Source organism: Chenopodium album, chromosome 18 (assembly GCF_948465745.1).
Source record: "Chenopodium album chromosome 18, dcCheAlbu1.1, whole genome shotgun sequence".
NCBI lineage: Eukaryota > Viridiplantae > Streptophyta > Magnoliopsida > Caryophyllales > Amaranthaceae > Chenopodium > Chenopodium album.
The window spans coordinates 29,634,921-29,707,009 of NC_137851.1; the positions used below are offsets into that span (position 1 = coordinate 29,634,921).

Below are 72,089 nucleotides of genomic sequence, written 5' to 3' on the forward strand. Positions count from 1 at the left end.
GGTAGTCTATATAGCGTGCATTTTTCACCTAATGAGTGGGTCGTCAGTCTTTTTTTAAAATGAAAAAAAAAATATTTCACATGCCTATAAATGGGAGCTTGGAGTACTTAAAGATAAATATACAATGAAGTTTAAAGCATGAATGAGGTGAAAGAAACAAATATATATATAAAAAAAAAAATGATTAACCACCATTGCCTTGGGCAATTGTGGCTTTGTTCTTTGGTTCAATTCAAGTATTCATCCACCCACTAAAAGGACACATACTATGTAGCTACAAATCCTACATGTACACATATAAACTTTTGTTCTACCTCCTCTCCATCCCCCGAATACCAATGTCCTTCCTTGAATCGCACCCCAATACATGTGCATGTTGAGGCTTATACGTATAGTTTGGAACCTAATGTTGAACAAAAATAAAACTTCATCCAGAAAACCACAAATTAGAGCAGAGATTAACACAAGAATCAATGATGATAAGCTTCCTAACAAAAAGTATCTATGCTATTAATCACGCTTATCATGATACAAATGCACCAAAAGATGAGGTATTTTGTGCTTGATACACTCAACTATACAATAGAACTTGTAGGCTTGTAGCATAGCAAGGTTTAATTAATACACAATATTTCTCAAAGTAATAAGACAATACAAACAGGTCACTTCTACTTCAATACATCCAATATTAATGGAGTTAAACCCACTATTACCTTTTTCACAACATCTAATTCTCCAACCCATTACTTTAATAATTTAATCACCTCGACCCCTTTATACAGGAATGATTGGGTATCATATACAAATTCTATATAGTGCTTGGCCGCTTGGGAGTACATAAAGATAAATACCATTTCTCACTTCATTATTTCCTCTACCTCCATCATCACCTTCATTTAATTCTATTCCCCAAATGGTCTATGTAGGATCTTGGATTTCATTTGAAATTCTAGAATTGGACCTAATGAAGTGTTTGGCAAACAAAAGAATTTGTAATTGGATATCATTCAAATCCATGACACTTTAAACCCCCTGGTAGGATGAAGAATTTCAAATTACTTATTTTTTTATACTTGTTACCTCAAATACTCAAACACACTTAACTCATCCATTCCCCTTTCTATGTCAACTTCTTGTGGCTAGAAGAACCACCATCATAGCTCCTGAAATGAATTTGATTCGTTGATCAATGGTGATGAAGGATTATTTTAAAATAGGCAAACATGTGGATCCGAAAGTTTATGAGAAGAAATTATAAGGATTAATTTTCCCTCTCTTCAATTCTTCTCTCTCCTCTCCAAACTTTGTTTTCACTCTCCTCTCCTTTCATTGGTTTTGAAATCCATCAACTAAAAATCCATAAGGTTGCGTTTGGATACAAGTAATTAATCTCAAATGATTCATTTCAAATCTAGAATTTCAAATCATAGAATTCAATTCCAAAATATATGTTTGGGAAACATTCGAATTTCTAGATTTGGGAAACATGATTCCCAAACATGATTCTAGAATTGAAATTCGAATGTTTCCCAAACATATATTTTGGAATTGAATTCTATGATTTGAAATTCTAGATTTGAAATGAATCATTTGAGATTAATTACTTGTATCCAAACGCAACCTTATGGATTTTTAGTTGATGGATTTCAAATTCTAAATGGTGTTTGGAGGTGAGTAGAATTTGTGAAGTAAATCTGGAAATTTATGAATGATTAATGTACATTAATCAATGGTTAACTAATTGAATGGCAACAACACATGCATCAACTTCTTTGACAAACAATCAATCATCAAATCATATAACAATGTCATCGGAAACTACAACTAGGTGTTTAAAAAAAATTTGGGAAAAGAAAGCGACGATAATCCAATTCTAAATTAAAACCATTTAAATTTTCCTAAAAATTTTGTAAATCAAACTCAAAGTTTGAAAGCTCTTTTGTTAACAAATTCATACAGGTCCTTTTTTTAAATTTATGTCTTAACCTAATTTTTGCCCCAATTTGATTATTTGAATTGAAAAAAAAAAGGGATGTAAAATTATCAAATCAATGCTTTTATACTTGTAGTTTGCTTCAAATCTACCAAAAACAGCTTGTGAATACAAGATTTGTTGTCAAATCTAGCAAAAACAGCTTGTGAGTGGTTGTAGTAATGGAGGATAAAGAGAGAAAGTTGTGGTTGTTGGAGCTATGGAGGAGAGAGAAGGGCAAATAGCACGAAAGGAAATTAAAATGACATGTTTTTGTTGGAATTTGAAATTCATCAAACTTTGACTGATTTTGTAATTGACTTGGATTTGGGCCAAATACAAATCCCACTGTTTTCATTATCCAAACAAGATAATTGGTCCAATTCCTGGATTTGAAATGAAAACCTTAAATCCAAACAAGCCATAATCTTTATCTTTCTTATCAATAACTGTACCTCTTATTATATCAAACATAGCACATCAAAATCAAATACCTGCTTTACTTTTTCCTCTATCCAACAATGAAGTTATAGCTTGTTTGGGAACCAAAATTTCAAATATGAAATTTAGGAATATTATCTTGTTTGGATACACTTGGAATTTGGTCCAGATCCAAGATTTTGAAGACATAAATACATTTTGATATATTCAAATCCAATCCTAATGTTGTCATTTCATGTTTTAATGTTCATTTAAAAAAAAAAAAAAAAAAAAAAAAAAAAAAAAAAAAAAAAAAACCTAAACCTCTAACTCTCTCTCCAATATCGATAATCAGAGTCAGATTAGAACTTGAATGTATAGAAATTTGAAGTTTCATTGTTTCTCAAACTAGTAGAATTTGAATACTAGATTTGAAATTGTTATGTTTCTTTAACAACTATTAAAATTTGAAATCATAAATTGAAATTATCATACTTCCCAAACAAATAATTTTGATTTGAATTTTAGAATTTCAATTACAAAAATGAATTGAAATGAATTCCACATATCCAAACACTAATTCGATATATCAATTTTTTTTTTTTTTAAGAAATAAAAATTAAGGTTTAGACAAACATTGTTACTAACATAGAGTAAACATGAATTGATCAAATTATTCAATATTTATAAGTCCCTAATTCCAAATAAACATGAATCTTAGGGTTTGTTTGGCATCACTGTGGTTTTCTGTTTTTCAAAATCATATGATGTATGTCATATAATGAATCAAAAATTAGTCAAACTTATAGAAATCGTGATAATTTTGAAAACTGGCAACAGAAAAGTGGAAACACCTTTTTCTTGTTTCCTGTTTTTGGTTTTTTGTTTTCAAAAAAACTGAAAACTGAAAATAAAAAACAATGACAAACAAACCCTTAGTTACATAATTTAAATTTTTTCTTTTATTTGGAAATTATTGGTTGATATATCAATTTAAACATGCTCAATGATCAAGTTACTAGAGTTAAAAAAGAAAAAAAAAAAAAACCTCTATCAAATTTAATCTTCGTTGTTAAGTTGTTTGCTTATTACCCATCTACTTCTTACTTTGAAATCTACAAAGTACTAAAGGTCCACCTCATATCAATTCACATACACAAGGATGCCCCAGTTGACCTTTTTTTATTAACATGGGTTGTTTACATTAATGGCAAACTTGTAAATAAATGGCCAAAACTTTAAGCTCTTTATGGTAGACCAGATAACACCATTAACGGTTTTACTAAAAATGTGCACTGTTTATGGTAAAACCGCTCATTTGCAGTTTACCATAAGAACAAGTTTATAAGACTTGGGGTGGTATCATCATCTTGAGTCTTAAGACTTGTGTTAAACACTTCCCCCAATTTTCTTCTTAAATCTCAAGCCAGTCTCAAGTTGAGTCTTGAAATTCCAAGACTCAACTAAGACTTGAAATTGAGACCCATCTCAAACTTTATTCATTAATGTTGTTATTATATAGAAAAAAAATAAATAAATAAAAAATAAATAAATAAATAAATAAATAAAAATTGTCGTATATTTGAGTCTTAAGGCTAAAGTGATAAATTTAAACAAGTCTTAGTAAATCTTAACAAGAATTTGATGACATCATTTTCAATGGGGATCACAAAAAATGATGTCACATCTAAGTCTTAAAACTTGGGGCTAAACTTGCTCTAAACAATGCACATTTTAGGCTGTTTATTTACAAGTTTGCTATGAAAATGATAAACTTTTACTCTCCATATTAACCATAGCAGCTTCATGAGGTCATCTTGCAACTAAATTTCGCATCCACTTTTGCCAACACTGCATGTCTGCATAAATGCAACTAGTGAAACTTACATCGAGCAATCCTAATTTATCATTCAATAACACTTAGCTAAGCAAAGCTTCAGTAGCACTTTACGGTAAAATAAACACATCAAAACAGATCAGCACTAGCCACTAGCCAGTACAGACTGCAAATATGTTTACAGCAATAAGTACTGAATAGTCGATATCAAAAAGAACAAGTTAACACAAATTACAAAGCGGCAGTCTGCTGATGAAAAGAGGTTCTAGTCAAAGCTTAGTATGTAAAGTTTTTGATGGACAACTTCCATATAACATCAGAAGCTTATGGTTTACGAGGGGATCCGCTGCTACTTCGGCTTTGACTGCTGCTCTTACTCCTTCCTCTCAAGGGCCTGCAACGTAAACCAAATCCATAAGTGAAATATACATTCAGTCTAGAGATGGAGTGTATCCCACAACTGGTTTCTTTTGTCAAAAAAATGTGATGATCCAAATATTTTGGCTATTACTCATCAGGCACATAATTGATGAACTTCTGACATGGAGAGGCACATAAGTTTAACACCATTTCTTCAATAAAGGAAAAAGATAGCTTCTCACAGTTTCACATCATCTGAAATAAAGATATATTACCTTCTAGGACTCTTTGATACCCTCCTTGGACCCTGTGAAAGAAAGATACAACCATGAGATATGTGACTAATAATTTTACATTTAAAATCACTAGAATATCACACCTAACATACCCTTCTTGGACTTGGAGATGGAGAGCCTGAAGATGACCTTCCTCTTCTCACTGGTGGTCTTCTGTAAAACAAAGTAACCATGACAGCAGGCACAGGATAACAACATCAATAAAAAGGCTTATATGGAAATGGCAGTCGTGTAAGTAGCCCACAAATAGTTATTTTTCCTTTACAACAATGTTTCACAAGAAACGAATTTAATTTTATAAGGCAGATATTGACCAATAATTTCCCTCAACAAATACTGAAAAAAAAAAATTTATTAAAAACATGTTATATTTGTACTTTAATGTCCTTTCAAAATATTGTTTCGGGGATAATGAAGTTATTTAGGAATGGAGTATGGTAAAAAATAATAAATTCCTTCTTGGATGGCCTATCCTGAAAGCAACAAATTAAAAAATCTTATAGCTGGCTAATTAATTTTAGGAAAAATTGTCAAAAATAACATGACCTTTCACTGATATTTCAAAAATAAAACAGCCTTTTGATTATTCTAAAATAAAACAACCTTTGACACACATCTTCCATAAATAGGATAAATAACCGGTTACCTATTTCACAAGTTAAACTGGACATGTGGCGCATTGTGATTGATTATAATTTTTTTATTTTTTCAAATTTTACTTTTAAAAAATGATTTAATTTTTTAAAAACTAAAAAAAAAATAAAAATCCTCCCCCTCCTGTACAGCCCCTTTCCCCTCCACCTCCCTCTTTAATCCCATTCAATTTCATGGTTTTCGTCGATGTTTTGCTGGGGGCTTAAGGATTAAGGTCGAGTTTCGGAGCTTAATTGCCTGCAGGTTGCTGCAATTTTGGGTTGCATTGAGGATTTGCCGTCGGAGAGTGACTGAGTGAGACAGGGCAGTGGTGGCCGAGGTTGGGGTTTGGGTTGCGGCTTCCGTGATAGCAGTGGTGGGTGGTGGATGATGAGCTTGCTGCGTGGCTGCTGGGTGAGCACAGGTTGTGGTGTGTGCGATATGCTGCTGCTTCATGTCAGAGTTATGAATTACGGTGAGACGAGGTGTTTGTTGTGGTGGTAAGTAGTTGTTGTGCGGTGTTGCTGCTAATGTTGGATGAGGAGTGAATTGAAGCAGTGTTGCTTGGTTGATTGGGTTATTATGCCAGTTGGCTGGTGGATATGGAGGGTGGGCGTGGGGGTTTCATGGCTGCCGAAGGGTGATGGTGGGGGGATGAGTGAGGTGGTAGTAGTGACTGGTGATAGGGTGGGGGTTGTCAGGGTTATTTGGTTTTTTTTTTAATTAAAATTTTTTTTTTTAAATAAAAATAATAATAATAATAAAAAAGTTACCAATTACAATGCGCCATGTGTCACAATAAACTTATAATGCAGGTTAACAACCGGTCATGTTCTATTTTGAGCAGATGTGTGTCAAAGGTCGTTTTATTTTAGAATAATAAAAAGGCCGTTTTATTTTTGGAAGAACGGTGAAAGGTCGTATTATTCCCGACAATTTGTCCTTAATTTTATTTTGTTTCACAGATTAGTGAGCACCTCAGGACTCAAATAACAGTTCAAAGAAAGCTTTTTCAGAGCTTAAATCCTTGTTCACCCAAATAACTATTCCAAAGCCACAGGTCTTTTATCAGAGGGATCATTTCAACAAATCTATCACTACATATGCAATTATGCAAGCACAGGAAACTAAAAAGGCCCATCAGCAGAGGTACCACAGTAGATAAGTTTGCCTTCCAAAAATAGAAAATTTAAGAGCATCAATCTTATGGCAAAGAAAACTGAACTTCAGTCTTCAGTTGCAAATGGGGGGACAAAACTTTTGCAATACATCAAAAAATCCCTAGCATCCCACGAAATTGTGACAGCGAGGTCATGGAGAACAGTGATTGATTCACCACATCTAAACAGCTCAAAATCTTCTCAAACTTTTTTTTAAAACAAGGCGCAAAAATACAATTTGCCAATTTATTTTGAAAACTGTAGTACACGTCCATGCGAATTAACAAAAAAAAAAAAACATGAACAATTACAAACTCTAATTACCTCCGCGGTGAGGGTGATCTTGAGCGTGAACGGCCAATCCTTCGAACAGGAGAGCGGCTACGCCTACGCCCAACAGGAGACCTTCTAGGAGGGCTTCGAGCTCGTCTAGGAGGTGGTGAGCTGCAAAAATTGAATCACATATAATAAATCAGTTCCACTGCTGATTTTTTTTTCACTAATGAATTATAAAAACAAAAACCCCAACATATACAAGAATTAACAGTTCACTAAGAGCAAATCATGGAAGGTCAGAAGCAGAATAGAACATCTTATTTTTAGCAGACAATGGACAAAGAAAAATTATCACCAAGCGCAACCATGATAAAACATAGGCACCTGAACTCTGCTGATCCAAAACTCAAAAATTTTAAAATATAACCAATTTAACATACAAGATTTTCATGGAAAGCAGATTAAATGTATTATTTTTCATTGAAAAGGTGACTCAGTCACTACAAAATAAAAGCAGATTAAATTAATTATAAAAACAAAACCCCAGCATATACAAGAATTAAGAGTTCACTTAGTAAAAGAGCAAATCATGGAAGGACAGAAACAGAATTGAACATCATATTATTAGCAGACAATGGACAAAGAAAAATATAACTAACAGCACCCATGATACAACATCGGCACATCTGAACTCTATGCAGATCTAAAACTTCAAATTTCAAAAATATGACCATTTTAACATCCAAGATTCTCATGGAAATCAGATATATTTTATGGTTAAAAAGGTGACTCAATCACTAACAAAAGCAACAAAGTATCACAATCTTGGTAGTTGCCCAAAAGACATTCTACATGCGGGCCTACAGGTTCAACTGAAAGCTTGGTAAGTCTAAATCTTCTGAGTTTCTTCTCATTAAGGCATTGATAAGGATAAATTTAGAAACATCAGATTATACTTTGAAAGTGTAAAATGTACTTTAAGCATAAAATTAAAATATATAGATTCCACTGGAAGAACTGAATCAACCTTGTCTTTATTTCTTTTTTTTTTTTTTTTTTTTTTTTTTTTTTTTTTTTTTTTTTTTGAAGAAAAGAAAGTCTTGAAAACCTAAATTCTCTGATCGAGCATAAAATAGGTACTTACAACCTAAAAGGAGCATCAATACCAGTCTACCAGATACTCCCTTCTGACTTTTTGAGCAACGCATTATGGGCAATGCCACTGGCAGAATTGCCAGTTAATTAAAACCATGTGTCCATAATTATAAGCTCCATAGTCCATACTCACCGCACATAAAAGAATCCTGATTACCCTAACCCTTAAACAATGTCTTAGCAAGGGTATTTTTATGAGCGCTCAATGCAACAAAAATGAATCAGTCAAAAAACATGGGTCCATGCTAACTTCTAGAATAGTATACAAATCAACAATAAAGACCTTCACCTTTTATGCAATCAACCAGTAAGATCACATTCACTCAGATGCATGGATTGTCTTTTAATGAACCATTCCCCAAATCAATAGCATTGCATACCACACAGCAGTACAGAGAAGGTGAATTTGTATATCGCATTGAGAGCACAAACAGGCTTGAAAACTCATTAATAGTGTCAATGAAGCATCAGATATGGAGTAAGCAGTAAAGTAACTTCATGCTCACCCACATGCACGCACAAGTGGAGGTGGAAAAAATAACACCTTTTCCTCTATAAAAAGACTTTTGATCTATTTCCGCCTTAAGAAAGGAATATCAACTTCGAATAACTTAAGACATTTAAAAATATCCATCTTTAAGTCATGACTAATCCTCGGGCCATCTCATGTTTTCATCACTCAAAAGAGTCAATACTTGACATTAGGCCCATCCTCAGATCAATACTCAGTACACGGGAAACCTACAATTCTCGGTACATAACTGGCATGCCGGACAACGGCAACCAGAACATTGCCTCTGGACCACTACAAAATGAAGGTAATGCATTCAGTTTAATTAATTACATTCTAAAGGGCATAATGTCATATTTAACACACCCACAATCAATTAAGTAGTGGCACTCATCATTTTGCACAATGTTTAGGCAACTTCAAGGCTTGGTATAGAATAGACTCCATCACAATATATTAGCAAAAGAAAGAGAAATTATTTGTAATAGTAATAAAGACCTATGCTGTATTTAGATTAGCCACATAGCACCCACAAAAGTAATTTTTCTGAAATAATTTAAAGCTAATTGTGATCAAATCTGAAAGAGTTGTGTAATTGACCATTCAAAAAATCCACAAAAGCCATTTACAAAATTCACAAAAGAAAGGCATGTTATATATGGTCATTCATAAACAACACAGTAACGGACAATATAAATTTTTGAACTACAGAACTGTACATTTAGGGTTTTACACAGTATTACTACCATTTGCTTTCCTATATTAGGGCACAATATGCTCAATAAAAAAAAATTGTAATCAACATTACATACCGTCGCCGTGGAGGCAAGGGAGATCGTCTACGAACAGGACTACCTCGCACCCTGCGCGGAGAACCCCTATTCAAAGTGATCCATTAGTACTTGGAAGCATTCAAGCAATTATAACAAAAGTAATAGCAAGTAGCTAACCTCACAGGAGATCTCGGTCGCTTTGATGGAGATGGAGATCTTCCTCTCGGAGATACAGGACGCCTTCTTTTAGGTGATTCACCTCGACGGAAAGGAGATTCTCGACGAATAGGAGAATCTCCACGACGACGAGGTGGAGGATTCATTCTTCTAGGTGAACCCCCTCTACGGCCAACAGGAGATCTCCTAGGACGTGGAGAAGCTGGGAACATTCAAAAGTTTTAAATGAGTATCTACTGAAATATAACTGCCAAGTTATTAAAATATTTTCTTAGAATGCACCTTCTCTTCCCCGCTTTGGTCCATCCTTCACAGCATCTACCCCTTCATTTTTGGTAGCGTCTTTTTTGGGAGGTGGAGCAACAGCTTTGGTGGGTGATACCTTTTCACTAGGTGGTAGGGTTAATTGCGCCACAACAACAGTCCCATCAATTTGAGCCTGCATTAAAATACGAGTTAATAAAGCAACCAACTATTTGATCTAAGACATCAGTCCGCTGAGTTGTAAACATACTCCATCCATGTGCAATTGTGCTTTTTCAGCATCAGCTCGTGTCTTGAATTCCACATATGCATATCCTTTGGGAAGATTGACCTGTATACATCAGCATATCCAAGTTAGATAGCAAAGGCAGGAGAGCTTGTCTAGTTGTCTTGCAAAAAACAAAAGGAAAACAATAACTTACAATTCGATCCATAGCCAGCTCTACATTTACAACTTCACCAAAGATACCTGCCAATAAACAGAAACATAGGAACGCATTATTAAGTCAAGACATGGAGGGAAAAAAAAACCCTACCAGATTATAAACAAAATAGCAAAGGACAGATGCATCCCATACAATATCCATGTTCTAAATATGCAACAAGAAACATTATAATCCAGTGCTTAGTAGAGAGCAGTTGTCAATAGCTAGCTATACGGGTCTCATATGTTTCTTATCAATAAGAAACACCAACAAGATTCAATTATCATAGTGATCACAGGACAGAAAAAAATATTATCAGCTATCCAGAGAAAAAATCACCTTTTCAAAAATACTCTTTCCCCTAGGTCAATCGTCTTACGTACTCCCTCCATACCAAAATAAGAGTCCCCATTTCTGCCAAACTGATTCTACAGCCCCACTTCTCAATTGGGTGGGGGTCAATCAATCATCTAATAACCTGCTTAATTATTCACTTTTAATTAACAAAACATTCAAACCCCTCTTGCCCCACTAATTTTTCTCACTTGCCCTAAAACTAATGAAATATTCTCACTACCTTCTTTAATTAATCACTTCATTCAACAATACCCCACTGCAATTCCTCTTCTTAAATCCCAGGTTTGGGAGAAATTGAGCTTCTATATAGGGATAGAGGAAGTATATAAATCCACATATACCATAGGATCAATTCAAGGATAGGATCATTGTCAAGTACTTGTTAAACTTCTTAAAATTTAATGTTTGCACCCAAATAAGGAATTTGAGGAGTGTTGATGTGGTGAGTGAGTCTAAGAAAAAGGTGAATAGAGTAGGAGAGATTGTAAGAAGGTGGTTGGGTGCAAGAAACAGATGGATAAAGTAAGAGAATGAGTGGAATGTATATATTAAGAGGTAAAACGGGTAGGGATTAGGGAAGAAACAAGAGTTTGTCAAATATGGGATGATGAGAAAGTTTCATAAAAAAAAAAAAATTTAAACAGATGATATTGGAAAGTGTTCAGAACTATGAGAAACAAAGGCAATCCAATAGCAATTAAATCACAGCTAAGAAACCAGAAGTTAAATTTGATTTTGTAGGAAAATTTACACTAAAATTATCCTTTTTAAAGGTGCAAGGTATATTAATAAACATAATCCTAAGATTCGGAGGCAATGAGCAGAGGCGCACCAATCACGGACTCTGGGCACAAAATCATCAAAGGATGCTAGCAAATAATTAACAAAGCTGCAGCTATATTGATAAATGATGAATAGGGTTTCTTATACTTAATCAATGACGTAAAAAGATATCAAGTAGGATCAACATGAGGAAAAAAAAAATTATATTGGCCACATTGACTATTATGGTGCATTGTGGAGCTTTTAGGCTAATGGCCCCATGCAAATCGCCCAACACTATTTTTAAAACTAAAAAAAAAAAAAAAAAAAAAAAAAAAAAAAAAAAAAAAAAAAAAAAAAAAAAACACGAGAGGCTATCATCTTCCCAATATTAAAATAAATCTGCAGCAACAAAGGACACCAACCAATCTTATAGGCAAACAGGAGAGAGGGGGATGAGGGTACAGCTTATTAGGTAATTGGCAAAAATAACACAAGAAAACTTGCAATATTACATGTGCAACCTGAATATAATAGCCAATGATTTCCCAAATTAATTTAGGAAAATTTGTCAAAAATAAGCAAACATTTGCTCGGTCTTCCCAAAATAAGCAAACCTTTTGATTAACCCAAAGTAAGTTGACCTTTATTGGGTATTTTCTTTAAATAAGTCAGATGACCTACAACCTACCAAATAGGTCACTTTTTTCCTAATTCTAACTAATTTTTTTCTTATTTTATATTTGATGATTAATTAAATTGTATTAAAAAAAAAAAAAAAAACCCACCGCATACCAACGCTCCACCCCATCCCCGCCAGCCACTGCACAAACCACATCCCCTGGGAGTATCTAAAAAATTAAGGTTTTTTTTTTTTCTTAAATCTTGAAAAAGTGTTTTTTTAAAAAAAAATTAATTAAAATAATACATTTTAATTAAATTTTTAAAAATTAGTCAACCACACAATGACATGTGGCATAAGCAACCCAAACAACTGGTTACACTTAAAAGAAACTGATCATGACTTATTTGAGAAAATACCCCATAAAGGTCAACTTACTCCGGGTTAATCAAAAGGTTTGCTTATTTGGGAAGATCGAGCAAAGGTTTGCTTATTATGACAAATTTTCCATTAATTTATTTAAACACTGAGTATGCGTTTCCGGTCAGATTGACAACAATGTATATCAAAAGAAAGTAGTTCAAAAGGTACATACCAAAAATTTCTTTAAGGTGGCCTTCATTAACATTCCTTGTGAGCTTGTTGATGTAGAGGACCTTAGACTCTGGAATTGTTGTAAGTTTTCTGAATTGAGCAGTCAAATGACATCATCAAAATAATGTATTTTGTGACTGAATCACATTTGAGTTCAAAATAATGATACAGATGTACACAGCTATTATTTTATTTTATTTTTCAGCAAAATAAAAAACAAAACATCTAGCTAAGCAGCGAAATGCAATAGCATCTTGCATAAGTTGTATTTACTCAGAATAAGAGCAATACCATCAGGTCCATCACTTAATATAAACTGTACATAATGACCCCAAAAACAAAGGTTAAGATACTCAAATAGCTAATGTTGTGACGCATTAAATCCTAAGAATCAGATCAAACATAGGTACACGGGGAGATGGAAACAATAAAGTTGGATGAATATGCAATCTAAGCACCCTCAATCACAAAATTCAAACGAAGGAGACAGACGTAAGAAAAGTATGAAGATAATAAGTTTTATTTACTCTATTTGATACTACAAAATACTATGGAAAAGAAGAATGCTGTAACTTAATAATACTCCATAACAAACAACAAAGGCCTATAAAACCCGCTAAATACTTTTATTCAAGTACAAAGTTAGAACACATACTGGGAAGAAGATTTGTTATGGATGCTAACAGAACACCAATCTGTATCATGGTTCGAAAATGCGGTTTCGGTCACGATCGCGGAAACGGTTGCGGTATTTCGGTAACGAAACTGATCTGTTGATCGCGGATTGTATCGCGGTTGTCACACATGAATTTAATATTTTAGTTTTATGTGTTTTATAATGATTTTTCTCATATTTTTTGAAAATTTTATATGCTTAATTTCTTATTTCTCCATAGTTTTATTACTATGGAGTACTTTCAGTAACTACACTAATTTAATACGAGTACTGTAACTCTTTTAGATTAATTTAAAGATTAAATTCCTATTCTATATTTCTATGTGCTAGAAATTAAAAGTGGGAAGGGTCACGTGGGAAAAAATTAAAAAAAGGGAAGAGTCTGCTCAAGTGCTGGTGGGGTCAGGTTTACCTTCTAAAGAAAAACAAAAGATAAGACCCTTCCAGCTGTCACACACTCTGACTCATTATTTTACAAAAACAAAAAGAAAAAGACTTTCACTTTTGAACTGAAAAGGGTCGACTTTAATGCAGTAGTCGATAGCCCTCGCCAGAAAAGAGGTAAGGGCTTAAATTTTGAGAGTGTTTTGTTCAGATCTTGGTTAAAATCGTTCAAACCAGCCGAATTTCTGCTCAAAACGGCCGATGCGGCCGAAATTCTGTTCAAAACGGCCGATGCAGCCGAAATTGCGGGTTGTCAAAAAACAGCGTGTCGTACCGGCAAATCTCGGTTCGGTAATCTTCAAATCCGCTACAAAACAGGCGATACACGACGTTTCAGACGCATTTTTGAACCATGATCTGTATTCAGGGTGCCAACATGTTGCATTGTCGCACCAAAGCTTCCCACCTTAGCAACCCAAGGTTCATGGGATAAAAGGCTACAGCATCAAAACCAACGAATGAGCATCTAGCAGCCATCCAGCAAGGAGCCAAGGAGAACTGCCTCTAAATCTTTTTTACAACAGGAGGAATCTGGTGACCAAGAACACAACTATTCTTGAAAGGTAGAATTCACCAAAGAAAATGACACAAAAGGGTAGTCATAAATATTTATTTAAGGCTAATTTAAGATATACTCCCTCTGTTTTATAATAGTTGTTTCCCTTTAATTGGACAAATTTGCCAACGCACAACTTTGACAATCAATACTTTTCATCACCTTAAAATATAAATTTTTAAAAGTTAATATTTTTAAAATATACAAACAAAATATTACCTCATAACTTTTATTTTCTTTAACAAAATAAATGGTAAAAGGAGGACATGTGAATAAAGTAAAAAGTCAAGTGGAACAACCACTAATAAAGGAGGGGATAATATAATGGAAGTGATTTCAAAAAATAGAATAAACTTTCTCAAGTTATCTTGATAGAAACCATCACACAACATTTTCAGCATGGAGAAAAAGGAAAATCTTTACCAAGGTCCTAGTGTTTCTGATTTTTATAGAAAGTATATATTTGCAAGTTGAAGTACAGTTCCATAGTATAGCTATAAGCATAGAACAATTCAGATCATCATTCTAAAGCAATAACTATTTTATTCAGGGATTTGTCTTCCCAGAAGCAGTTAGAATTGCAATATCTATGTTACATAACCAGTTTCGGTAATGCAGGGTTATTAAAAGCTGCCGCAACCCAATGTAAAAGTGGATGTAAGATAAAAAAAAAACTTTCATCTATATTTTCAAGAGAAGCTCACAAAGTCACACCCTCAGCTAACCAATTTTAAACAAAAACCAGGAACCAATGTTTGAAACACCATGCCAAGGTGCTGAGAAGCAGGGTCTTGAGGGTCATGCGCTGTGCTTTTTATGGTATAGGCGAAACAATTTTGATAAAGCGCATCAGAGGGGCACAGAGAAGGCACACCCTTACGGCACAAAGAGGCAAACCCCTCGAGGCGCACAATAGTTTCTTCAGAAAATTTTCCAATTGTTCATTATATGTGCTTCACTTCAACGAGGCACACTGAGGCGCACCTAAGGTGCGGGGAACTCCAAACCACCTTAGTGTGCCTTGAGCTTTTTTATACATTGGCAAGAATCAGTTTCATACAGGGTTTTGTCCTCTCAGAAGCAGCCCCAGACCCCCAGTCGAATATCTATGTCACAGAGCCACTTTGAGATATGTTTGGTGGATTGCAGTATCACAATCGCAAAAGATCAAAATTTATACGAACACATGGTAGTACAGCCACTAAAACTGGTCTCATTAAAGAAAAGTTCATTTAAAGAGAAAATGAATAAAGCATTGTAAAGCTTATGTCAAAAATGACAAGGTGGCCACTATGAGCCAAGTTACCAGTAAGAAATTACTTTGAAAACCAAAAAGAAACATGAATCCACAAAAAAAAATACTTCTTTTTATCTATATAATACAATATACAACAACAATTTACCTAGGGGGAGAAGCCTTTTTAGCCTGTGGAGGTGGAGAACGAGCTTTCTTTGTTGGATCTGGAGAACTGCAGAAGCATTAAAGAGTTTCATTAGAAAAAGTATATGGTACAGGGAACTACTCACAAGAGGGGGGTTTATAGCCAGATATTGTCATATTGGTACGTAGAAAGATTTTAATTAAATCTTTTACTCAAGCTCAAATATATATGATATGTAATCAGAATTTAGAGGACCCAAACACTTAACAAAGCCACTTATAAAGGACCCAAACACTTTACAGCCACCCTGCAAACAACCTCTACAAGGAGGACAGAACTTCTGATTCATCCATCAACATTCAGAATATTCATAACCAATGACAAGTAGCTCAGCCAAAATGAATTGATTTCACATGATGTGTATTTGTAAATTTGAGACTTTGAATAATGGCAAAACTAAAAGTTACTTGTCATTGCAGCATAAGGTTCTGTATACTAAGGTTATACATAGGGGACATGAGGATTTCATTAAGAATTCAAGACAACAAAAAATCAATTACAAAAGGTCTACAAAAATAAATGGATACCAATACCAATCCACTCAATTAATGAGTTGATGCATAGTGTGGTTAGTTGATATATATATCTACATTAAAGGAATCAGCTCCAACCCATTCAAATCAATGTCTCCAATTTTTGCTACTGATTCTTAGTACTCATGAGGCAAGATTGTGCAGCTTTAATTAGGAACCTAAGCAGCTAGGGCTGATTCTGGCAATTTTCAGTTGATTATATTAATTTAGATGGCACACTATTTGCAAATATCTCATTTTTAAAAGGGGCAATTGACTTTTTATGCGGTATACTACTTTACCAACTAAATAAAATTCTCCACACAAAAGGGGGTCAGAGAATTCTATTCCTACTTAGTGCACTAAAATTCTCCACACGAAAGGGGGTCAACTAAATAAAACAGGCAGAAAGAGGTCATGGTTTATATCCCTAATTAGTGCACTATATACCTAAAATCTTAATTATGGGATAAAACTGCAGTGTGGATATCCAATAAGAAATTTCTATCAAGGGAAAAAAAAAATACAATACGATATCCCAAAGTAAGTAACTGAAAATCAATCCCAATCCGGCCAACACTTCAAAAGTTGAAATTCTTATAACGGATGGAATAATACAAATTTACTAAAATGGATGAATGGACAGGAAGGAGTTTAGCTTTAGTGCTTTACAGCTTGTAGGTGCTTTTTGATCCAATCTACCCATTCTAATACAATAAAAAGATATATCCAGCATACACTACACCTTACAAATAAGTTATACTCATATCGTATGCTAAACCAATGTAGCCACCTCTTTATTGGTATATTAGTGCACTAGCAATAATATGCACCCATCAGACAACACCCAGTTACTCCTCCCCAACACGATGCATAGATACGACAAACACAAGAAACAAAAGGAACCTTGCATTGGGAGGAGAACAGCAAACGAAAGCCTCAACAGGTTCAAAACTATAAAAACAACTCACATTTCGTTGATAAATGGTTCATGTGCTTACCAGGTCATCTTAACTAGTTGAAATTTCTTAAGAGACCAATATTGTTAACACAATTAGGTGGTTTTTAAAAAATGAAAAGGCGAAGAAACTACTATTACACAAGTTACCCATATCTGATTAGCATTTCTGGCTACTAAAAAAATACTGAAATTGTAACAATTCATCCTAAATTATCCTTCAAAGAACCCTAACTAAGCTATAGATTTCCCTCACTTCAAAACCCCATCAAATATATGGACAAAATAAATTAGGCATTTTTCACACAAAAATTAAATTATCGCCAAATTCAAGAACCCTAACTTACACACTATAAACATTTAATAATTTCGGAAAACCATAATAAACAAACCGCTAAAAAATAAAGAATCATTTCAAAATTTGGTAATGCATCAATTTCAATGTAGCAACAGCAATGAAGACCTATAATTGAACAAAAATAAAGAGAGAGAAAGAGAAACGAGTACATCTTGCGCTGAAGAGGAGGGCTAGCGCTGGGACTAGCACTGCGAGAGCTAGCACTGCGACGAGAAGGCGAAGAAGACGAGGATAATGAGCGCGAAGGAGAACGAGAGGCGGAGCGCGAGCGAGAGCTGACGCTGCGAGAAGCGGAAACAGAGGAGCGCGAGCGAGAACGAGAGCGAGACCGAGAAGATGAAGAGCCAGAGCGCCCACGGCTTGGTTTCGCCATGGTTGTAAAGTCGAAGGATTTGCGGAAGGAGAAGAGTTTTCTATACTCTCACTCACTTTATTATTCTCTGTGCTAAAACCCTATCGAAGGGGTGAAGGTGAAGGTGAAATGGGAGACAAAAATTGATGGGTGGGGGGTGCTTATTAAGACCATTAATAATGCACTAGTTTTTAAAATGTACATAGTAGTTCTTATTTTCTCTCTTATTACACGTCATTAAAAATTTTATTAAAAGTTATCCTCAATGTAATTTAAGAAATGCACTACTTCTTAATATTATAGGTCTGTTTATATTTACTGAACTGATTGGACCTGAAAATGAGCTGAATAGAGATGAAATGAATATTTTATAGGAAAAAGAAATTAGGAACTGAACTAAACTGATTGAAGCTAAACTGAACTAAACTGAAATTAAGTTGAAGTGAACATGCCCTATATCTTTCTCTCTCTCTTCTTTCTCTCTCTTACTTTTAATAATTGCTCCATCAATACTTTATTTCTCCAACACTTTTTTTTTAAAAAAAAAAAGAATTATTATTATTATTATTATTAATGCAAATATAAAAAATGGCATTAATGCTAAAAATAGAGATAACAATTTTTGTACACAACAACACCTTAACAATTGGAAAACTTAGATACATACGCAATAAAACATAACAAAGAAATACATATAAAAAATTAAAAATAAAGGGAATAAAAATACATTTTACTCAACACCGCCATGACCAAACCGATCCCAAATGTGTTCCGTCAAGTCTCTTGCAGTTGATTATATGTTTCCCTGTTTCCTACTCTCATCCTATTCCTTATGTATGATTGCATATCGGCACGCCAACGTATATTATAATTAGTTGGTGAGTCACCATCATCTTGTGCTTGATCAAACTGACTAAAATCTCCATATTCTTCGTTGTGAAGGTAACCTTGTCATTCATCTTCAACAATCATGAATGATACAAGCTATCATTATTTTTTACACAACTTCTATTTTCCATATTAGTGTCGGGTTTTGAATTATAACAAATCTTGCCTGGAGAACTCCAAAAGCACGTTCAACATCTTTTCGCGCCGACTCTTGGCGTTGTGAAAATAATTTTGCCTTTGGACCCTGTGGAAGTCGATATGCTTGTACAAAAGTTGCCCATTCTGGATATACACCATCTATTAGGTAATATCCCATATTGTATTGGTGACCATTTACTTCAAAATTCATTGGTGGTGCTTATCCTTCAAATATATCGTTAAAAACTAGCGAACGATTTAGTACATTAATGTCGTTTGATGAACCCAAAACTCCGGAAAAAGCATGCCATATCCATAAATCTGTTGATGCAACTGCTTCTAATATGATTGTAGCTTTACCATCTTGACATTAAAATTGTCCTTGCCAAGTAGTAAGACAATTTTTCCTCTCCCAATGCATACAATCTATACTTCCCAACATGCCCGGGAATCCACACACCTCTCCAATGTGCAGTAGCCTTTGTAAGTCATCTTGATTTGGCTTTCTCAAATACACGTCTTGAAACTCGGCAATTATAACATCAACAAATCTACATAAGGCATTAAGTGAGCTTTTCTCACTAATTCTCACGTACTCATCAATTTGGTCAGCTGCTACTCCATATACCAACAATCTCATAGCTGCCGTGCATTTTTGTAATGGTGAAAAACCAAGCTTACCAACTGCATCATATTTTTGTTGAAACCACGGATCACGTTGTTGGACTCTGTCAACCATTGTTGTTAAAATCGCGATCCGGATCATAGGATCGTACGATCCTACCATCCCATTTTAGCCAAACGATTCGGATCGGATGCAGAATCGCAGAGCAAGCAGGATCGTTGTAGGATCAGTCAGGATCACACAAGATCGGTCAGGATCGCATAGGATCGATCAGGATCGGAAGATCCTGTTTTTCACTTAAATTATTATTGGGTTGTACAGGATCGGTTGGGATCGGAAAGAATCATGCAGGATCGGTCAAAATCGAGTAGGATCGGTCAGGATCGTACGATCCTACTTTTTACTTAATAAAATGAGCCTAAAGCAATTAAACTTTTCTCTAAGCTAAGAAAATTACTATCTAACTACTAAAACTATAAATTTTACCATTTTTATGGCTTAAAAAATGTTATCTAATTATGTAGCAACCTTTATATTACTCTTTTTATCAATTTTGTAGGATCTTACGATTCTACGATCCGATTTTACCGATTTAATCCTACTCCTCTCACCGATCCAAAGTAGGATCCCGATCCTGACAACCTTGCTGTCAACAATATGAAGAAATAACAACCTTCTCATTCTGAACCTTTGTCGAAATTGATCATCAGTATATACATGATTCTCTGCAAAATAATCTAAAAATAAGCGGTTGTGACCAGCAATGCGATCTCTTGGTCAATTGGGAGAACGATTCTTCCTTTGTCTTTGAGAAGTTGAATCCTTCTAGTGAGCTCAGTAACTATTTCGGCTACAATTTCATTGCGAAGTGGCATTGTCATGACCCAATTACGAACCATTTGTCGAACTTGTAAAAGGGGGTTTGGATTTGAGCTCCTAGAACTTGAACTTGAACCAGAAGGCATAATTATTTTGAGAATAGATTATATTATATGTTGTGACAACATTGATGTACAAGAAGATGGTGTTATATAAATTTGAAACGTATAAAATGCTTGTTAATAATTAATCTGTCATGAAAGATACTTGACACACCATGCAATGTCACACCACAGTCATATCAGGTCTGTACAATAATATTCATGTCTGCGGAAGAGTTCACAGACTGCATTAATAAATCACCTGCAAAAGGTGATATGTCAAAGACAATACAATGTCACAACAAGATAATAGTAGCTAATACATTATTTTTTGCACTACGTACAACGTCAACTTACAAGATTAAGAACGTCAACTTACAAGATTATTTTTTGCAATACAATGTCAACTTACAAGATAATAGTAACTAATTCATCCACTAGTGGTAACTAGTTAAACATAACAATCACTAATGATCTACAATTACATTGAATTAACGATGATATTTAATGCCATCATATGGTCATTAATTCGTTCCATAACTTATTTTTACGAGCTTCATCTTCCTCTGATAAATTATCTCGACTTAGTAATGCTTGTAGTAACTGATATTTTAGTTCTCTTTCTTTCAGAATTTGGGCTTGTTTTTTTTCTTTCCTCTCTAATTCGTCCAACTTCAACAAAGTCCTCCATTGCCTTTGCAGTTTCTTCATTTGAATGTTGCATACTTGGAAGTTTTTCTTGCAAAGGATCAATACCATCAGTTGCCTTCATTTTTAGTTTCCTTTTTACTTGCTTTGGACCTCCTGGTCATGTTAGGGGGTTAGCACTTTGTGGTGTTCTTTCTGCAGATGACGAAGAAAAAAATTCCACCTTCGTCTAGTCTTGATCTTTTCTCACTCCCCTCACTACCTTCGGATTGATTGATAGCACTTGTAGTTTGATAATTTGGAGGATCAAATAAGGGTGTTGAAAAATTGGTGGTGTAGACAAATGCATTCATAAATTTAGGTTTCTTTTTTAACCTTTCATATGCAAAGTCAAACTTAAAATCTTCCTTCATATCAGAAAAATAAATTGCATTAGCTTCATTAGTGAAATCTAAAGTACACTCACCGCTTTTCCGTTGTTTGCATTGATCAACACACGTTGCATATTTTGCGACCACGGGTCGTATTTTTTGCCAACGACTCTTAGTTGTTAAAGTTCTCTTGGCCTTCCCTCGTTGCGATGCTTGTTGTAGTAGTTTACTATCTTAGTCTAAAATGCTTCACTAGTTTGATTTGTACCATGTATCTTATCAGTCGCATAATCGAGCCACCCACTAATTAGAAGGTTATCTTGGGCTTTATTCCAAGATATCCTCCCCCCTTTATTATTTGAAGGTGTTGGTGTTGATTAATCATTATCAACTTCATTTCTTCTTGAGATTCCATGACATTAATGTTAATGTTACTAAGTGAAATACCGAACTCCGAACCTTCACCGCCATGATCAACCCTATCTTCACCTTGAGAATCCCCCGCATTTGGTAAATGTGGATTGTTTAACATATTTGTAAAATAATTTGAAGAATTTTGTGTGGAGTATGGAGCAAAAGATGAAGGTGACATACTATTTCCCATGTTTTGGTGATGGTTAAAAGATGGATGCAAATTTGGATTTACTTGAAAATTTGGGTTTAATTTGTTGGGTAATTTGGATGGGTGGGTGTAGGGAATATTTCAAGCATCCCACACTTGAGCCCCACTGTGATCATACACTTAAGCATGGTGGCGTCCAAAGGGAAGGAAGCTAGAGTAAAAGAGTCGCCAACAAGTTTTAGGAATTTGTAAACCGTTAACAGGGTGAAGGTTACACCCCTTAACGATCCAGGAGATCGTTAACTCCATAGGTCTGAAACCATGACTGGAAGTTCGGGGATGAAGGTACAAATCCAACCTAAAAGAGATTGAACCTGCCCTAAATAGGCCTCTACTTTATTCTTCTCGTATTCATGTGCGCTTTCTGACTAACATTCAATCAATAGATTAACCCTAAACCTGTTTAATCTATGTTGGTTGAATATTAATGCACAATCAAATCTATTATTGGTGATCACTTGAATTATAATCATATTAACCTAAACAAGATTATTAATTATCTTATTAAATGTGATTACAAGTACAAATTCCCTTTAAACTTGCAAGAGAGGGCGTGATCAAGCAATAACAATAAATAAAATATCAAGCAACATAATAACAATCATCATCATCATAATAATATTCTCAATCTCAAAGCATAATAATATTAGCAAGATCCTAGGCATGATACTAACAAGATTAATAACAAATCCTAGCATGTCACTAAGCATTAAAAATCAAAGCTTTAGCCCTAACGTGATACTAACATGATATTAGAAAGAAATAGGAAGCATCATAAACATACATAATATCATAAATATTAGTTAACTCTAAACATGATACTAGGAAGCAATATAACATCCTAACATGATACTAGGAATTAACAAAATAATCTAAGCATGATTTCTATATCAATAAAGTCAGTAATTAAATTACTTACTTCGATGCCTCGTACCTCTTTCTAATAACAAAATACACACGTTAGTAACTTCAAGGAAAATAATAAGACAAATAATTAAATTAAATAATTGAAATAGAGATTTGGGACCAAACCCTCAGAAATATTAAACCTTTCACGTCTAGGGCGAAGGCAATTTCGAACTTGGCTAGGTGTGTCTAAAACTTGTGAATGTGGAATTTTGTGAGAGGGGAAGGTTTAGAAAAAAGAAGAGAGAGAGAAGCTTCTAGCTTTTTAGAGAGAGAAAGAGATTGATGATTGATTGTGAATTGTAGATGATCAAAAACAGGGAAATTCATCCCCTATTTATAGGAAAAATAGCACGGGATCAAAGAAAATCATATTCGGAATAAAATACCTCCTTTCGCCAACGACAGGAGTCAGCGCCAGACGACAAGCTCGTCGCCAGGCGATGAAGGTCAGCGCCAGGCGACGAAAGTCAGCGCCAGGCGACGACTATGTCGTCTCGCGCTGGTTCAAAAGCACAACGCGCTTTTACACGCGGAATCACCTTTTAAACCAGTTACAGGTTATTCTGCGTCCAAGTAGATTTAAAATTAGATTTAATATATTTTATTCAAAATAAAACATCTTTTTAAAAATATAATTATCAATCCTAATCTTATTAGAATTAAAGAGAACCTTCTAGATATTCCTAGAAGATCAAAATCAATCCTAATTACTTTAGGATTAATAATTAATAGCCCCTCCTCTAGATCATTGAGCCACATTTAAAATCATTGGGCCTAATGTAATTTAATCCATAAATTCCTCATAATTCATCGGAATTGGGCTTATAATATATCATTAGAAAGCTCTTTTCAAGCCCAACCCAATTACACTGTTATTGGACCCTTATCATGGACCAAACCAAATTGGACTGGCTATTTTTATATAAATAGAGTAAGAGAAGAAATATTTTCAAAAACAGAAAGAGAGATATTTTAATAAAAACATCCTCATCACTAGACTTTCCACACTTTCACCTTGTTCGATAATCAAATGACATGAAAGGTATTCATCATTGGGTTTGGTTTTGGGGAGACACATTTTGGTGTCTACAGTGGGAAAATTTGGATTATTGGGATTATTGTGATAGTTAGGATAATTTTGATTATTAGAGTGATTTTGAGTGTTTGGATAATATTGAAAATTTTGATTGTCTATTGTGAAATTTAGATTTTTTGGATAATTTGGATTTGTTGAGTAATTTGGTAATCTATAATTTGGATTATTTTTATCCATAATGAGAAATAAGTGTTTGATAGAGTTTATCACAAGAAAAAAATAAATAAATAACAGATTGAGTATGGTGATTTTGGTGAAATTTCATGAAGTTGTCTACTTTTATATCTACACTCTTTAAAAAGAGAGAAGAGCACCGACACTGTTCCTTATGAACAGTAGGACAGTGCGCGGACGATTCTACCCTCCATCTGGGGTTTGTTTTACGGTTTTGCCATCTGATGTCTTTTGTTGTTCTTGCTTTCCCCTTTTTCCTCGCCATCACTCATTTGGCTCTCTCTCTTCCTATTCTCTTTCTCTCTCCTCCTCTATTTTGAACAGTGTCCTATTTCCTTTGTTTTGCTTTTCTTCTTCAATCTCTGAGTTCTCCTCCTATCATTTACTTTTAGGGTTTTATGAAAGAATTCAGAAATTGGGTTTTATTCTTTTTTGAGACTTAAACCAGGTTGAAGGTGAAGATATCGGTCCTCGATTGGATATGGTAGTTCACGCGTGTTAATTGATGAAGTTACGGGTTGATGTAAGGGAAAATGATGGTGGTCGAATATAATCTGTATAATATGCAGGTACTCAGCCCTAATTTTTCATTTGATTTTCCTTTTTTTTTTAAATAAATTATTTAAAGAAGAGTTAATTTTGATGCGATTATTTTAGGGTTTATTGTTTTTTTTTTTTTTTTTTTTTTTTGGGGAGAAGGGTTTGATCTTTTGCTTATGTTGTTGTGAATTTCCTCTTTTCTGGGATTTTCGATGTAATAAAGATGGAATTTTCTTTGTTTCGTTGTGAAATTAATCTTGGTGTTGATAGAATCCTAATTTTTTGTCTACGAGGTGAAGAAGGCAGAGAATTAATTCTCCATTAGCTTGAAGCTTTCTTTCGACCATTATATTAAAGCAGCTTCTAAGGTATGCTGATACTTTTTTTTTTAAAACCATCGAATATCAATTTCTCTATTGGGTTTATTGTTAAGTTAATTGTGAGGTAAGTTAACTTTTGGTTGTTCTATGCTAGATTATTGAACTATGGCTACAATTAGTAAAGCTATTAGAAATTTTAAAGGTCAATTTTGATGTTGTAATTTTGATATTTATAATTTACTTTGATATTTTAAGTGTGGTTTTTAGGTCTCCTTAGATTATTTTGTGGTTTTTGGGCCTCCTTTGATGATTTTACCACTAGCAAAGTAGGAACTACATTTATGATACTTGTATTCTCCTGACATTATTCTTGCCATTGGTAATATCTCTTTCTTGTTCTGTATTATCTGGAGTGTGAGGTAGACAAGAAGTTATCGGATCTTGTTGACCTTCTTGTCAAATACAAATCCAAAAAGATTATAATGAGGGTTACAAGTGATTCTTTATACGTAGTATATAATGGTTGATGTATTTTTGTCTATACTTGTGCAGTTTCTTTATGACTTGCGCTTGTGCTGATTACTGGGGAGTTGTGCTTACACAATTTGCTGTACTGAAGGGTCATTCATTAATCCCTATTCATGGGAAAATGAAACAGGTACGATTTAGATGATATACTTGTAGTTGGATCGTTATGTTTTTTTTTTTAGTTTCGTACTTATTGATATTCATATGGCCTTTAGAGTGCTAGAAAAAAAAGTTTCAGAATCATTTACAGGTCTTTCAAGTGGCGTTCTTCTTTGTTGCTGCTCGTGGATTGGACCTACCAAGCGCTGACTGTGTTTTGCAGGTAACATTATTATCACATTAATGGATGTTACTACTATTATAAGTTGAACTTTCTTTCACTTTGATGAAGTTTGATGTTATGATTATATACTGATTTTTTAATCATTATGATGAAATAAATAATGATCCTATGATGCTTGCTGATGGAAGCATTGATTGGAAATCAAAGGCTAAATTAATTTTTAGGACAAAGACTTCTATCTTTATGGAAGCATTGATTAGAAATCAATCAGGCTAAATTAATTTTTAGTACAAAGACTTCTGTCTTTAAATATATCTTAAAATTCCAATTATTTTGTTCTATATGTTTGCAGTTTGATCCCCCACAAGATCAAAATGTATTTAATCATAGATTGGACGAACTGCTTGCATGGGGAAGGAGGGAAGTGATGTTGTCTTTCTGTTGCCCAAGGTAATTTTGAGACTTAATGTTCCATTTGTGGCTTTGTACAGTTGAGTAAGTTAAATTTTAATTTAATTGGTTAATTATATATGTATTTCTAAGAAAACTAGGAAAGATAAAGAGGCCAAGGGGAAAAGGGGGGTCGGGAGAGTGATAAAGCTAGAGCAAACCAGAAGAGAGAGGGGAGAGGGCATGCCAGGATAGGAGAGGGTTCTAGAGATATAAAGAAAGAGAGGCCGAGAGAAAGAGAATGAGAGAAAAAGGGACTGGATGAGAGAAGCCGAGAGAATAGAGATAGAGAAAGTAAGAGTGGCTAGGATAAAAGGTGAATGAGATATAGAGAGAAACAAGCCTACGTGTGTGTGTGTGTGTGAGAGAGAGAGAGAGAGAGAGAGAGAGAGAGATAAGGGCCAAAAGAGAAAGATATAGAGTAATAAAGAAAAAGTGTATGCGACTGAAAGAGATAAAGAGGTAGAGTGATAAAGAGCTAGATGGGTCGATGGAGAAAGAAAGAAGGGGAGGTAAAGGGGCAAGGGGGGAGAAATAAAGAGAGGGGGAGAGGAGGACTAAGTGTAAAGGGATAAAAAATAACCTATAATTTTCAAAGATTTTTAAAGGACGGAACAAGGACAAGAGGGATTAGGAATTTTCAAAACCTTTTGTATTTTTAAAACCTTTTAGAAGATGGTACAAGGATAAGTCATTTGATTTGTAAAACCATAGTGAGAAAAGGAGAGAAAGAGAGAGATGAAGAAATAGGGGGATAAGGAGAGAGAAAAGGAAAGAAAGGGAGAGGGAGCTAAAGCAAAGTAACAGGGGTTAGAAGAGTGAGATGCATCAAGGAGAGAAAAAGCAAACTGGGAAAGAGAAGGGTTAGAAGAGTAAGAGAGGGGCCGAGAGAGAGCGGAGGGAGGCCGAAAGACAGAAAAAGTAGTAAAAGAGCCGAGAAAAGGGATATGCCAGGAAAAGAAAGAGAGAGGCCGGGAGAGAAAGAATGAGAATAAATGGGAGAGAGGAGTCGGGTGAAAAGAGAGAGATTGAAATAGGGGTTAGAAAAGGAAAAAGGATGAGATAGAGAGAAGGAGAAAGAGAAATAGGGCCAGGATAAATACAAGAGGGTTGGAAGAGAAATAAAATGAGCATTTAAGGGAGAGGGGGACTGAGAGAAAAGGATAAAGAGTGTACGATATAGTGATAAAGAAGGAGAAGGCTCAGGGGAGGGAGAGAGAAGAACCGGGAGAACAAGAGAGATGGGGAGACTTGAACAAAGAGGGAGGTAGAAAAGCTAGGAGAGATAGAGGGGTCGGCGAGAGAGAGAGGAAGGGGGGACAAGGGGAATAGGGAGCAAGTGCAACTTACAATATTTAAAGCCTTATAGAGGATGAAATGGGGACAAGAAGGATTAGGAAATAAAGAAAGAGAATGAGAGAAAGAGTTTTAGCCAATAAAGGAAGGATTAAGTGAGAGAGGAGCAAGTGCGACTTGTAATTTTCAAAGCTATTAAAAAACAAAGGGAGCAGGGAGACAAGGCAATGGAGGAGATAAAAGGAAAAGAGAGGATTTAGAGAAATAGAGGAAGAAAGAGGAGAAGCACTTCAAGAGACTATTCTTAGTATATAATTGTGAAAGAGAGTTAGAGGCTATGGAAGAAGAAGATGGAGAAAAATTATGAATGTGGAACGAAGAATAAAAAACATGGGGGGCTTTGAGGAAAGAGAAAGAGATTAAGAGCTCTTTAGAGGACCACCATTAGTATATAATAAATAATTAGGTAAATGAAGTGGTACTTTTTGAAACAATTCTAAATTTTTTAAACTATAGATGTTAAGTGTTAGAATATAAAGGAAGATTGAAAAGAGTGACACGGGTAATAAGAATAGGGGTGGCAAGTAAGGATTAACTTTGTAAATTTTTCTAAATCATTTTTATACAAGGAAAGAGGGAGAGAATGAAGGATGGAAAGAGATAGTGGTTGGTTTCATACAAAATTAAATTCTCAAGCTAACAAGCATCCAATTATTTGTTAACAATGCAAAGCGAGAAAGAATAGAAGTGAGGGGAAAGAAGGTATCAAGCTTTAAAAGGCTATTTAAAATTTGGAAAACTGTAGAAGACGACTGAGTAGCTGTAAGAGAAAGAAAACACATTATCATACATTACATGTTTACATGTACACATTAGTTTTCTTAGAAATACATATTTAATCAACCAATTAAATAAGTTGTTTTATATTTTTTATACAAGGCTTTTGAGCATCATAGCTTACAAAGTTGAGGCGTAAATTTCTATTGTTGATGTCAAATTTTATAAATACTATCATAAATATTTCATCAATTATAAATTCTTAAGTCATAGAGTATGTCCTTGACACAAATGTCTCAACCTTTATAGCTATGATAATAGAAAGCTTTGTAAAAATAATAATTGGAGTGCTAAGAAAATAATTATATATAAAAACAAAAGAGAGTTGAGAGAGGTAGTGATATAAGGTTCATCCAACTGTCCAAGTGTTTTTCCCCATTGTAAGTGCATGGAACTGGAATTTGTTGATTCTTTGCGTTAGGTTATGTTTGTAGCAAGAATTTGACTCTATTTAGACATTAGTATGTTATAGTATGTTATACGCATCATATCAGCAGCTACGAATTTCCCAGCTTAGAATGCTCACTTTGATCTTTTGTAGGAATGTCCCTTTATAATCATGCATGCACAAAGTACCTAAAGGTGAAACTGAGCATGTGTCTTAGTGACCAGAGCAGTGGTTGGCCAGGCTTAATGTTTTTGTGACTTCAGGACATAGCTATTGGGAATCCATGATATTTAAAGGATTTGATTCAAGTGGGTGCATGTCGTCTGCAAGATGTATCATATGTGGAAAGGAGTACATTTTTCATGTATTTTAGCATATGAGACTCCATCCCAGCCTCGCAGGTAGCTTCATCATTATTCATTATTCATTATTCACAAGCTGACATAATTATCATCTTAACTAATGCTACCACCTGTTAGAATCATGCTCATTTTCCCTATTGATTCAAGGAGAAGAAGATGACTCTTGGGTTGAGTAATAGTTTGACTCATCAGCCAACCAAGACTACCCTTAAGCCTTAGAGATTTAATCCAACTCTATTATAAGCGATACTAATACATAAGCGATACGCCACTATATCGACCCACACGCACTTTTCAAGTCCGAATTCATTGTGTTCTTATCTTTATACAAGTAATTTATTGTGAATATTTTTATTTTCTTAATTTAGGCAAATATTTTTCTTAGATATTAAATATAGGTTTAACTTTTATTGGTTTTGTTCTTACTTAAGGTTTATTTGAGGAAAGTTGAAATTTTTGCTAATTGATTTTTTTTTAGGGATTGTTGACAGATTAACTGATTTTTGAATAAGACATCTGTCAACAATCCCTTAAATTAACTGATTTTTTTAGCCTTATTTGATGTTTGAATCAAATTAGGCTGCTAATATGTTGCATTACCCTTTAATGGTAGGACTGAACTGTGAAATCAGACCTCTTAGTTATTAATTAATTGATTATGAAATATGTTTTGGGTGCAAATCATTGATACTCTTTCATCCTACACGTCTATTATAATGAATATATCAATATATAACCTTGCGTTTGTGGTTAAATTTAGAATTGGCATTTCAAATACAAAGGTCAGGTTGGCAGAGTGTTTGCATATTATATTTAAGAATGTATATTTTTTTATTGCTGAATGTAACATAATATGATACTACTATTTAAGTGTTGTATTTTCCTGTATATGATGATTTCACCTTGTGAATTTAATTTCTTGTGTCAGAGTAATTAAATGCCATTGAATATGATAATATATCAAATGATTCACATTGTTATGAGTATTTATATCCTACATAAATTATTCCCTTTCAGGTTGCTTTGGATTTCTAACCTAGACAAATTCTCGGCAAAGGAGGAGGTGCTGGGCGTGCTTTCTAATGACGTCGATGAGGCTGTTGCTGCCTGGACAAAGGCGAAGTTAAAGGTTAGGGAGAGTAAGGATGGCAAGGATGCTGATCGAGCAGGCTAAGATGTGGTACATGCTTAATTCGGCGATCATTAGAGAAAAGCCTAATGTAAAGTGGAGTAATGCTGCTAGGTTGGAGACTGCTAAGCAAGCCTTTTATATTTTTTTGTTGATTGGTGAAACGGTAAGTATTTGTGAGGTAATTTGGACAATTCCGATAAATTTATGAGGTTAGGGTTTTGATGTTTGGGAGTATATGAGTGATTAATTATCTGTGAGGTCTTTCATTTATTATTTTTTTGGTGAATTTTTTCAGAATTTTGAATAAAAATTTATTAATTGTTTGGGTTTTGTGAAATTCTTGTCATTTTTCGCTCTAATTTAGCTTTAGAGTTCTCCCATTGCGCATGAGAAATTTGGTTTTTTATTTATTAATTTTTTATTGGTAAAATTGCCTTTCAATTCTTTTCCATTTCTTTACATGCATTTGCTTGGTTAAACTAATACAGTTATGGAATTTAGGATTCTCCCAAGTTTGTAATACTTATATCATCTATATGGCATTAAATTTAGTTAGAGTATATGTTGAAATGCCCATACTTGCTCAAAGGCTCAATCTTTATGGAATTGAGTTCAATCTTGATGGTTTATATTCTAATGTGAACCCAAGCTTAGCTATTGAAAAACTTTGTAGGTCAATGTTTTATCTCTATAAAGATTCACAATGTGTAATGTGTGCTAGATTGTGGGGTCTGTTGTCTCTATTTAATATTTTTCCTAACTTGCTTTGTTGAGTATCCATTGTTTCAAATTTCAATGAAGGAGGGTTTAAGTACAGAGGAGACTATTTGTAATCAGCCTCAGGAGGTAGCAAAAATGCAGGTCAATTTTTATTGTGTTGGCAATGCATTACCTAATAATGGGAATTCTACGAGTGTATTCATGAACCAGCACAAAAAAGTCAAAAGTGACACTCAAGATGACTCGCGCTCAAATTATGATTCTATTTGAGAGGCAAATTCTGATTCGATAAGAAGCCTCTGAATGCTAATAAACTTGCTGCTAAAGCTATGCAGCTGAGGCTTAAAGGCAAACAATTGGAAGCTGAGAAACTTTTGGTGAGATTCTTTGACATTTTTATATCTTTGACCTCAGTGGTGTATCCCCCTTCCCAAAAAAAAAAAAAAAATTTATTCTAAAGAAAAGGTCAAATGGTGACGATTTGGGTTTATTGGCAAGCTGTTACAAGTTTCGTTACATAACTGATATGCGAGTAGCTGATGGAGTACATAATATGGCATTTGTACAGGTTGAATCTCAAAATTACGTTATAATGAGGTCAAGGAATATACGACAAATATCTAAATTTAGAATAGAGATAATTAAATATATACTCATTTCATACCAATTAGGGTTTGCTTTAGCTTTTTCTTATTCAAGTAATATACTGTATGCTGGCTATAATAACATCAATTGGGAAATTGGGTGTTATTTTTTGTTGTTGTTGTTGTTGTTTTTTTTTTTATGATAAGATTTTCGGTTTAAAATGTGATTTTTGGGTTGGTTTTTTGTGTTGAGTTTGGGAATTAGGATTTTGATTTTTTTTTCAAAATGAGAATTGGGGATTTTTGAGTAGTATGGTCTGATGAAGCTTGTGTTACATATCCTATGAAGAAAATGCATTCAACATGATGAGAAAATCCACGATCTTATTGAGAATTTTGCTAGAGTAAGTGCATAATGTTTGATTTCTCTTAACTTAATATCAACATACAAAGTACATGGTCTTATAGGCTTTTTTTTTATTTTTTTTTATCTTACTGTAGGTGTTTGATGTTATGGTTGGTGATATTGTAATTACGGGCCTATTCTGATACGATTATTTTCAGTTCAGACCAGTTCAGCTCTAATAAGTTCAGTTTAGTTCAGCTCAGCTCTAATAAGTTCAGTTTAGTTCAGTTCAGCTCTAATAAGTTCAGTTCAGTTCAGCTCAGCTCCTAATTTCCTTCTCATTCAGCTCTAATAAGTTCAGTTCAGTTCAGCTCAGCTCCTAATTTCCTTCTCTTATAAAATATTCAGTTCAGTTCAGTTCAGCTATAATAAGTTCAGTTCAGTTCTGCTCTAATCAGTTCAGTTCAGTTCAGCTCAGCTCTAATAAGTTCAGTTCAGTTCAATTCAGTCAATCAAAACAGGCCCTACCACCAAAAGAGCAAGAATAGTAGATTTTACACAGCCTTTTGTTGAGCCAGGTCTTGTTGTTGTGGCCCCTGTAAAGACCAAGGACTCTGATGCCTGGGCTTTCTTGTGGCCACTAACTCCAAGGTTGTGGTGTGTTACTGGTTATCTATCATTGTGTTAGGAGTTGTCATATGGATTCTGGAATCTGGAGCATAGGTTCAATGATGAGTTTCGTGGCTCACCTCAAAGTCAAACAAATACAGTGTTATGGTTAGTGCTTTACAAATGTTACAAGTGCTTTTTTTTTGTTTTTGTTTTTGGTGATTAAAGTCAATTTGAGCTGTCTCTCAATGATATTGTTAAACAAAATGCTTTAAGAGGGAAAAGGCATGTTTTGTTTCCATACAAGGGAAATGAAAAATGTAGGAGAGAAACGATAATAAAGGCCTTTTTATGTCTTGCATGTTTCTGTTATATGACGAGAACTTAGTAATCAAATTGGATTGTGCTTTTGAATGCAGGTTCATTTGTTCAATATGGTTCGGTTCTCAAAGTAAGTGAAACAATTTGATAGTTTAGTAATTATGCCTAAAATAAGATCCCAACTAACATATGCTTATATTCTAACTTGTACAGGGGAAACTGCTCTAAGTGTGTTGGTTCATATTGTAATATTCATATGGATTTTTGTAGTTCTAATTGTCAAGTCAAATTATATTGCAAGTCTGAGCTTCCGTATACATGAAGGTTTTGATCACTTTAATATAAATAATTTATTTAATTTTGATTTTTATATCTCAAATTTAATTTGATTTAGGGGTTCTAATGAGTTTGTTTTTGGTCTGCAGCTTATCAGGGACAATTTGGCTCTTCGTCTCCCTATGCAGCTACTTAAGTAGATAGACGGCGATGGTGGTGCTTCGGAAAGGGGAGAAAGAGAGTGGGAATTGGGGTGAAAGATCGTGTAGTACTAATTAGAACTGTACAAGTGTGACTGAGAAGAATCAAGAGGAGAAGCCTATGTTACTTTGCCTAGGAGTATCTCAGTTAAGTCTAATGGATTCTTGAAGATGAGTTAGATTGTGCCTACTTCAAATTCCGCTCCAACTCGGTCAATCACTCAGCTTTCGGCCGGTAGACTTCTAAACTTGATAATTACGGAGTTCTTTTTAATTTCTAGATTATCCATTTCTGTGATTATAATTTTATTTATCAATTATTGTTAAATGGTTAATACTCATGCTTGATTGTTTAAAGTTATTCAATATTTGATTGGTGCATGAATAAGGGATTTTATTTCGTGGGTCTGCTAATTTGATATGTTTAAAAGTATCGGGTAATTATTTATGCAGTACTCGGGTAGTATTTATTTACAGACAAAAATAAACTTCATTTTTTAAAAATGAAAGACTAACTTTTCACTTTGAATCTGTTTTCTATTTGATTTTTGGGTTACATTTTGAGTGGATGAGATTCTTTTATGTGTCCTAAGAGACTGATGCTTCAATTGTGCATGTTTCAGGAGAGATGATGGAGCAGAGAATATCCTATTTCTTTGAATTTGAATAATGTTAAGTGCGAGGCAAAGTTATCGCCAATACGTACGAATCCTCTTACGCCTCAGGTGTTTTCAGCCACTCGTGATTCTATCAAGGCCACACCTTCAAAGGGACCAAAGTCTAAGCTCATGGTACAATTCAATATTGTGTTACTAATGCCAATTCTTAGAATATGATCATTTGCTGCATAAAGCAAACTATACTATGATGTTTTGTATATTAGCTTATATTTTGAATGATTGATAAGATGTGGGGCTTAGATTCGACATTGATAGTAGCAAATTTAACCTTATGGTATTTGTTTGGTTTATAGCTCTAATAACTTTAGATTGATTTGTTTGGCCTGGAGTCAAGGCTGTTGATATCTTTTTCCTATTAGATTGGTTATCAAAGTTGTTGATAATATTGATATCACTTTTTAATTGGATTGATTATCAAAGTTGTTGATATCTCTTTCTGATTGGATTGGTCCATTCTAGGAAACAAAGATTTTAGATGCATATCTTTGTCAAAGTTGTCAATGTCTTACAGTAGGACAGTGTGCGGACGATAATGCCTTTTTTGGGTCATTCATTTTTCGTGGTTGCCATTGTGAGTCATTTCTGGTTGTCTTTTTTCCCCTTAACTTGCTCGCTATCACTCATTTTGTCTTTTTTCCATGGCTCTTTCTCTCTCTTGATTTCTCCTTTTCATGGGTAGATCTTCTCCGATCATTTACTTCTAGGGTTTATCACCTTTAGTATTTAGGAAGTAGATTTAATGTTTGCATTTTGTGGTGAGTTGTGTTGCGTTGTGTCCTCCTGGTGGTGATTGTGAGGTTATTTAGTTTGTACTTAATATTAACGAATTTAGTTGCTTTAAAAAACTTAGTAGATTTTTTATTGTATCTTATCTTGGGTTATAGCTTATTGCTGTTATGGTTGGCTTCGATTTTGATTATTGCAATTTTTTGTTAGATGCAGTTTTGCGTGGTGTTTCTAGCGACGGTGTTGGTGAATTCGGTGATCTTTATTCAAGGTATTTATAGCTGATTGATTACTAAATATTCAGAATATAGTTGTGGTCATTGGTCACTAATAAAGTAGTTCTAATTGATTTGTCTGTTAACAATTTAATCTATTTGTTAGTAATTCTGTCATTTAATTTGAATATGGGATTGGTTTCTAATTGATATAGAGTAGTTCTAACTTCTATTGATTTGTCAGCTTCACAATTTAATTTTGTCAGCTTAACAATTTAATCTACTTGTTAGTAATTCCATCACTCAGTTTGAATATACGAAATTGGTTTCTAATTGATTTTTTAGTTTAACAGCTTCAACTATTTGTTAGTATAATTGTTTCATTCAGTTTGAATATGGGATTGGTTTCTAACTTTGATTTGAAAAAAGATATTACTTAATAATGGTGTTTTAGATTTCATTCTATGTCTTATAGTTTAGATAGGAGTTCATGATAGTTTCTCAAGTTTAATTGTATTTTAGAGTATTGTTATGTGTGAGATCATTTCTGTTTTATGAGATTTGGTTTAATGGTTTTGGGTTTAATCTACAGTTGTACCAGTTTAACACTGGTTACGAACAAAACAAATGTTATTGTCATGTCATTACAGTTGGATTTTGGTTAGAAAAGTTACATTTAACTGCTTAACATAATTAAAGCAGTCAGGCCAGTCACCAAGAAAACGCCAGAAGTTAAGAAGGAAGAGCATCAGAACAATACTTCTATTTTGATTGGAATTTGGAAATTATAATAAACATAATAAATAATAAAATCTCAAATCTTAAACAGTAGCTAATTTTGTTAACCTATGCTTTTGTTTTGTGTTGTGACAGATTTGTGATAGAATATGGATCCACATGATGAAAATGGAAATGCTAATGGATTAGCAGAAGCTTTGCCTCCGCCTCCACCTCTTCCAACAGAAATTCCTCCAGATGTAGTACCGATTAATGCTGAACCAGATCCGCCCTAAGAAGAAACAATGTCATTTTTTTAGTCTCACAAAATTGATTGTGAAAATAAAACAGTACAAAATTGATTGTGAAAATAAAACAGTATAAAATATGGATCCACATGATGAAAATGGAAATGCTGAACCAGATCAAAGGTCAAAAGATTTTGTTGATTGTGAAAATAAAACAGTCTAAAATATGATTGTGAAAATAAAACAGTATAAAATGGTATAAAATATGATTGTGAAAATAAAACAGTATAAAATATGGATCTACATGATGAAAATAAAATAGTATAAAATTGATTGTGAAAATTTTCAAGGGTAGTAAAAGAAATGGCCCTCCACATTAGTAGTATTCACTTTGTGATTACGATGCAGCTGAATCTTTTGACCTTTGTGATTACGATATAGTCTCACAAAATTGATTGTGAAAATAAAACAGTATAAAAATGATTAATCGTAATCACAAAGTGTTTACTACTAATGTGGAGGGCCATTTCTTTTACTACCCTTGAAAATTTTCCACAGGTTACAATAGAGCTGTTAGTCATATAATAAGATTAATCATTTTTATACTATTTTATTTTCACAATGAATTTTGTGATTATATGTAATTGCATGGTTTGCATTTTCTATTTTAAATAGGACACTAGACCTAAGTTAGTTGAAGGAAGGGAACTCAAAACCAAATCCAAAAAGCACGGAAAGATCAACTCTAGTGAAGATTATGGTTCTCTTATCAAGGGTAAATCCCTTTCAGAATTCAGAATTAATCTATCAGTTTTTTAAAAAAAAAATTAATTTTTTGGGTAATCAAGAAAAACTTAGCTGTTTGCATCGGTTTCAGTCTGTATTACTATTATGAGTTTTAATAAATTTTTCGATACTTCCTTGTCATGTAAGCCTACTTGTTAGGGATTAGGTAAACCCGTAAAAGTAATCATATGAGATTATGAGGTATTTTGTTAATTATCTATAGACTAAAGTAGTATAAATTTGCTGCTTTTGCTGAAATAATGATGCTTTTGTAAGAAGAGAAGAAACCATTTTCCATCTTGAAAAAATGGAAAATATTTTGAAAAAGTTGATAATAATTTCCCTATAAGTTGTTCCTCAAGGAAACAAGTCCAAAACCTAGGGTCGGTTAATATTATATGTACAATTTTAATGTATATAATATGTTGCTTGCAAACACACATCTTTATTATATTAGTGAAATACAAAGTAATGTATCTTGTTCAAATATAGGTAGATTTTTATCTCCTGATATTTTCACTTCAAGATATTTGTGAACAAATTAGTCCAAAAACAATTACATTAGATGTAGAACAGTAAAAGAAATTAATTAATGCATGTCTCAATAGAGCACCTTGCACTGGCATTTGGGCCATTCTCAGGATTCTAAAAATACTGTGAATTATGGTAATTTTCTCCAATTAACCCCTGTAATTTGCATAGTCTTAAAATCTTGTTATATACAAATAATTTGTGCTATTAAGTAAAACTAGGGAAATTTTTGTTTGTCTGGTGAAAGGGCAAATGCTTCAGCCGAAAAACCTTCGGATTTAGAGAAGCAGAAAGATCCTGAAGCAACCAGTTTCTTGCTTTACAACCACGTCAAAGTTTACCCCTATATTCCAGAAATAGCTAATCTTCCCAACGGGGTTACTTTGCTACAAGTTGGTGAGAACAAATGGGTTGCTGTAAGCCTGGATTGCCCAAATGAGAAAGGAAACTAATGAAGTAATGATTAATTTATACTGTGTAACTTATATTTTTATCTGGAAATCAGTTAGATTATTGGATAACTTTTCTTTAACACATCTGATTGAAAAAAGATATTGAGACTTGTTTGTAACTTATAATGAAGGACTAGGTGTGAACCTTATATATGTTCTATGATGCAGTTTTCTACTGTTTCATATCATTATTTTCAATCATCTGTGATTAGTTGTCTCTAATTGTCACCTTACTTTGAGGTGATGAGAGTATTATTCTAACTAAGAAAATATGAATAGTATGTTAGTTAACAAGATGATCCTCCAAGCCCAGCTCGTGCAATATTCTAGGTAATCTTGTATGCACAAGCATTATACTGGTTTAAGGACAGTTAAATTTTATTCATCAATTTATAATTGTTACTAATATGAAAAATGCTCTATTGCTGTTTACTTTTTATTTGCCAATTTTCAAGTTATGGTGATGGATTGATGAAGTGAGAGTTCGATAGGTGTGCTTTCAACAAATTTTAGTTTGACGAATCAATGATTCATGAATTTGCATATTTACACATAAACTATGTTAAGGTATTATTTATATAGTTAAGCTTTTTATATCAAGTAACCTATTATGGTTCTAATATTATAATTTTTATATATTGCCTCTATTGAGGTGATGTTGTAAAGACAAGATTTGAAATGGATGGATTTGTTTGATGTGAAATTATTTATTTTAGGATTATAATTTAGATTTTGGCAATCAAAATCTATACTACTCTATTGCATACCTATTTGGAGGGTTTAGATTTTGAAGGTTGGTTTCTAATACGGGGTGTATAATAGTCTATATAAATCTTTATTTTCTTCATATTGTTTTGCTTAATTTTCGGAGCTGATTTCTTATTATTAAACAACTATAATTATTACACCATCCTATTAATGTCACCTCAACGAAATACGTTGAATATTTTTGTTGGTTAGTACTTATGTTGTAGTTATTGTGCTGATATATTGGATGATACACACGTCACACATTTGCAATATTTTAAGGAACTAAAGACGGGGAGAGAGAGAGAGGGATCATATTAGAAAACTAAGACAATTATCTTAGGGAAGAGAGAGACGACTCAAGAAAAATAACTTTAGAAAATTAGAACAATTAGTTTAGAAAAATAATAATTAAAATGCTTAGAGGGAGATAGAGAACACTTAAGAAAATCAGAGCGATTAGCTTAGGAAAATGTGTGTGAGGGAGACCATTTAAAAAAATTAAGGCAATCATATTAGGAAAATGCAATAAGCTTAGGAAAAAGCTTATTAAAATGCTACAAAGACACCCGTAAAAAAAATGCTATAAAGAGAGACTACTTAACAAAGATTACTTAAGAAATCAAGCTAATTAACTTAAGAAACTCAGGAGAGCCATAAAGAGAAGAAATACACTTAAGAAAATCATGATGGATAGCTTACGAGAGAGAGATAACATTAATGAAAGATAACTAAAGAAAATTAGGTCAATTAGCTTAGGGGGGAAAAGCACATAAGAAATATCATTTAAGAAAATTAGGGAAATTAGCTTAGGAGAAAGAAAAAGACTACTTAAGAAAGATCACTTAAGAAAGCCATGGTAATTAACTTAGGAAAACACAATAAAGATAGGAAAATACTTACTAAAATACAATGCAACTAAGAGGAAGAGAGAGAGAGAGAGAGATATATATATATATCACTTAAGAAAATTAAGGTAATTAGCTTAGGAAGAGACTTACTGAAATGTTGTATAGATAAAACACTTAAAAAATCAGAGCAATTAAGTTAGGAAATCGCAATTAGCTTAGGAAAAGGCTTATTAAACTGTTGAACCAATTAATATAGTTACGTTTTCTTAAGGTTATTTCTTATGAAAGATCACTTGAGATAGAGACCACTTACGAAAGATCAATTGAGAAAGAGAGAGAGAGAGAGTTAGAGAGAGATAGGGAGATCGCTTACGAAAGATCATTTGAGAGATGCCACTTAAGAAAAATCACTTAACAAAAAGAGAGTGATAACTTAAAAAGATCATCACTTAAGAAAACCAGAGAAATTAGCTTAGGAAAGAGATATTAAATGAGGGGGAGGGGGGGGGGGAGAGAGAGAGACCACTCAAAAAGAAAGAAAGATAACTTAAGAAGAAATATCTCTTTAAAAGGTCACTTAAGAAGAAATATCACTTAAGAAGAAAGGTCACTTAAGCAAAGAAAGATCACTTAAGAAAATCAATTGACCACTTAAGAAAATCAGGGAAAACAAAGGCAACTATTTTAGGATAGGGAGAGAGTAAGAGAGAGAATCTTGAGAAGATCACATAAGAAGAAAGATCACTTGAGAAAATCAAGAAACCACTTAAGAAAGATCATTTAAGAAAATCAGGGCAATTAGCTTAGAAGAGAAAATAAAGACCACTTAAGAAAGATCAAGACAATTAGCTTAGAAGAGAGAGAGAAATACCACTTACAAAAGATGACCAAAAATATCAGGCATATTAGCTTAAAAAATAGGCTTACTAGAATGCGCACGAGGAAGAGATAGAGACTACTTTTGAATGACACTTAAGAAAATCAAGACAATTAGCTTAGAAGAAAGAGACCACTTAAAAAAGATCCCTTAAGAAAATCAGGTCAATTAGTATAGGGGGAGAGAGAGAGAGAGAGAGAGAGAGAGAGAGAGAGAGAGAGAGAGAGAAATCACTTAAGAAAATGAGGACAATTAACTTTGGAGAGAAAAGACCATTTAAGAAGAAGAAGAAGAAAAAAAAAGGGCAATCAACTTAAAAAAGCACAATTAGGTTAGGAAAAGGTTTACTAAAATTCTTAAGAAAACACAATTAACTTAAGAAAACACAATTTTCTTATAATAAGGGGCAAGCTAACATCAATTGACTTTATAATATCAACAAAATGATAAAAACAATTTGGATATTATTATAATATTTGCTAAACAAAAATTAATACTTTTAATACTCCCTAAATGCTAGAGAGAGATCACTTAAGAATGATCACTAAAGAAGAAAGATCACTTAAGAAAAGAAATATCGTTTTATAAGAAGGATCACTTAAAAAAAGAAAGAACTCATAAGAAAATCAAGATACCACTAAAGTAATCACTTAGTAATCACTTAATCAAGATACATAAGAAAGGATCACTTAAGAAAATCAGGGCAATCAAGGAAATTAGCTTAAGAGAGAGAGAGACACTTAAGAGATATCACTAAAGTAAGTTAGGGAAATTAGCTTAAGAAAACTCTTTTTACCTAGGAAAAAGGCTTATTAAGAGAGAGAGAGAGAGAGAGAGAGAGAGAGAGAGAGACCACACGACAAATATCACTTAAGAAAAACATGACAAATAGCTTAAGAGACAAAAAAAAAAGAGCCCACTTTATAAAATCGAGTCAATTGGCTTTAGAGAGAGAGAGAGAAAGAGACCAATTAAGAAAGATAACATTAAAAAAAATCAAGGCAATTAGCTTAGCAAAGAAAGAGAGAGACCACTTAAGAAAGATTATTTAATAAATCAGGGCAATTAGCTTACAAAAACACAATTAGTTTAAGAAAATGCTTACTAGAGAGAGAGAGAGGTCACTTAAGAAATTCAAAATAATTATCTTAGGAAAAGACTTACTAAAATGCTGGAGCATTTAGGCTAATTACGTTTTCTAAAGCTAATCTTTGAAGAGAAATCACTTGAGAGAGAGAGAGAGAGAGAAAGAGATCACATACAAAAGATCTCTTAAGAGGGAGAATGATCACTATCATTTGAGAGAGACAACTTAAGAAAGATCACTTAACAAAAAGAGAGAGACCACTTAAAAAATATCACTTAGGATAAAAAAGAGAAATTAACTTTGGAAAAAAGAGTTACTAAAATGATATAAAAAAAGAGAGACCACTTTAAAAAGATTACATAAGAATAAAAATCACTCTAGAAAAAGAAAATCACTCAAGAAGAAAGATCACTAAAGAATAGAAAGATCACTTAAGAAAAGTCACTTAAGAAGAAATACCAATAAAGAAAATCAGGGCAATTAATTAGCTTAGGAGAGAAATTAGGGAAATTAGATTAGGAAAGGGAGGGAAATAAAGAGTGAGTGAGAGAGACCACTTAAGAAATATCACCTAATAAATTTAGGGAAATTAGCTTAGGAAAAAGGCTTACAAAAATGCGAGAGAGAAAATGAGAGAACACAAGAAAGATCACTTGAGAAAATCATGACAATTATCTTAAGAGAGAAAAAGAGTGGGTGGTCACTCATGAAAAATCAATTATGAAAATAGGATCAATTAGTTGTGTAGGGAGGAGAGAACATTTAAGAAATATCACATAAAAAAAAAAAATTCAAGCCAATTAACTTAAAATAGAAAGAGAAGGATCACTTAAGAAAATTAGTGCAATTAGCTTAGGAAAAAGCTTACTAAAATGAGAGAGAGAGAGAGAGAGAGAGAGAGAGAGAGAGAGATACCACTTAAGAAAGATGACGGGTAATTAGAAATAGGGAGAAAAAGACCACTTAAGAAAAATAGCGCAATTGACTTAGAAAATTAAACTAAAGGGTACATAACAACAATGAGGGAAGAAGAGATAGGAATTTTTTTAAGACAAGTGATAAAAGGATAAGGGGGAAGCTAACATGAATTGACTTTATTATTAACATAGTTTATTTAATAAAAGAGTTAATATTGTTAAGGAAAATCTTATTTTGTATTAGCAAAAACTCAAACTTAGCATGCTTTAGGTTACTTCTTTCTAATATGATGATATAGGTTATTTGTTTTTGATATGATGATTTTTATGAAATCACTGAGTAAAATCACTCAGTGTTATCAGACCTAAATTTTTTTTAAAGAATTGTTATTTGAACGACACATCAAATTATTGAAAATCTAGCAAAAATTGTAAATTTTTAAATTACTTTTAATAATTTAAATGCATACATTTTAAACACTTCTCAAAGAATAATTGGAGAAGCCCCTATTCTTTTCAAGGTTTCAATGCTTCCCTATTACATTGGCTGTAATAATTTAAATTCATACAAAATTTAGACATTTGACAAACATAATAAACATGTAGCAATACCACTGTACACATAATTTATGAACAATTATCACCACCTTTGGGGGATCGCGCGCGGGGCCACAACTAGTATGAGCAAAAAATAAGTAACCTTGAACATATTACACTTTGTGAAAATTTTTTTCACAATATAAAATTTGGTAAAAATTTAAAACAAAAAAAGAAAAAAAAAATAATGCATGCAAAATATCATCCAAATACAACCGTTGTAATTTGGTGGAGAATGCATGCATGCATGCATATACACCCACGTGGGATGCTGTAGGGAATATTACAAGCATCCCACACTTGAGCCCCACTGTAATCATACACTTAAGCATGGTGGCGTCCAAAGGAAAGGAAGCTAGAGCAAAAGAGTCGCCAACAAGTTTTAGGAACTTGTAAACCGTTCACAGGGTGAAGGTTACACCCCTTCACGATCCATGAGATCGCTAACTCCATAGTGGTCTGGAACCATGACTGGATATTCGGGGATGAAGGTACAAATCCAACCTAAAAGAGATTGAACCTGCCCTAAAAATAGGCCTCTACTTTATTATTCTCATATTCATGTGCGCTTTCTGACTAACATACAATCAATATGTTACTCCTAAACCTGTTTAACCTATGTTATTTGAATATTAATGCACAAACAAATCTATTATTGGAGATCACTTGAATTATAATCACATTAACCTAAACAAAATTATTAATTATCTTATTAAGCGTGATTACATGTACAAATTCCCTTTAAACCTGCAAGAGAGGGCGTGATCAAGCAATAACAATAATAACAACAAGCAACATAATAAATATTGATACAACAAATCATCATCATAATCTCAATCTCATCAAAGCATAGTAATAGCAAGATCCTAGGCATGATACTAACATGATTAATAACAAATCCTAGCATGTCACTAAACAATAAAGATCAAAGCTTTATCCCTAACATGATACTAACATGATAGGAGAAATAGGAAGCAACCTAAGCATGATACTAGAAAGCAATAAAAGACATCCTAACATGATACTAGGAATTAAAATAATCTAAGCATGCTTTCCTGTAGAAATAGAGCAATTAAAACAACTTACTTTGTTGCCTCGTATCTCTTTTGATCAAAACAATACACACGTTAGTAACTTCAAGGAAAATATTAAATCAAACAATTAATTTAAATAATTGAAATAGGGATTTAGGACTAAACCCTCAGAAATTATCAACCTTTCACGTCTAGGGCGAAGGCAACTTCGAGCTTGGCTAGGTGTGTCTAGAACTTGTGAATGTAGAATTTTTATTTGAAAAAGGGAAGTCTTAGAAAGAGGGAGAAAGAAAAGCTATTGCTTGAGAGAGAAGAGAAAGATGATTGTTGGTGATTGTTGATGATTGAAATAAGGGAAATACGACCCTATTTATAGAGAAAATAGCTCGAAAGCGATCAGAAAAAGACCGAATCCTATTAGGAGTAAAACTGGCCCTGTCGCAGAATGACAGAGTCTAGCGCGATGCGACAGACCTGTCGCTGTGCGACAAGCTTGTCGTTCAGCGCCGGTTTTGTCGTTCCGTGCTGATTCACGCGTTTTCTAAAAACTTATACGGAGTCCTTAATCTAATTAAATTCAATCAACAACGTCTGTACTTATCTTTAAAAACCAGATTTAATCTCTTTTAAAACACTTGTTTTAATCCAAACAGAATTCTTATTTCATAAAAGATATAATTATTATTCCTAATCCCATTAGAACTCAAAACAATTTCTTAGATTTTTCTAGAAGATTAAAATCAATCCTAATAAATTTAGGAATATTAATTAATGGACCCTCCACTAGATCATTGGGCCATAAAACCATTTCAGGCCCAATTTAGTATTTTGCCATAACTTCCTCATTATTCATTGGAATTGGGCTTATAATATATCGTTGGAAAGCTCTTTTCGAGCCCAATCCAACTACACTATTATTGGACCCTTATCATGGACTAAAATAAATTGGAATGGACATTTTCATAAATAGAGTTCATTTTCGAAAACAGAAAGAAGAGAATATTTTATTAAAACAACCGCATCACAAGACTTTTCACACTTTCACTTCATTCGAATAATCAAATGACGCAAAAGGTACTTATCACTGGGTTTGGTTTTTGAGGAGACACAATTAGGTGTCTACAGAAGCCCCCACTTTGATTGAGTTTGGAGAAACGCATATTTCGAAAACAAAAGTCAAAGTATCGATAGGGACGGAGAACGATTCAGAACGTTCTGTGATCCTAAATCATTCTTGTAATGCCGCTGCAAACTAGCATTAGTATAAACAGATAAAAGAGTTAAGAAACACGTATCTTGCACCGTAGAGTACACGACTCTAGGGTAACCGATTTTGTTGTGACGACTTCCACAAGCTAGGGGACATCGCCCGAAGACTTCTCCGCTTGTAACTGCCTTCGATTTTCGTTGTGATAGTCTTCCACATCTTAGGGAATACCATCGAATATTGCTCCGCTTATAGCACTCTTCTGCTGTTTTATGACCATCTTCCGCAAGCCAGGGAACACGATCAAAGATAACTCTGCTTGTAGCCATCTTCTGCATTTATGACAACTTCCGTCGTCGAAGTGACTCTGCTTGTAGTCATCTTCAGTTTTTTGTGACAACACTCCACATGCTAGGAAACGTCGTCAAAGATCATTCTGCTTGTAACAATCCTCAGTTTTGCATGATAACTTTCTTAGGAAAGTTATCGAAGATCACTGTTGTTGATCCTCAGTTTGCTGGTGCTTTGTTGGAATGCTTGCTGTGCTGATGCTTTGGGGGTGATGACAATCCTCTCTTCTTTAGGAATAGTTGCCAACACAACTCTTTAATGATGTACGACAATCTGATTTAAGGAAAGTTGTCAATGCCACGTAACAATCCATCCTAGGAAATGTTGCCACGATGAAGCGACAATCCGTATCTCAGAAATTTTGCCAACATCCAATCTTGGGAAAAGTTGCCAATGCTTCGTAACAATATGTCATAAGAACCTTGCTACGATTGACAATCCACGACTTGGAATATAACTCTTTAAAGCAATCCACCTTGGAAATTTGCCAATATTATGCTACAATCCTTTTGGGAAAATATTGCCACAATTGACAATCCATGTCTTGGAACATTTGCAAAAAAGAGTCGATCGACAATCCCCTTTAGGAAAATTTGCCACTTACTAAAATGAATGACAATCCTCGTTGGGGAACCTTTGCCGAAATTCTTAAGATAAATAGAGACCTTATGATAATCCTTTGGGAAATTTTGCCATGAGGAACTGGGTGTATGACAATCCAATCTTGAAAAAATTGCCAAGGTTTCTATGAATATATGACAATCCGAACTTGGAAAAAATTGTCAAACAGAGAAGGAGTATGACAATCCACGCTTGGAAACTTTTCCAGAGATGACAATCCAATCTTGGAAATAATGTTGGTTTGAGATGATGTGCGACAATCCACTCTTGGAAATATTGTTAGTTTGAGATGACAATCCAATCTTGGAAAATTGTCATATAGGTGATGTGCTTGCTTTTGGACCAATGCCTCGGTGCTTGTAATGAGCCAATGTTTAGGCGCTTAAGCTAAGTGAGATGATCGTCATCAGGCCGATCACTGATTGTGATTGTAATTGAGTCGTCTACTAATCATGTCAATTTGCTTACAGGGGCTAACTAGCGTACTAAGGAACCCAATCAATCAATATGACCGTCGGCAGGCCGATCGATAATCAAATATGATTGCAATCAGGCTGACTCCAGTTGATTTGCTAAGTTGTTTGCGTCCTTTTGCTTCAAATTTTTTGTAAAGGTTACTCGTCCAACGGTGACTTAGTGTACCTGCATTTATATTTTGGACTATAGGACTTTGCTCATGGTTTTAGGGTTGACCTAAGGTTTGGTGTACTTGACTCTTGTGTGACTTAATGTGTTTTGACACATGTGTTAGACTCAACTCGATGTAATATGACATGACATGACTCAATGTGCATGACTCGTGTGCATTGTAATGTGATTGTGCGACTCGAAAATGCAAAAAAGCAAAAATTTTCCGTCATTTTTGTGGAGGGTACCGACTTTCTCTCGAAAAAGAAAGACGCGAAAAAGAATCAAAGCGAGTGTTTTGAGTGTTTGATGGTGCATGTTGAATGAGCTTAGTCAATGTATGCGTTGATATTGTATCTCATAGTGTAAGGATTAATTAATCCTAGGCTATTGCAAATGTTGACTCGACGATGAAAGTATTTAGGTAACTTAGGCACGGAGGCTAAGCACTTCATACTTTGTGATGCAATGATGTTTATGAGTGATGAGTGATTTTGATATGATAAGGCATGCTTCAGCATTGTGTTAAGATTTCATGACAAAGGGTTCCTAAGGGAAGGATTATTTATCTATGTATGTGTGATGTGTGTGAGAGTGACACTAAGGTTAGGCCGCAAAGGCTAACGGTGTGGAAATATATTGAAAAGAGACAAATATTGGTGACTCTTAGGCTGGGTAGGCTAATGATGTAAGGATCAAGCCCCCAAGTCTAGCTCTAAATGGATAGGGATTAACATCGGAGATCCCTTGATATGATCATGTGTGAATGTGAGTGTGAATGCATTTTTATTACGGCCGCACCTCGATGTGAGGTTGCCTACTTATCCGTCAGGAATCAGGCCGAACCTAGCTCTCGAACCTCGCACAAGTGTGTGTATACCTCAAAGAGGTCTTTGAAGGGTTGTAACGTGGTTAGGCTAAAGGTTGAAGAAGAAGGGAATAAAGGCTCAAGACCCTAGATAAGCCCCCAAGGTGTGCAACCTTGCATTTGAATCTTTGTATTTGTATGCTTGAGATTTCCTCACTTTTGAACTCCCTTTTGTTTGTATTTTTGCTTTCTTTTTTTTTTCTTTTTTTTTTTTTTTGCTTTTGCATTTTTTTTTTATTTGAATCTTTTTTGATAAGTGTGGGCAATCCTAATCATGCGGTATATTACTCACTTGGCATTCATATTTCTCAGGCACGGTACTGAGCACTGGATAAGAGACGCAATTTGAGACGTGTTCATATCAAAGACTTGTTCATATCAATGACATTGGAACACTTGCCCTTTTGCACACTTTTATTATTTTTTACTTTTTTGAATTTTTGAGATTTTTTTTTTTGTGAAATCACTCAAGCTTTTATTTGTAAATTGCATAAGTTGCACACCATCCCATCCCAAGGTTAGGTAGATGTGGGTTGAAAAAATAAAGGTCTATCGTTAGATGAATCTCAAAGCGGTGTATCAAGAAAAGATGTATATATTTGAAAAGGTGAAGGTAATATGATGTGGCTATAAGGGGTGCCTCAAATCATTAGTATACCTTGTGCTTAGTTTGACATTTTTTTTTTGAATGCGATGCAATGATTATATGCAAGAAAAAGAAACACTTATTTTATTAAAGAGGAAGAAACCTACAAAATAAATCTAAGGAAAATAAAAGGTGTCCATGCTAGACTTATTGGGGAAAGGAAAAAACAAAAAGAAGAAGAGGTCACGAAATCTTGTCGTTGAAACTCGCCTTGTGTCTTTTGCTTTATCATCAACTGGTCTTCTTGCTAGCTAGAGGCAATGGGATCTTATTTGCTTCTATGAGATCTTGAATGAGATTTTGAAATCTGTAACATTCATCCGTGGTATGACCAGTTCCTCGATGGTACTTGAAATAAGAGTTGGGATTCCATCTCGAAGATCGCCTTTCCGGAGTTGGATCTTTAGTAGGGCCAATAGGTTTGATTAATCCTCGATCGTGGAGATGATTGAAAGCAGCATCATAGGTCATTCCAATGGGTGTGAACTCTCTTTTGGGTTTCTTTTTAGATCCTTGATTATCCATGGCTAAGACGTCGTTAAGGTCAAAGGTACTGACATTGTTACTGGAGTAGGTGTTTTCGGAAGAAGAAGGATTATCGTTCTTCTTTCCTTTTCAGCCACTGTTGTTACTATTGTTAGTAGCTTTTTGCTTTGTAAGGTTATCTTCAATGTCAATGCCTATGTCATAGAAAGCCTTGAAAGTATTCAAGTTATGTTGATATTTCAAGTGCTTTGAATACTTTTCTTGGAGGTTCTTGATGAACATCCTTACAGACTCCTTTTCAGTAGGAACCTCTACCATATTAGCGGAAGTCTCCCTCCACTTGTTGAAGAAAAAGGTTAATCCTTCGTTTTCCTTTTGCTTTAGCATCTCAAGTTATCTATGGTCTGTGTCGACTTGGATGTTGCATTTGTATCTATCTATGAAAGTGTTTATTATGGCGTCCCAAGAAGAGGTCTCCTTCTTTTCAAGGGAAAAGAACCATTGTTGACAAACGGTTTCTAAAGATAGTGAAAACAACAAGTGGAAAGCTTTCTTATCAATTCCCTTAATATTTATTATAGTTTCGAAAGCTCGTAAATGAAAGTAAGGGTTGTCAGTTGGTTTGAATTTAGGGATGTCATTGGCATTGAACTTTTGCGGAAGAAGTTCCTTGTCCAGTGAGACCCCTTGTGAGCTAATTCCCTGGAACTTAGAGTCATTGGAAAGCTTGCTCAAGCTTTCCTCCATTCGCTCCATTTGTTGTTGTTTCACAGGGTCGTTGACTTGAAGAGCAAGGGTCTTCATCATCTCGGTCAAATTAACGAGGTTTTGTCTAAGCTCATCAACTTCTTGTAGGGTTGCCATTAGTATGAACTTTTTTCAGTGTCTGATGGACTTATCGAAGAGTCGAACCCGAACGAAGGTGTTGTCCTTGATTAACCATCCTTCTCTTCTTGACCAAGTACTGTAGATACTTTTTGTTAATTATTTGACTCAAAACTCTATTCAACATGCATGGATGGGAAGAGATCATGGAAGAATGAGGGGAATGCCATGTATAGAGAAAGCATGTGGAGCGTGGAAAGGTGATATAGATGGAGAGATATGGAAAAATTAGGAATAGAGTGGACCCCCAACTCAAATGACGGAAAGAGCGACTCATGCATGAACCTAAGACATGGTCATGGTGTGAAAAGAGTATGTACAAAGTGTGTGGATACTTGTGAGTGTTTGTGATATGTTCAAGACTCGTGTCATGACCATGTGACTAGACTCAAACAAAGACTAAGTTAAGACTTCACGTATGTGCACTAAACTGGACAGGCTGTAGTATTTTAGTCATAACTTTTGATTTGTGACTTCGAATTGGACGAAACCAATGCCAAATGAAATATAAAACTCGGGGCTATAGATCCATAGGTTGTAAGACTCGTAACTCTTCCTAGAACTCAGGATATGACCAAAACAAATCGATGCTTGTGCAGTATACAGGAATAAAAATCCGGGTTGACTCAAAGGAACTATGACTCGATTTTAGACATATTTATTAGCTCAAATTTAATTAATCAATTAATTAAGCAAATTTCTTTAGTCATTGGTTAGTTTATTTAAGCATATTTATAATCACAAGTCAAACTAAACGATTAGTTTAATCACATATAAATATATACAAGTAAATAATGTACAAGTAGTTAAATAGTCACAACATGATGTAATGAGTTTGCAACCTAACCGTAGCTCTAGTTCTCTAAAGTTCAAGGATAAGGTTAGTTAAAGAGGGTCCATGGTTATGAGTCCGGATGCATCGCACGGAAGCCTTACCTTTGGAAGGGTTGGCGCGTATGGATGGGACCCCGTAAGTTAAAATTGCTTCCATGGTTTGGTGAATTCACAAACTCGGATGTACCCTTCGTTGCCATGAGCGTTCGATTGCGTAGATAGAGCGTGAATTCCCAGAGGTTTATGGCCATATGTAGAACACATATGGGTTCAGAAAAGTGAGAAAAAATCAATCAGGAAGTAGAATCGAGCAAACAGTACTAGAACTGGTCGAAACAAGAAGGTAGATTTCTGTCTCGGTATTGGAAGAACGTAGCGCGAGACAACAGAGTCTGCCGCGAGACGATGAATTTGTTGCCGCGCGACATTGCTGTCGCACAGCGACAGAGCCATCGCACTGCCACGAGCTCTGTTTTCTCAGCGCCAGTTCCTACATGCCTCAACAGCTTTCTGTTCTTTGAATTTTCCAGGTTTTCGCATTGATATTTCGATTCTAGTTGTGAAAGATATTTCCCAAATTTCTTACGTGTAAAAATCCTATGTTTTTGAAGCATTACGGATGGTCTACCCAATGCGAACCTTTTTTATGCATATGTCAATAATGTCAATCAAAATTCCGCACATGAGTACTTAAGACTTTTTGAGTCTCATCCACTCATTCTAAATTATTGCCAAAAAAAAATTCAGGAATTATCCCCCCCAATGGAGTCGCCAAAAAACTGTAAGGAATATTTCAAGCATCCCACACTTGAGCCCCACTGTGATCATACACTTAAGCATGGTGGCGTCCAAAGGAAAGGAAACTAGAGCAAAAGAGTCGCCAACAAGTTTTAAGAACTTGTAAACCGTTCACAGGGTGAAGGTTACACCCTTTCACGATCCATGAGATCGCTAACTCCATAGTGGTCTGGAACCATGACTGGATATTCGGGGATGAAGGTACAAATCCAACCTAAAAGAGATTGAACCTGCCCTAAAAATAGGCCTCTACTTTATTATTCTCATATTCATGTGCGCTTTCTGACTAACATACAATCAATATGTTACTCCTAAACCTGTTTAACCTATGTTATTTGAATATTAATGCACAAACAAATCTATTATTGGAGATCACTTGAATTATAATCACATTAACCTAAACAAAATTATTAATTATCTTATTAAGCGTGATTACATGTACAAATTCCCTTTAAACCTGCAAGAGAGGGCGTGATCAAGCAATAACAATAATAACAACAAGCAACATAATAAATATTGATACAACAAATCATCATCATAATCTCAATCTCATCAAAGCATAGTAATAGCAAGATCCTAGGCATGATACTAACATGATTAATAACAAATCCTAGCATGTCACTAAACAATAAAGATCAAAGCTTTATCCCTAACATGATACTAACATGATAGGAGAAATAGGAAGCAACCTAAGCATGATACTAGAAAGCAATAAAAGACATCCTAACATGATACTAGGAATTAAAATAATCTAAGCATGCTTTCCTGTAGAAATAGAGCAATTAAAACAACTTACTTTGTTGCCTCGTATCTCTTTTTATCAAAACAATACACACGTTAGTAACTTCAAGGAAAATATTAAATCAAACAATTAATTTAAATAATTGAAATAGGGATTTAGGACTAAACCCTCAGAAATTATCAACCTTTCACGTCTAGGGCGAAGGCAACTTCGAGCTTGGCTAGGTGTGTCTAGAACTTGTGAATGTAGAATTTTTATTTGAAAAAGGGAAGTCTTAGAAAGAGGGAGAAAGAAAAGCTATTGCTTGAGAGAGAAGAGAAAGATGATTGTTGGTGATTGTTGATGATTGAAATAAGGGAAATACGACCCTATTTATAGAGAAAATAGCTCGAAAGCGATCAGAAAAAGACCGAATCCTATTAGGAGTAAAACTGGCCCTGTCGCAGAATGACAGAGTCTAGCGCGATGCGACAGACCTGTCGCTGTGCGACAAGCTTGTCGTTCAGCGCCGGTTTTGTCGTTCCGTGCTGATTCACGCGTTTTCTAAAAACTTATACGGAGTCCTTAATCTAATTAAATTCAATCAACAACGTCTGTACTTATCTTTAAAAACCAGATTTAATCTCTTTTAAAACACTTGTTTTAATCCAAACAGAATTCTTATTTCATAAAAGATATAATTATTATTCCTAATCCCATTAGAACTCAAAACAATTTCTTAGATTTTTCTAGAAGATTAAAATCAATCCTAATAAATTTAGGAATATTAATTAATGGACCCTCCACTAGATCATTGGGCCATAAAACCATTTCAGGCCCAATTTAGTATTTTGCCATAACTTCCTCATTATTCATCGGAATTGGGCTTATATTATGTTTTTGGAAAGCTCTTTTCGAGCCCAATCCAACTACACTATTATTGGACCCTTATCATGGACTAAAATAAATTGGAATGTACATTTTCATAAATAGAGTTCATTTTCGAAAACAGAAAGAAGAGAATATTTTATTAAAACAACCGCATCACAAGACTTTTCACACTTTCACTTCATTCGAATAATCAAATGACGCAAAAGGTACTCATCACTGGGTTTGGTTTTTTGGGGATACACAATTAGGTGTCCACAGATGCAGAGATTTTTCTCTGCCAAAGCTAGCTGTTACTTTATTAAAAAACTAAAGGAAAGCCATGCAAAACGCAAATATTACAGCTATAGAAAAAATCATTTTAATCCCACTCAGCACTTGTTCTTATTTTTAAGAGCTATTCCTTGTTTCAGAAGCCCCAAGCCTAATAACTAAATAAGAAACTCCCATTTCTCACTTAAGAACTAGTTCTTAATTTTTCTCTCTCCTTAAGAACCACCTAAGAACCCCCCCCCCCCCCAATATTGATGCTCTAAGAGGTTGGAATGGGTTGTGTGAGTGTTTAGGGAGAGGATCGAAATACTCACACAAAGCTGATTTGAATAATTTGGATAGGGTTGATTTGAACGATTCGAATCGGGTTAACTCGACTCAAAATTTCTTAGTACTTTTACATTTCAAAATATTAACGTAGTCTAACCTCCACGGTTATCTAACTGGAGACATGGTGGGTCCAAGTGGTGAGTTTGTCTAGGGATGGGGCCATTGTGGTGGTGGTGGAAAATTGGTGGTGTGGTGTGGTTGTGGTGGTTTCAAGTGAGGTTGAGAGAGGGTGAGGCGGAGGGAAGCAAGGGAATGAGGGGGGATTTGTGTTGTTAAAGGTCGCTAAAGGTCATCGATAGCAGAGTAGTAGTTCTAGGTGAAATGAACCTGAAATGACCTGATAAAAAACCAACCCGAAACTCGAGTTAACCTGAGGATTCAAGACCTATCTTGAACATGACCCAATCTCAATATATGAATCGAAGCAATGTGAGCTTGAAATTTATCAAATTCGTTGAAACCCAAATGGAACACAACCTGTTTCTAACACAACTCGAATTAAACCCAACCTATTATTGAACTGAATTAAACACTCGAATTCATGACAACTTTACCCTCAAAATTTCTTACACATGACATTGATACCTTAACTCAACTTTCCCCACAGCACACACATCTCTAAAGTCTTATCTAATATAGCTAGTAATCTAGCACATTAATACCTTAAATTTAGAGTTGGCAAACGCTAACATGAAACAACGACACAACATGAAATGATTTGCAGAAAGGAGAAAAGCTTTGAATACTCACACTCACAATATTCCCAATAAGAAAGGGGAGACAAATTTGATGGGGTTAGGAGAGATGCTTATGAGGTTGGGTTGGGGTGGGGTAGGCAATTAGTATTGGTTGGTTCGTGACGAGCAAACTGTAGTAGGTCCTTCACTGAGAAATGAACATTTATTATAACAAAGATGAACATTTTATAACTGAACATATTGATTTTGTTCATTATAAAATCTTATCAATAATGTTGAAGTTAATATTAGAAAATTTTCATAATCATAAAAGTGTATGTTTATTTGTAGGAAATTTTGTCAAGAACAAAACTGCCTATTAATTTTTTTTTAAAAGAACTACCACAAAGTTGTAAAAAGTTTAAGTAGCACTACCACTCTAATAATTCCAATTAGAATATTCGGCATGTAGGTTCCACTTTTTACCTTTACCTCATAAAGTCACCATCTAAATTGACTAAATTACCTTTCATAAAGATAAAAAGTGAGACCCAAATGCCGGAGATTCTAGCCAAAATTGTTAGAGTGGTAGTGTTACTTAAACTTTTTACAACTTTGTGGTAGGTTTTTTTTTTTTTTTTTTTATTTTTAATTTTCAAAATTTAATAGATATTTGTTTTCAAAACACGTGCTTTAATTGATAGTTGTTGACTAAATTTCCTTATTTGTATATCATGTTAATAAAAAATACTTCCTCTATTTTTGTTTAGTTGACACCTTTCTATTATTACGCTTGCCAACACATGTTTTTAATGATTAATATATCTAATTATCAACATTGTTAAATTATAAAAAATGGATATTAATAATACATACATTGAAATGATTCAAACAAGATCCCATATGAATATATTTTATCGTATTTATAAACCACAAAAGCGAGTCAAAGCATGTTGTGTGAATAGTGTAAAAGTCAAACGGTGTCAACTAAAAAAATGAAGGAAGTATTATTTATTCATTAATCTATTATATTCAAAATATATGAAATTGTATGTCCGTTTATATTACAGATGTTTTGCATTTCTAATAATTAAATGTTTATTTTCATGCAATATGATATTCATTCTTATAAAATAAATGTTCATTTTCTTTTTAAATTAATACAGATTTTTGTGTTTGTTTAGTTGTATAAAATGTTCATTTTTATAGTATAGGATGTTCAATTAACATTAGCATTAATAAAGCTAGACGTTACCATTTTGTTCATTATTAAAAAAAACATATTGTTGATTTTTTAAATTGGTATTAAATAAAAAAATTGCAGTGAATTGCAAGATATTCATTCAAGAGAATTGTTCAAATCAAGGTATTTTCCTTTTAACATATGTTTTTTTTTGAAACACCGGTTTAACATATATTATTTTTCTCTTTAAAAAACACATAATTACATAAGTTATATTTTGTTAAGTTTAAAAGAGTTGGGTGTTCATATTCGTTAAGGTTATTAATGTTCTCAATTTTAACAATATATATTCATAATTCCAATACAATTTTTTTAAAAAAATTTACTTAATTCTCATTCATATTTAATGCATATGCCATAAAAGTACAAATGTTATTTTGTTCATACTCGTGTAAGTGAATATTCAATTTTTCAAATAATATTTGTATGCATTTTCTTTTAAAAAAAAATTTGTATGCATTATGTTTGATGTTTTGAGTTTTAGTGGTGATCGTAAATTATACGCTTCTGCACATTTATAAAATTATAGAAAAGCGTATCGTTTACAATCACCACTAAAACCCAAAAATCGATACGAAAAGACTTTTTTACACTAGATTTTAAAATTTTTGATGAACGTCATTTATGGCGCTCAAAAGAATAAGATTTAGGCCCTGTTTCTATATTTTCTTTCTTTATCTTCCTATAATTTTCTTAGTTTTATTTGATTTTTCATTTTAAAGCTTATTTTGGGTTTGGATGAGTTTTTATGAGTTTTTTATATTTTAGTTCTTAATTCGTAGTTTTACTTTAGTTTTATTTTATTTTGTTTTCGCCCTTACCTTTATTTGTGTTTTGTAGGTAAATATTTCAAGTTCAAGTTGTCGCGCTCTCGTTGTTGCGCTCTCATCGATTTTGGTGATGATGCACATTTGGGGGTTGCGTTGCTCGTCAGCATCACACGAGATTGATGCTCGAGAGCACAGATGAGCCGTACCGCAACAGCCTCTAACTCCCCTCTCGCACACTTCCCCTGCTCCCCTATTCCACCAACAACCTCAACCTCTTCCTTCCCACCAGTGCCACAACGGCCACTAACCACATTCTGTCACACAACAGCAGTAGATGTGCAACCATCAACCCTCACTCACCCCAGCCAACTCCCACTCAAATCGCACTCAGACCACCTCCAACCGCACCGTAGAATAGCCGCACAAATTAGCCATTGCTTTAGCCACCTATTCACCAATCCGCCACCTGCAATCATGAGTTCAACCCCTTCAATCAGCATTTCAGCCACCAATTACAACAACTGCATCTCCAGTCCGCAGCCCACGCACATGCGTTTTCCACCAGCCCACTCATCTCCACCGTAATTAGCAGCCTAATACCCATTGATCCGCGCGTGAAGACCCGTTGATGCGTGCGCACAAGCTGGGTATAGATTGGACTGTTGATTTTGATGGAATTTGAGATCGAAAGGTGAAGATGGATGTTTGTGATGGAGCGAAACATGGGATAAATTCCCAATTAAGAGAAGCCAAAACCGAGTCCTCTAACTTCGGCTGTTTTTGTTTATTTCTTTCTTTTAATTTTCTTTCTTTTCCCATTTTATTTTCTTTTACTTTTGTTTTCTTATTTATTTGTATTTCATTTCATTTCTTTTCTTTTCCTTTTCTTTTATTTTCTTTTCTCTTTTATTTCCCTTTTAACCTTGTAAATATAAATACCCATTTTTGGGGTAAAATTAAGAGAACAAATTTTAATCCAATTTTAGATCACATTTTCTTAGCTTAGTTGAGAGTTTTTCTCTCTAGATCTAGGGTTAGTTTAGGAGTAGTTTTAGAGAGAGAAAGTGAGGGATTTCACTGGTTATCTGATAGATTGAAGATTCAAGGTGATAATTGCATTGAAGATCTCCATTATCAATCATTGAGCATTTTTCACTCTTTCTCCTCTTTATTGCTTTGTTTAGTTTTATTGTTTGAGTTGGTTTTAGTGATTGATTCTTGATAATGTAGTTGTTCTTCTATATTTGTTGATTCTTGATTTCTTAGTTACTTGTTGATTAGATGATGCTTCTTGAGTAGTTGTTTGGCTAGGGTTTGGGAAACTTGTGTGATTGATTGATTGTGATTAATTTGGGAATTATGTTGATTGATTGTTGAGATTAAAGTGATTAATGTAAGTTTGCATGTGTGTAATTTGAGTAGGCTTTGAGAATTATGCTAGATTGCATTGTGATTTCTATTGATACAACCCATTGATTTAGGAATTGCAATTACCGATTGATTTGGATTGTGATTCTCCTAGTTTGTTATTCGTAGAGACCACTAGTTTAACGATTAGGAGATAACTCTTTGATTCCAATTGATAGCTCTTATCATTAGTTTTCACAACCATTGTTTGGCATGTTCTTCCCAAATTGTTGCAATTGTCATGATTACTTGTTGATCCTCATTCCCTAGTATTTTATTTGTTTGATTCTTTGTTTTGTTAGTTGATTAGTCTTGGTTACTGTATTCTTGACCCTTCGACTTCGACCTAGCTTAGGCGCAAATTGAAAGCAATTGAACATAACCGTTCTTAGTGGTTCGACCCTTGACTTACCTTTATACTTGTATCTAGGTTTGTTAAGTGATTATAAATTTGTTTGGCTTTAGGGAAGATTAGATAACGACCTAGTTCTCCCTACGTCAATTTTGTTTGACAAAAAGAACATAAAATATGTCATACCTCATTGGAAAAATATTTAATATTAGAGTTTGAGGTTGCATGTTTGAATTTTGTATAGATCATATGTAGGGTTCTTTTTTTTTTTTTTTTTTTTTTTTTTTTTTTTTGTAGAAAATGAGTTCAACATTTGTAGCGAATATAATTGCTACAATAATCACCATGATTGAATGTAATTTTTCATATCGATTAATGAGGACAACCCCAGCGAAGGTGAAAAACACTACTAAATGCTATGGTAACGACGGATTTTTTTTTTTTATCGAATAAGCATTCGTTGGGATTTATTTTTGTAACATTTACAATGGATACAAAATGTTAAAATAATCACTACGAAAAGGTATTTTTCTTATAGTGCTGGTAGTGGGCAGGGTGTATGTGAGTGATTACTCATTAGGGAGAGGTTCGAAGTACTCAGACAAAGCTTAATTGAACGACTTGAATCAGATTCACTCGACTCAAAAGTTATTACTCCCAAGACTAGCTAACTACTCCTACACCCCTTCTAAACGACACGTTTAATCACCAATTCACCATAACCCCATACCCACTTTCTGGTAACTATGAAGTACTTGTGCTTTTACCCCCTTATATTTAAAAAATAAAAAAATAAAAAAATAATCAAAATTGCCATTTTACATTTGTTCATTTTTTTTTACGAAAACATTTGTTCATTTCTAGGGCCCCAAAATCTGACACCCATGTATTGTACCAAAAAAAAAAATAATCTTGTGTATTATACTAATATGTAGCGGTGTTTCTTTATCGTTAGTAAATCAATTCATTCCCTCAATCATTCCCTCACATTAATATTCCTCCTAGAAAGTAGCTCCTTCATTTTGGAAAGTTGAATTTGCTAAATTAATTCCCCTAATCTAGGGGAGGGTCTACATTAATGCACATGCATCAGCAGCTCAAAAAATATACATTTGAGGTTCAATTTAAGAAAAAAAGACAGTCAAAGAAACCGAGTATTTCTATATAGCTGGTCTCTTATATGCTAGCAGTGTCTTCCACTACTTTTTTCTTTATGCTGATTGATTTCTCTTTTGATTAAAAGAGACCAGTTCTTTATAGTACTTGTTTTGGGTGTTTTCTGGTCCCTTGGGAGAGTTACGTCACCAAGATTGGTCCGGGGCGATCTGTACCTGCAAAACACGGAGACTCCGCTTGGTTGGAGCTCCGCCTCCGACGATCAAGTTAGTATCGGTCGAAGAATGCAAAAAGGTAAAAGTGGGAAGGTAAAAGTGGGATCTTCTCTTATGTGAGAGAATGTAGGTATGTTGTAATAATTGAATGCATCCCTAAAATGGGGGGAATAGGGTCGTTGGAAAATGTGCCCTTCATTAGGTCAGGATGACCTAATGGGCTGCGCCGTTTTGCGGCGTTCTTGGGAATTGGGCCTTGGAATTGGGCCTTGAAGACCGCCATTATTCCATTTGTCATCTGAGGTTGACACATGTCAGCTGAGGAGTGGTCCATGTTGGACCCCTCCAAGAGTGACACGTGTCCCTCTCTGATTGGGCCACATGTCTAGGGTATTTTTACCCTAAACATTTGCCTCTCATAGGGGTGGCGTGGCAGGCCACGGGGCGCCTGTGATACGCGTCCCCCTGTAAGCGGTGAACAGTAAAAAATGGTTCACCCTAGGTTAAAGTGACAGGGATGCCCCCGTTTTAACCCTTCTATAAATAGGGTTTTACCCCCCCTTTTTCCATTGCTAACTCATTTTACAAGTCTAGAGAGAGAAAAAGAGAGAGAGAGAGTTTTCTAGAGAGATACTTTGTCACCGCCTGTAGCTGTTTCCCAGAAATTTTTCCGTCTGCAGTTCGCGTGGACTTAGCCGGTCCCTGCTTAAGACATTTTCCAGAGTTTTACAGAGGTAACCGTCTCTCCCCTTCTTAGCCCTTTCAAGCTTTTATCGTTTGTATTCTATTCTTTTTTCAATAAAATGAATTCTCCATCGACACACACGGCACAACCTAGAACTGTCAGCCGGTCTCCTGGTATGACTAAGTCTAGAATTGGGGGTGCCGCCTATAGATGTTTGGACCTGCTTTGCTCATCTCCGAACCCCACCGTCTCTATGACTATGCAGGACACAATGGCAAGAGTAAAGAAAATGGCAAGAAAGCCCAGGAGAAGAAGGCACGATATGGAAGTGCCAGCCGATGAAGTTATCCCAGACGGGGAATACGGGGAATCAGATGAGAAGGCAGGTTCTCCGCTTGGGGGTGCTCCTTCCACTCCTAGTGATGGAATATTGGAGGAGTTAGACGGTAAGGGATCCGTCTCCGCCTCTACTCATAGTGAACCTGATCAAGGGGAAGATGACGAGGCCTCCCAAAGATTAGGGGCAGAGGCTTCTGGGTCTAGTCAGGTGGAGGCCGGCTATGTAGTTGAGCGGCCGGCTAAGTCACCGTCTATGACCAACCCTACTGAAACACACATGACCGCCAGGGACGTAGCTGCCATGGAAACAAGTTTTAAGGGATTTAAAGATAAATATCCCATTGGGTCAAATTGGGAAATAAGAGTACCGCCTGTGGAGGCAAATGTGGTTTGAGAGGACGACGTTGAGCACGCCGACAACTATTTCTGTTGCTATGAGTCGGCAATTAAAGTCGGACTTTGTTTCCCTCTTCACAGAAGAATAAGGAGGATCTTAAAGGGGTATGAGCTAGGCGTCTGGCAGCTCACCCCTAACTCCTGGATAAATATTCTGAGTTACATTGCCGCATGTGAGTTCCAGAATATTGAGCCAAGCTTCGAGGCTTTTGCTCATATGCATTACATGAGTCAGGCTCCAGGCGGCTGGGGAGCGTGGTATACTTTAACTACCCATCCGGAGTACATGATGACTCTGGACAAGCCGTCTAAGTTGACCAATTGGAAGGATAAGTTTTATCTCATTTCTTCCCACACTTTGGCACATAACCGGTTCTTACGCCGGTACAATAAGGATCCGGCTTTGCTTGGAAAGAAGTGTGCCCTCCCTCGCATTCCATCCAAGGCTTGGGAACAAATAATGGAGCCGGAGTTCTTCGAAACAACCACTGAACCCTTAGACGATGGAACCCAAATAATAATAGTGTCCAAGAACTGGGTACCCCATCCGGCCTTCCTGAAAGATGAGGCGTTTCTCTCTGTCTGCGGCTTGAGTACCATGTTTTCAAAACGTATGCAGCCGTGTTTTGTAGACGCTTCAATACTTGCGTTCTTTTTTTCTAAGTTATATAACCATCTAGTCTTCTCTTGCAGAGGACGCCTTGAACATGGTGAATCTGGACAAAACTCCGGCTAAGTCGGCTTCTCTACTCAAGAGAGAGCAGTTAGAGAAGAAGAAGAAAGCCTTGGATGCCAAGGATGATGGGGTAAGTCCGCTTGCCATTTGAAGGCTAGTTTATGTCTTTTAACGTTGTGCTAGTTGTAACTCTTTTGCCTAATCTGCAGAGTGGGAGCAAAACTATCCCTCGCTCTCTTTCAAAGATGTTAAAACGGCCTCCTTCTGGGGGTGAGCTTGGAAAATCCCCAGCTAAGGTAGGGAGGAAAAATCCCTCCCAATCTATCTCAACTGCTACGCCTGACCAACCAAGACCTACAACTGAAGGCAAGAGCGCAGCTGTATTGAAGGCTCTGAGCGAAAGCTCAGAGCGGGTAAGAAAAATGGTCGCCTCTACGGCGTCGAAGGGTGGCTTGCCACCCAATGCTACAGATGGAATAGTAGCGGTTGGAGAAGGAGGAACTTCGCAGCCCAAGGACCAAGGTAAGGAAGATTGCTTTGAACTCCCATGGCCGCTTGACTTTATGCGAGTCAAGACCCAAGCTAGCTCATTGGGAGAACTGCTCAGCAGCCGACACAATATGGGTGCGGCCTATGCTGCTTTCTCACCACATCCTTCTTATGGTGCAGATGTCTCCTCTAGCGTGCTTGATGTTCAGCAATTTGCCAAATGGATGCTGAGGACACTTACTAGGTCCGAAAAGGACCGGGTGCCTAGAATGCAGTCGGTCAACTTTGATCAAATCCTAGCGCTACTAGCTAAGGTAACGGAGCTTAACTCAAGTATATTTTTATTTTTTAGAATTCTTTTCTAATCCCTTTTTTACCTTCTGTATTCTACAGACGATGCTGAGGGTAGACAGGCTGAAGACTCTATTTAGGAGAAAACAGGAGGAGGTAAATGATGCTAAACAGAGGGCCAAGAATGCTCTCAAATATGCTCAATACCAAAATACCATGAGTGAAATTGAGATTAAAGTTACAGAGTTGAAACAGAAGGAGCTGATCAAGACTCTGACGGCTATAGTGGAGGAGGCCAACACTAAAGCCACCAACCTAGAGGCGCTTAAAATTGCACAATCTGATCTGAAGGCTTTGGAAGAGGCGGACCAGGAGAACACCTATCTCAGGGACAAGAACAGCCAGCTGAAGAACGAACTCGTTCAAATGAAGAGCGAGCATCAAGAAGAGATTTCTAAGGAGTAGCACCGACTGGTGGCGGAGAACGAGAGAGATATTGAGGCCCAACTGAAGCTGGTTTGGGATTTGGTCCATCCTAACGCCGACTGGGAGTACTTCAACCTGAGGTATCAGTATGCCACCGAGGTATATGATGCCCAGCAGCTAAAGGAGGCGGCGCCGCCTCTGTTCAAGGAATGGGCCTTCGCTCAAGGCATTGAGATTGCCTCGGACGAGGAAGATGAGCCAATTGATCAAGCTCCGGTTGACCCTAACCAGGCTCAGCCTGAGCAAACTGAAGATGACCTCCCGCCTAGCCAGACCCAGACGGTGTCTTCTCCTCAACAGCCTTAGGCTTTCAGCGGAAATCTGCCAGATGTTTTTCTCCGGCCTTCGTGTCGTGCATGGTTGTTCTTTTTACCGACTCAGGAGTCGGGTAATCCAACAATTCTTCTTTTGTCTTTGCCCAGATGCATATCCGGTTAACATTATTGCTCCAATTTTATGAAATATACCGATTGATTCGATTTCGTTCAATTTGCTCCAATTTTTCAATTTTTGCACTTTAAATCTTTGTACAAATATATACTTGAATTTTGCCTAACTTATTAATAGCATGCAGCAACCGACAAGCCGGCTGTACCTGCTCCTGGGCGGCTGTGTGGCTGGTTTCAAAGTTTGATTGATTGATTGACTTGGGAACTTTTGATACTTTAAGGAGTATGAGATGTTCCTAAGTCAATCAATCACAGTAGTGATTGCCCAAAACCAAGTACACAGTCGTCCACTAGCACAAGCGGATTAGCCATTGGCCCAGGCGGTTTAAGTAATTATATCGAACTATTCCCCACTGTCTGGGGTGTTTGCAATCCAACTATACTCTATGTCCGTTTGCCCTATTGGGAGGACTTGTATTATTTCGGAAAATAATCTAAATTAGAACTTCAACCGGTCACCGGCTGATGTCTTTAGACATCCGGTTCTCGTGGAGTTGATTGTTTTTTTTAGATTACCTTGGTCAGACGACTATGAGTTGGCCAATTAGGCCGTTCAATTTCGGTCGCACGCATGCATTTATAGAACAATGTGCCACCCAAATGGGAGATGCTCTCTGTGACGAATTCACCCGGATAGGCGTCGCCGGACACCATACTCATGTTGGAGTAGACGAATTTATAAATTCAAATATTATCCGGCCATTGGCCTTACGTCTTCGCTAGAAATTCAATTAGCCACTAAGTTTTTGGGCTTTGTTTATTTTTAATACTTAAAAGCGCGCCGTCTGTACATTGTACATGCGGCACATCTAATATTCCGGATGTAAATAAAGTGTTAAATAAAGGAATTGGAAACAAAAAGAAACTTTTCATTGATAGGCTTTTCATTTACGAAAATTTTTAACTCTTAGAAGTAGTACTTTTTTAAGTTATCTACATTCCAAGTATTGGGCAGCCGTCTACCGTCTGGGGTTTCCAAGCGTTAGGTGCCGTCTCTTACTTCTTCATAGATCCGGTAGGGACCTTCCCAGTTTAGAGTTAAATTTTCCTGCTCATTGGCCCTACCGGTTGCTTCCATTTTTCGTAACACAAAGTCACCCACTTTTAGGGGTTGTTTGTGTGCCCTCTTGTTGTAGGCACGAGTTATTCTCAGACGGTAAATCTCATGACGCAAGGCAGCATTGCCCCTGCGTTCCGAGAGTGAGTCCAATGCTAACCGCATGGCCTCCCAATTTGCCTCTTCATCGTATAACATGACTCGTAGAGGCGGATCATAATGCTCAATGGGCAAGATGGCTTCAGCACCGTATACCATGAGAAACGGGGTTTCAACGATTTCCCCTTTTTCAGTTGTCCGGACGGCCCATAGGACATGAATTAATTCTTCTGCCCATAAACCACACCCTTTCTATTTTTCGTTTTAATGCCGTCTGAGATGAGTTTGTTGAAGGCTTCAACTTGGCCGTTTTCTTGGGGTTGGCCGACTGATGCAAAACAATGTGAGATCCCTTGATCTCCCAACCAATTTTTGATTTGAGGCGTCTCAAATTGAGGGCCATTGTCAAAAACCATAGACGTAGGTACCCCGAACCGGGTGATGATATTCTTCCAAATGAAAGAGATGACATCCTTTGTCTTGATGTTTTTGACTGCCTCTGCCTCCACCCACTTGATGAAGTAATCCATAACCACGAGAATGTACCGTTTTCCGCCTGGGGCAGGCGTATATAGACCCAGGATGTCCATGCCCCATTTAGCAAACGGGACTGGGCTGTGGATTACTGTCAGGTCAGTGGCCGGTTGATGGATGAGCCTGCCAAATCTTTGGCACTTGTCACATTTTCTAACCATATCCATGGATTTTGACTCAAGGGTTGGCTAGAAATAACCCTATCGCCTGGCCCTGACAGCCAAGGATCTGCCGCCTATATAAGAGGCGCAGTATCTCGTATGCAATTCCTCGAGAACTTCTTTCCCCTTTTCTAGGGCAACACACTTCCATAGAGGCTTTAAAATACCTCTTTGAATAGTTATTCGTTTCTCATCTCGAAGTTTACAACACTTTTTTCATGACAGCCACTTCCTGTGGTGAGTCAGGCAGCGTGCCATCTTGTAGGTATGCCCGGATGTCATCCATCCAGGTAGAGCTTCCGTCAATGATACTCTTCTTAAATGATGCTTCATTTTTCCATAACTTCCCAAAAGACTAACCGAGCCGTATCACAAGAGGCGGATGAGGCTAGTTTTGACAGTGCATCCGCCTGATTTTTTTCAGACCTAGGCACTTGACTCAAATGGAATTCTTCAAGTGTCCCGGCTTCAGCTTTGACCGCCTGAAGGTGTTTGATCATATCCAGATGGATGGTGTTTAGGGTAAAAAATACCCCAATTACGTAGTCCAATCCCATAGAGACACGTGGCCTAAATAAAGAGGCAACACGTGTCCCTATAGGAAGATGACACTTGTCAATAGTAAGAGCACCTACAAAAGAGAATGAGGAATGAAGGCCTCCTTACATCAGGAGGCCCAAGATCCTAGACCGCCGTAAAATGGTGCCCCCAGGGGACACATGCCCTCTCCTGATTGCGCTGCCAATCAGAGCACACCATCCTAGGTCACTAACCCTAAAGAGGCATCATTCCCCACCCCTATAAATACTCCAATCATTTATGATGGAGGGATGAATTTAGACATAACATTAAATAGAGCATAAAATCAACTCCAACTTCTTTCTACTTTCTCTCTCTAGCTTTTTGACTGCCGGTTACTAACTTAACCTTCGAAGGCGAATATTCTGGCAACGGAATATTCGTGTTTTGCAGGTGTCCGAGCCATCTTATTCGTGGAGCATGACCAGTATCCCAAGGGATTCCGAAAAACCCTGAAATGTTTGGCGCCGTCTGTGGGGATACTCGTCCGTTATGGCAATAGATGGTCAGCCACCCAACATAGGTCCTAATCCTGGTGAGGACGAACATGTAGAGGATATAGTTGCAATAATCAATTCTAGTGATCCTCTGACCGCTTCATTTCATGAGGCCGAGGATCCTCAAGTGACTGTTGGTTCACTTAAGCTCGCCTTGAGGAAGCTCCGAAGGGAGCTTGAGGTAAGATGCCTTCTTCTTCTAGGCTACTGCCCAGAAGAGGAAGAGAGGGCACTTAAAAGAAGACCCAGAGCAAGGCGGTCAATGGTGAAGACGCTGGGAATACCCAATTCCGCCGACATGAACGTTCGCCGAGGGTGCTGCGGACGAATATGTCTAGGCTCCTTGAGAAAACGCAGTCGGCTGGGGGGCAGACAAAACAGCCTCAAAAAGAGATAACCGAGTCGTCTCGGCGTTGGAAGGATGCAAGGGAGTACATATGACATAAGCAACGTGAACGAATAGCCTATTCGGACACTGCCTCTACGCTAACTATGCCGGATGATTTCTCATACCATACCCTCTCCAAGCATCCCAGCTCGGCCAAGACCAGCAGGAGTCAAGCTTATTGTACTCAAACTCCCATTTCAATTCAACTATTTCAATATCAGACGCCCTAGAATTTCAATGCATTTTTGCCGCCTAACCCTCCTGTCTTCGGACAGTACGGGCAATATGGCCAGCCGTTCGACCAGTCAGCCTACCTGGCTGGACCAGCCGTGCAACCTCAGCCTATTGATTAGCAAATGCGCTTGTTAAATCTCGGTGATAAGGCGCCTCCGTTTTCTCAGGAAATTCTTAACTCCCCCAACCAGCAAAGGTTAAAAGTGTACTCGTGAGTGCCTACGATGGTACGAGCAACCCAGAAGATGACGCCACATGGTGCAGGTGCTTCCCAGCCACCCTTAAGGGCATGGCACAGGACTAGTTTAATAGCCTGCCGGCTGGGTGCATCAACTACTTTACTACTCTCAGTCTATTATTTGTTGGGTTTTTCTCGTACAATATTCTCCCAAGGAAGACCGGCCTGAACTTGGCAACGATCGTCCAAGGAAAGACTGAGGGGTTGCGTTCATACATCCTGAAGTTCAATCAAGAGAAAGCCCAAATTCATAATCTGCCAGATGAAATGGCCTATTTAGAGTTTCTCCGGGGATTAAGGCACAATGGTTTCAAGTTTGATCTGGTCAAGAAAAAGGTTCGGACATACGTAGGCGTGCTGCGAGAGGCCAAAGCCTACATTCGTACGTCTTGAAGTCAAAATTCACGCATACTCGAACAGACAACAAATCCGAGAAGAAAAAGCAAAATGACAAAGAAGATGATGGAAATAACACTGATTCAGGTTTTGTGGCCGTCATATCAGGCGGCTTTGCCCCAGGCGTCCCTACCATGAAGGGAATCAAGCAGGACATTTGGAAGTTGGGCAATGTGATACACGCCGAGGGGGTGAAGGACGAGCCTTTCCGGAGGTGACGGTCTACGAGGCTAATCGAGGCGAGATAAAGACCCCTCACAATGACCCTATAGAATTTATCATCAAGGTAGCTAACTTGAAGGTCGGTCGGGTGCTAGTTGATACTGGTAGCTCGTCCGACATAATCAGCCTAGGATGTCTGAAAATTTTAAATTTTCCAGAAGATACCCTCTAGGATATCTCCCATCCGCTTGTTGGATTTGGTTGGAGTCTCACTCACCCGATCGGACGGATTGATCTACCTGTCCGATTTGGGATGAAGGGAGAAGGAAGGGACATAGTCATTCGCTTCCTGGTGGTTAAGGAGCTAACATGCTACAATGCCATTATTGGTCGTTTGACTTTAACAGCAGCCAACGCAGTAATTGTACCTCACCTAATGCTGATGAAGTTTGAGCGGATGGATGGGAAGATTGGTACCATTCACGGTAACCAAAAGATGGCAAAGGAATACAATCAGCTGGCCTTGAAGCCAACAGCTAGAGGATGGTCATGATCGTCCGAGCCAAACTCAGAGAAGGGGTACTCCAAGCACAGCGGATCGACCAGAAGCGCGTCAAGAAAGAGTAGGCATAGCAGCTAATGGTCGTCGGCCCGGCAAAAGAGTTAAGGCCACAGCCTGCTGGCGATCACACGAACATAGTGCTCGACCCCAATCAGCCTGATCGAATGGTCAAGGTTGGTACTGTGGCCGTGGGCTTGCTTGGACATGGCCTGATAAAGCTGCTGAGAGAATTTAAGGATGTTTTTGCATTGAAGTACATGAGATGCCGGGCATTGATCCAAGTCTGGCCTTCCATAAGTTGGCGGTAAATCTAATGATAAAGCATGTCTGGCAAAAAAAGAGAAATCATGGAGAAGTGAGGAAGCTGGCGGCTGCAGCAGAGGTAAAGAAGCTGCTGGACGCCGGTTTCATTCGGCAATGTCACTACCCTGATTGGGTAGCGAATGTAGTTTTGGTGAAGAAGCCGAATTGAACATGGAGAATGTGCGTAGACTACACTAACCTCAACAAGGCGTGTCCTAAGGATAGCTTTCCCTTGCCTAAAATCGACCGGCTGGTCGATTCAACGGCCGAACACGCCTTGATGAGCTTTATGGACGCATACTCCGGATTCCACTAGATCCCTTTGTGGGAAGAAGATCAAGAGAAAACCGCATTCGTGACCGAGCAGGGTCTGTACTGCTACAAAGTTATGCCATTCGGCCTTAAGAATGCCCCTGTGACATTTCAGAGACTTGTTAACCTTGTCTTTAGAGATCAGATCGACCGGAACATGGAAGCCTACATGATGACATGATCGTCAAATCAAAGCAGCCGGCCGACCATCTGAATGATCTCCGAGAGAGATTTACCAAACTCAGGCGGCACAAGATGATGTTAAATCCAAAAAAGTGTGTTTTTGGTGTTGAGTGGACGGAAGAGGCCGAGGAAGCTTTTGTACAACTAAAAAACCATCTGCATACGCTCCCTCAGCTCGTCAGTCCACTCAAGGATGAAAAGCTATATATGTATCTTGCCATTTCAGAGCATTCCTTAAGTGTCATCCTACTTGCTGAAAGGGATGGCCACCAGATCCCTGTTTATTTCATTAGTCATGTACTGCATAACACCGAGCTTAGGTACCCCCCCATTGAAAAATTCGTCTTAGCACTGTTCACGGCATCGAAGAAGCTACGACCATATTTTCTAGCCCATTCAATCGTGGTTTACACAAACCAACAACTTAAGTAGTCGTTTGCAACTTTGGAAGCTAGTGGCCGGATGCTTAAGTGGGCCTTAGAACTGAGAGGCTTCGACATCACGTTTGAGCCCAGAAAAGAGATTAAGGGGCAAGCCTTTGCTGATTTTTTGGCTGAAATGACTCGGCCGGATTTGCAGCCGGCAGGGGATCAAATTTGGAAGGTTTATGTTAATGGTAGTGTAACGGTGACCGGGTGCGGCGCTGGTATCATTTGTCAGTCTCCCGAAGGGGACGAGTTCGAGTACGCAATGGGATTTCAATTTCAAGCCTCCAACAATGAGGTTGAGTACGAAGCCTTGCTGGCCGGCCTTAGAATGTGTAAGGCGGCAGGGGCAACAAGAATTGATGCAAGTTCGGACTCTCAGCTGATAGTCAGCCAAGTGAATGGCGATTATGAAGCCAAGGAGCCGGCTATGATGAAATATCTGTAGATGGTAAAAGATGAGGCCGAGGGCCTAGAGCATTTCTCCTTACAACAAGTTCCCCGTTCAGAAAATCATCAAGCGGACACGTTCTCTAAGTTAGCATACTCGGCGTTATGTGATACTCCTAGGTTAGTGTTTTGGGAAGTAAAGGAAAAGAGTAGTATTGATGCCGAGCCAGTACCAATTATTGACAGAAGTTACACTTGGAGGGGCAGAGTCATTTCCTACCTAAGGGATGGGATACTCCCGACCGATCCGAAAAAGAGTTGGCTGATGAAGAATGGGGAATTATTCAAGAAATATTTTGTGAAACCGTATCTAAAGTGTATCACCCTTGAAAGAGGGCAAGATATGTTAGACGACCTCCATCAAGGGCAATGCGGGTCACACATTGGAGGATGAGCCCTAGATGAGAAATTTACCCACCTAGGGTACTATTGGTCGAGTATGAATACAGATGCCATGCAAATGGTGAAGAAATGTGATAAGTGCCAGAGATTTACAACCTTAATTCACTGCCCGGCAAATAGTCTGCCGGCAATAAGTAGTCCATTCCCCTTCGCATAGTGGGGCATGGACATCTTAGGGCCGTATACGCCAGCGGCCGAGAAATCAAGTGGACGGACGTGTCAGCCTTCATCTGGAAAAATATCATTACTTGTCTTAGGGTTCCACAGTCTATGGTATTAGACAATGGACCACAATTTAAAACACATCAACTCGAGGACTGGTTGAGTGACCAGGGCATCACTCACTGTTTTGCCTCGGTCGGCCGCCCATAAGCCAACGACCAGGTTGAAGCCTATAACAAGCTAATTTCTAATGGCATTAAGCGTAAGCTTGAGAAAGCAGGTGGCCTGTGAGCAGACGAGATGGTCAACGTACTATGGTCCATCCGTACCACAGCAAAAAGTTCCATAGGAGAAACCTCCTTCTTTCTAGTATATAGTGCCGAAGCAGTGCTCCCAATTGAGATGTACGAGCCAACCCTTCGGGTAATGATATACGAAAAACGGCTAATTGGGAGGCCATGAAGACTGCCTTGGAATTTCTTCCTGAAGCCAGGGGCAATGCGGCGCTTAGACATGAAATATATCGTTTAAGGATGACAAGGGCATACAATCGCCGAGTGTCTAAGCAACCACTTAAGATGGGGGATATAGTATTAAAAAAATGCAAGCGGTGGGCCGAGCCAATGAAGATGGAAAGTTAACCCCGAATTGGGAAGGGCCCTCCAGAGTCAAGGAAGAAGTACGAGACGGAACTTACCGACTCGAAGCCTTAGATGGCCGTCCTATTCCTCGTACATAGAATATGGACAACTTGAAAAAATATCATGTTTAAAGCTTATCAGCCCAATGTTGCATCCCAGTCTAAATGACCAAGTACTGTAACCCAGCTGTAATGGCCGAACAATGTAATTAAGCCGAATGGCCACCAACAATGTAAAAATTTGACACAAATCAATGAAAATTCAAACATTGTTATTAAATTCTTTGTTCTTTACTGCTATGAATGTCTATACTATTAAGCTAAACGCCGAATGAAAATAATAACAAGGTGGTTCATAGCAATGCTGGTCGACCACCAAAGAATAGACACAACAGCCGCCTGAAAAGGGATACTAGTGCTGCTTCAACATAGCAGCTCGGTCGTTTAAAAAATAAGGCATAGAGAGGAGGCCGAGTAGAAACTCACTGAGAGCAAAACAAAATGAACTGGTTCGGCCACCCCTAATCGAACGATGATGCACCCAATAAAGGGGGCAATATGCATCGGCCGAGTAAAATGCTAAGCAAGGGCTTCCCTAGAAAAGCTACTCGGCCATCATTTCTACATGGCCGAGCAAAATGCTTTGCAAGGGTCTCCCATGCAAAGATACTCGGCCATCAGCTTTATATCGGCCGAGTAGAATGTTAAGCAAGGGCAATCCTAGCTAAAATACTTGGCCATTGACCATTTATACTAAGAACGCCTCAAAAAGATGCCGACTACCAAGTGTGGCAAGGGAATACTTTGTTCAGCCATTCGGCCAACTAGCCTAAAAGGCCAATCTTATCATTCGGCCTCATCAGGCCGAAGGAAAGACAAATGGGAAGCTCTAAAACTGCCTAAGGTATATATTACCCGCTTAGGACAAAGACTTCCCTAGGCAAACGAGCCTAGTAGACAGAAATTTACAAGTTGAGAGAATACTTGAAATTTCTTGGGTACGTCTCAGCGATAGCTTCAACGGACGACTCAAACAAAGCCCATAAAGAGGCCATATACTTAATGTTGATTAGGCATCTACCTAGTCCAAGGGCAATCATTATATATGATTTGATTAACTTACTAGTTGTCATACCCTTCAAGGTATAAAATCTACTAAGTTAATCAAACCACTTGGAATATGGACTAGGTTAACGCCGAATAAAGGGGCATACCCCTAGTGTTCGTACGAAAAGCAAT

The 72,089-nt window shown here is 36.2% G+C and overlaps 2 protein-coding genes across 3 annotated transcripts; both read right to left on the reverse strand.

The window, feature by feature from the left end:
- Positions 1-3,930: 3,930 nt before the first annotated feature.
- Positions 3,931-18,041, reverse strand: LOC145590757 (uncharacterized). Of its 2 annotated transcripts, none has more exons than XM_081647160.1 (12): positions 17,690-18,041; positions 15,674-15,739; positions 12,596-12,684; positions 10,257-10,303; positions 10,085-10,165; positions 9,853-10,009; positions 9,571-9,772; positions 9,433-9,483; positions 7,003-7,122; positions 4,978-5,038; positions 4,865-4,896; positions 3,931-4,623 (listed from the first exon to the last, which is right to left on the reverse strand). In XM_081647160.1, the coding sequence occupies exons 1-12, from the start codon at positions 17,911-17,913 to the stop codon at positions 4,554-4,556; spliced, it is 1,200 nt and encodes a 399-aa protein (XP_081503286.1). In that variant the 5' UTR covers positions 17,914-18,041; the 3' UTR covers positions 3,931-4,553. The 2 variants fall into 2 exon arrangements, with proteins under 2 accessions (XP_081503286.1, XP_081503285.1); XM_081647159.1 differs by having other exon boundaries at positions 9,433-9,498; positions 17,690-18,040.
- An 848-nt stretch (positions 18,042-18,889) lies between these two features.
- Positions 18,890-19,657, reverse strand: LOC145592044 (uncharacterized). The gene is made up of 2 exons (XM_081648509.1): positions 19,351-19,657; positions 18,890-19,062 (listed from the first exon to the last, which is right to left on the reverse strand). The coding sequence occupies exons 1-2, from the start codon at positions 19,655-19,657 to the stop codon at positions 18,890-18,892; spliced, it is 480 nt and encodes a 159-aa protein (XP_081504635.1).
- Between the last annotated feature and the right edge of the window lie 52,432 nt (positions 19,658-72,089).

Coding starts and splice junctions, on each gene's coding strand:
- LOC145590757 (XM_081647159.1), bottom strand. CDS start 17,913: ATGGCGAAACCAAGCCGTGGGCGCTCTGGCTCTTCATCTTCTCGGTCT. Junction 9,773..9,852: donor ACCAAAGCGGGGAAGAGAAG/GTGCATTCTAAG, acceptor GAATGTTCCCAG/CTTCTCCACGTCCTAGGAGA. Junction 4,897..4,977: donor CATCTCCAAGTCCAAGAAGG/GTATGTTAGGTG, acceptor TTTCTTTCACAG/GGTCCAAGGAGGGTATCAAA.
- LOC145592044 (XM_081648509.1), bottom strand. CDS start 19,657: ATGGTTGACAGAGTCCAACAACGTGATCCGTGGTTTCAACAAAAATAT. Junction 19,063..19,350: donor ATTCCCGGGCATGTTGGGAA/GTATAGATTGTA, acceptor GTGTATATCCAG/AATGGGCAACTTTTGTACAA.